We start from the raw sequence: 70,702 nt of genomic DNA on the forward strand, positions 1-70,702 counted from the left end.
CCGGAGCACCCGGAGAGAACCCACCATGCACAGGGAGAACATGCAAACTCCATGCAGAAAGACCCCGGGCCGGGAATCGAACCCAGGACCTTCTTGCTGCAAGGCAACAGCTCTACCAACTGCGCCACTGTGCAGCCCATTACTTAATCTTTAATTACAATATCATTAAGTGCACCTATAGTATTTAATTTTAATGCATCAGATATGTGCCATTTTAATGAACAATGTCACAAATAAAGCATGTCTTAATTGTGTTTACATTGTGTTTAACATAGTTTAGACTTCGATATGTGATTCTTTGCGCCATAATTTCAGGGATGGAAATTTCTTGTCTCCTGAACATAGCATAAACTTCACTTTTTTTGCTACTTGTGGCCTTTATTTTGAAAAAAATCCAACAGAAAGGGGATGGAAAGAATGTGGGAGGGGGAGAACATGCAGCCAAGGAGCCACGTAGCAGTGTTGTAGTCAAGACCAGCGCCCCACGCTACATGACACAATAAAATTAAGTGTAACTATCAAAATTGCTTCTCAAATTGATTTGAAAAATCCACATTCCCATAAAACACCTAGATATTAAATACTTAGAGTTGAAATAACTTTAACCACTATCATTATCAATTCAAACTCTTCTTCATTCTGCTTTTTTTCCATCTCTGTTCCACAATCCACAATGGTTTCCTACCATCCCTAAAAGATACCACCCTGGATGTTTGCCCATATCACCATGTCAGCTCTGCAGTTTATGCAGAGCATCACAAGAACAAAGAACGGCTCTCAGTGAGGCTTCAGTCCTATAGGACTTAGTAAAGATCCGTCCATAAGAATTGGATTGTTTGTGAATTTCATTTCACTATATAGCAGACTTTGGTCACAGCGTTGTCCCATATATCCTCAATCAACACTTCCACACAATAATTAAGCGCATGACTGGCAACGTTTTTTCATCGCAGATGCAGCATATGTGTCTCTGTACAGCTAGTTTTGCTAACATCATGTCCTCATAGCTTACCTTTCTTTAAGCTTCCTTTCCAAGTGACACTAAAAGTTGGACGAAGTTTCCACCGTCTGTGTAAGTGAAACGCTGCTGAGTTTACATGTCGCCAAATCTTATTATTTATGTAGCGAAATTCTATTACTGACGATTAGACAGAATCATCTCCTGCTTGGAGGAAACCATTGCGAATGTCTTGGAGCTCCGCGTGCGAGTGAAAAGAGGAGGCGATGGGTAACAACAGACACGTAATTAGTAAGTCACGTAATTGCTTGGATTTTACAGCGCCTTGTTAAGTCCCTGAACTTCATATTTTAACGAAAAAAAAGCGCAATGCAACTTGGATGTAAAGAGTCAACAAAAAACCCTGCAGGGGGCTAAGACCCCCTAAAAGTCAGATCCTTGAATCGCCCCTGCAGAGAAGGATTCTTCATAGGATCAAGAATATTAGGGACAATCCTGACCATCCTCTTCATCAGATTGTCTTGGGAAGGCGGAGGATCCAGAAAAAAAAACACTAAAGTAAACGCAAACCACAATAACAAAAGTTGTACCCATAGAGTCTGGAAAATGCTCTCTTAATGGATCCAGGCTTCTAGTGCTGCCTTCATTAGAGCAAAGCTTGACTTTTCAGACTCAACCGTCTACTACTCCGAGGGAAGATTGGACAACTCCTTCTCTCGGAGACTGGCCTGGTAAGCGAGGTCTTGTTGGATCCAGGCATCAATTGTCGCTTGGGACCAATCTTCTAGTGCTGCCTTCGTCAAGGCAACTCCTGTGTTTTCAGGCTTAACTGTCTCCTCACTGGGAAGATTGGCAGAATCATTCCCTGAGGCAGTCTTTGTCAAATCAGACGTTGAACCATCACACTCAGAGATCCGAGCTTCCCCAGCCGGGGAAACTTGCTTCTCCACCAAGGAAGCCTCCTCTAAAACTTCCCCAGCCGGGGAAGGTCCAAATAGAAAAGCGTTGAACGCATCATACTCAAAATCGCATTCCCCAGCCGGGGAAACTTGCTTCTCCACCGAGGAAGCCTCCTCTAAAACTTCCCCAGCCGGGGAAGGTCCAAATAGAAAAGCGTTGAACGCATCGTACTCAAAATCGCAAAATTCCCCAGCCGGGGAAACTTGGTTCTCCACAGAGGAAGCCTCCTCTAAAACCGGGGAAGGTTCATATAGAAAAGCATTGAACGGATCATATTCAGACAAGCAAGCTTCCCCGGAGAAGGATTGCAAAGAACCTTCCCCGTCGAGGAAGGTTCAACAGGGAAAGCATCAAAAGGATCGTAGGCAGACTCAGTGCTTGCTTTCTTGGAGACACTTTTGTCCGAATCGTTACCTGGCAGTAGTTTGTCAAAAAACTTCTGCATTCTGGTGCTAACCAAATATCCAACACCGAATCCAAGGGGGAAAAACACGCCAGCTAATATCTTACTCATAATTAAAATCCTTGAAAGACACCGTTGAGATTCCAAGACTTGACCAAATATGAACTGATGTTTTGAAATACTCTCTCTTAACCTCAGAAGTTCTTTGATCTTCTGATTACATCACAGATGAGGTCATAGCTACAATGACCTCACTGTCCTTCTGAGGCAATGTCTTGTTTCTATGGAAACGATCAGATCAGTTCCACATGATCCAAAAAGTTGATCCTTTGCAACTGCATCACTCAATCATTCCAGACGCCATGACTGACGTTGGAAGTGAGGAACGGGAGTATTGAACAGAGCGACGAATAGTTTTTAAAAGTTGTTTGGAGTCAGTGTGTTTTTTTATTGTTTAAAAAAATTAATAGCTACGATAGCTATGATAGCTGTCTGGATAAGGTTTCCAGCAAAAAGGCGTTTAGCGATTTATGATAAATTAAATGCGCTGATACTTCCCTAACATAGCACCGAGTGGAGAGAGCCGCTCAAAGATGGCGGCTCTCTGTGACGTCAGCGACAACAGGTAACGGGCTAGGCTTGGCTGGGGTTGCTAGGTAACGCAAAAGTAGCAATTCCAGTGGCAGATCATTTCACTTATGATAACAGATTTTCCCATGTTTTAAGTAGAATAATCTGCCAGTGGAGATAGTACTTTTTTATGTTTAGGAATTACTGACTTAAAATCCACTCCTATCTCTTGCTGGAAAGTTACTTTTGTCTTATGTCAAATTTACCAAGATATTTTCACTAGAAACTAAGCAAAAATACTTTGATTTTGTATTTCTTTAGTGTGTCTCACTGGATTATAATTATTTGGTGGCCCTGTTTTATCCTTTAAAGAATTTTCTGGAAATGTTCCCACATAATGTTCGTCTCAGGTCATGAAAATCTGTCTGACGTTAATAATATAATATCATTGTTTCTGGAGAATTTGTTTTTATAATTTCCAATTCATGTTTTTGTTTGTGCTCCCCCAAAATAAATTTGCTTGAAGCGTAACGTGAAAACTTATTTAAAAGGTTTTCTATTTACACTTTAAAGAAGAAAACAATTAGTAGCCATTGAGCCACAATTCCCGTCCCACTGCTAAAAAATTTCCTCCTCAAAAACTAAAAATAATCTCACTAACTTCATACATAGCATATACATATATATATATATATATATATATATATATATATATATATATATATATACTATGTATGAGTTTAGTGAGATTTTTTTTTGAGGGAGGAAATTAGAAATGTTTTAGCAGTGGGACGGGAATTGTGGCACAATGGCTGCTAATTGTATATATATATATATACATAAGTGTGTATATATATATATATATATATATATATATATATATATGTATATATACACACACACATCCATCCATCCATTTTCTATACCTTTGTCCCTAATGGGGTCAGGAGGGTTGCTGGTGCCTATCTGCAGCTAATGTTCCGGGCGAGAGGCGGGGTCACCCTGGACAGGTCGCCAGTCTGTCGCAGGGCAACACAGAGACATACAGGACACACAACCATTCCCACACACACTCACACCTAGGGAGATTTTAGAGAGACCAATTAACCTGACAGTCATGTTTTTGTACTGTGGGAGGAAGCCGAAGAACCCGGAGAGAACCCACCATGCACAGGGAGAACATGCAAACTCCATGCAGAAAGACCCCGGGCCGGGAATCGAACCCAGGACCTTCTTGCTGCAAGGCAACAGATCTACCAACTGCGCCTTAGACATATGCATGTTTAATGTCAACAATACTGAAAAATTCAAATAAAAACTGAAAGGTGAAATTTCAGGTAAAAAATAAATTAACACACCTTGACATATATACCTGGTTCTAAAGTTAAATAAAAATGTGTAATGAAGAGATCTTCATTACTGGGACTATTTTACATATATAGCACTGTATGGCACTTAAAAAGGTATTTTTGCACTGTATTAACAAACACTTTATTTAGCATTTGCACTTTAAGCAGGGATTTGCACAACAATAAATTTGCACACAAGAAGTTTTAATTATATTTATTGAGCATTTTAGCAATTAGTATGTAGCCTTTGTTCTGGGCTCTGCACAGCTGCTCCTCATTGATGAGTGAGGTTGGTTGCTGTTGCCTGTGGAGGAGCATAATTGTTACTTAGAGCAGTGTTTCCCAACCCTGGTACTCAAGGCACACTGCCCTGCATGTTTTAGGTATTTCCTTGCTTCAGTCCAGCTGATTTCAATTGATGACTGATTAACAGGCGTCTGTTGAACTGCAATCAGTTGAATCAGGTACATTAAAGTAGGGAAACTTCTAAAACATGTAGGACAGTGTGCCTTGAGGAACAGGGTTGGGAAACACTGACTTAGAGCAATGAGCTACTGGTGAGAAAACTAAGCAAATGTGTGCACAATCTGTTGAGTGTGGAGTGCTGTGGTAAAGTGACTCACCTGTCTTTTCTGTGTCCTCTCCAGGGTGTTTGGACAAATTCTACCCCGGGGGTCCAGACGCCATATATAGCTCTGGGAGAGGCCATTGGAAGGAGTAGGGGGGGAATTGTTTTTGGGTTTTGTGGTGTTTATTTAAGGTGTAATGATAAAATGGAAAATATTTATAAAAAGTAAATAGAAGTATTGTATTTAATAAAATGTATTTTATGTAAATAGGTGGAGATTGATGAAGTGATTCCCCTGTGAATTTAACATGGTTTGGTCCGTCACAGCTGGGACTATTTAAGACTGCAGTTTCAGCTGGGAAGGAGCGTTGATGCTGAGTGAAAAATAAACTGCTGCTGTTCTCCACCTGACTCTGGCTCAAGACTCATGCTCACTGAACAAAAATCCAACCGTTAAAGGTCGTCTTGTCACAAAATGTATCATTTATTTCAAATTCTTGAGCTGCTTCAGATAAAAAAAGAGATTATTTTTAAAAGATAAGAAAATAAAATAGATTGTCTTATTTTGAGTAGATGGTTCCTATTCCAACTCTAGCTGTCAAATATTTCCCTAAACCTAATCATTTATCAAATCTTCAAAACTGATCTGCTAAAAACATTCAGTCACAGAAATAAACCTCTTTTATTGCTTTTTTTTAAATATTTATTTACATAACTCATACTTCCAGAGACCAACACTGTTCATCCCAAAATATGATGTACGTGTCGGCTTTCCATCCCAAACGCCAGTCTGTGAACTCAACTCATCGCAGTTACAGAAAGGGAGGAGCGGAAGGCATGTAGCAGCCAATCAGATTTCAGAATCTCTCCGCAGTCCTGCTGGCCACCGCTCTGATGTTACCGTAAACCTTTGAAGGTGGACTTCCTGTTGAGAGGTGTGGGGGAGGTTTTAAAGGTCATTTCCAGCATTTAGAGTTTTGATCTAAATGTTAAATGATGGGCTGCTTACCTAAAATCAGGTTACATATTGCTGTTCGGGCCATCTTGATATTCTGAAAAGAACCTAAAATGTGGATTTTCCTGTTGAGACACATTTAGAGAAAAACTCTAAATACACACATATTGGGGGGGAGAAAAATAAAACATCACAAAGGTTTAACTATGATGGGCGAATCACATACGTCTCTGCAAGAACGATGCGAGTCTTTGTCACATTCTCGATGGTGAATTTCGTTTTTCCTCCCTTCCCTGCTATTCTTCCGATGGCCCTGGATAAGTGGTCGCCTTTCAAAGGTTTTACTGCGAAAAGAAAAAGAAAAACAACAAAAAGATTCATTTGTTGTAAGGAAAAAGGAGGACAGACAAGTGCAGAGTAGGACAGCAGACAGAAGGACTCGGGTTTGGCAATCTCACCGTCTGTGACATCAAAGCTTTCGAGGAAAAGCTCGTCTAATCTGATGAGCGCCATGGCATCCTGGGAAGAGGAAGGGCAACTGTTACGTCACTGGCAGAAATCCAACGAGTTCAATGTCAACGACTCCATGGATCCCTACAAACTTGAAATCACAACCTTCGAAGGTTTCCACGTCCAAAAAGGGACGATCATCGGCTAAACTCCAGCCAATCAATACTGAGGTTGTTCATCACGTAGCATTTCTTGCACTGACTGCTGACTTTAAATAAAAGTACCTGTGCACTCACCTCAACCTGGAAGCCTAGGATGAACGCTTTGACGAAATCTGCCGCTTTCGTGAGGGCGCTGATTTCCTGCGTCTCCTTGCACGTCTGAAAAATAAAACGCACAAAACAGACATGGCTGTAAGCGCTACGATTAAAACCCCATAAGAACATTAACATTACTTCAAATCAGTGCTACCAAACATGTCTGAACTTACTTTGATTTCTACGTTCCTGGTCTTGAGGTTAAATCGCACTTGAAGCTGCAGGTTCTCTACGATAGGAGTGAAAATCTTTAGCCAGTTCTCCTTCAGCGGGGTGTATCTGTGAGGTGGAACGGGGATCTTACGCATCTCATCTGGTCCCTGAATCACACACGGTACAGATAACAATATATACAAATTAGGTCACCTTAAAAATGTAAGTACAAATCTGTGCTAAATGCATCACTCGTTAACTCGCAAACATAATCGTTCTTATCTCGGGACACAAACAGATTTATGGATTTTTAATTGCTATTCTTAAGGTAAACATTTGCCATAGGTAGTTTTATTTGCATACATTGTCAAAGTAGTTGAACTTAAGACACAAAATGGCTAAATTATGTTTGATTACCTGGCTGAAAGAGAATAATATGTTGGAGAAAAAAAATAGATAAATGATCAAAAATATTAAAGAGATAATAATAAATCACAAAAAAGCTGCTGACTTTTGTCAGCAACGCCAACATGGAAGATACCATAAAATAACTCAGTAGTGTCATGATAACAGCTACATTTATCAGAATGGTAAATAAAATCCTGCAATAACTAGCATAACTATATTATGTCTATATAGCTATATATGGTAAAACTATTACCATACGCATTTAGATACAGTTTATTTGTTTGGTTTATTTGTCAGACGGCTCGTTTTGCTGTTTACGCATCATTTTGAATGGCTTGTTTAAAAATGTAATTGTTTTAATGTGTCGGTTCTGTTAGAGACGTCATCACCCGAAGGAAGTCATTAGCGACAGATGAATTGTTAGTAGTTTCTCCTAATAGGTCTGAAGAACGATGTGCGCATGCGCAAGTTTTAAAGGGGAAGCACACAAACCAACTTCTTAAAGTACTGAAAACACAACAGGGCCTAAAAATAAGTTTTTTTTTTACATACATGTGATGAACGCAAGTAGAGGTAATTACCCGTAATTTGTCTCCGGAAATCGGTGGAAACTGCGGCCTTTTAATGGCCACGCTCTCCTCTGTGTCCATGTCCACTCCGTCTTGCTCACGTTTACGTTTCTGGTTCTTCTTCTTAGACTTCACCTTCGTAAACGCCTCTGCTCCATCTTTACTCTCCCCGGTCACTTCAACGTCTACAGTAGGAGCTTTTTCGGTGTCCATTTCCACAGAACGTGTTTTGAAATCCTGTTTTGCTCAGAAAACAGAGGCAGGCTGTGGCTACAGAAGCATGAGGTGCGATGGAAAGGACCCAAACAGCCGCGTCATCAACGCCTATAGCGTTAAGAAATACTTGAACACGTTTATGATTTAAAATAAAACTCAAAATGTGTCACTATAATTCAGTCTCATTTAACAATATCTATTAGCCGAATTATGTATACCCGTAAGCAGACGATATTTACTTAACATATAAATATACAGTCAGGCATATCTGCAGACAGCAACGAGCTCTGTGGGAGGATCCTCGCTTTATTTTGTTTTGGAGTGGAGATTTCCGTTTTTCAATAGATTTTCGACCCTGTTATAAAGTATTTCAAAAGATGTCCTCACCCCTATCAAAGCCTCAGATTATTGCACATATTCAGAAGAGTCTGAACTACACGGTGTTCGACAGCAAATGGATTCCGTCTAGCGCCAAGTTTGTCTGCTTGGGGAACTTTGCCAGAGGAACAGGGGTTCTCCAAATTTATGAAGTTCAACACGGCGAGGCTCAGCTCATAAAAGAGGTTGTATCATCACTTATATTGGGCCTTTTTGGTTTTTAAAAATCATCGTGTGAACGGGCTATCCAAGAGATTCCAAGCGAGGGTTCTAGAACACTCTTGCTCGCTTGTAACCATGGTTACAGTCAGCCAGGCAGTTTGTAGACAGGTGGACAGTTCACTGCAGAAACCAGGTGACACAGTGTGTCTGCTATGTAATGCAAAAAGGAGATAATAATAACCTAGTTACGTAATTAATTATTTTTGGTTGTTAAAATGCACAAAATCTATGAGGTAAATTTATAGTGTGTTGCTGAACTATTCCTATGCCTTGAATTTCTACTCACATTTTGGCAGGGTTTGCAAACTTCGTTGTGTTTTATTGGGATTTTTAGTGGTAGATCACTGCACAGTTAGAAATTAAACTTATTGAACTAAACTTCTGGTCTGGTACTATATTTGTTGATTAGAAAGTGAACACCGCCTCCAGTATTGTACCTGCCCTAGAAAATATTCCCGATGCATGATGCTTCCACCACCATGCATTAGCGTGGGGATGGTGTTCACCGCGCATTGCGTTTTTAATTTGGGTCAAGAAGTTACAGTTTGGTCTTGTCATGGCCAGATCACCAGCTGTCTTCCACATATTTTCTATGCCCGTCATGGCCTTGAATATTAATAACAATTAAAAAAGAGAGAAAAAAAAAGCTTGAGGTGAATGAATATGTTTCCAAGGCGCTGTACGTTTGATTTGAATCTATTTGTCCCTTTGTTGGAGCTGAAGCATCTCTTTACGCCCCCATTGTTTCAGGTGGAGAAAGCTAAACCCATAAAGTGTGGGACGTTTGGGGCCTCCTCTCTTCAACAAAGACACATAGCAACCGGAGATTTTGATGGAAATCTCCACATATGGTACTTCAGCTGTCTATTTACACTAAACTGTGGGTTTACTTACAATTGTAACCATTAAATAAAATGCTAAAGTCAAGTTTTTCTTTTTTTTCTCTTTTAAAGCTCAGTGGTTATTCCCCTTTAATTTGAAGATTTTCCAACTCTAAAGAGTTTCTTTTGTTGTTAATGGGAAAGATGAGCAGCAGAAGTAAAAGTGTCAGCGTACGCAGTCCACTTTGTCTCTCTCCTCCACAGGAATCTGGAAGCGCCTGATGTGCCGGTGTACACCACAAAGGCCCACAAAGAGATCGTGAACAGCATCGACGGGGTCGGCGGCCTCGGAATTGGCGACGGTGCTCCTGAGATCGTCACAGGAAGTAGAGATGGTGAGAACAGAAAAGCTTGATACTGTTCTTATTATACAAAATGTTTTAATCCCACAGAAATGGAGAGAATTGCAAAACGAGAAACCTTTTTTTCTTTTTTTTTTGTGGCTGGGTTTTGCAGGGACAGTAAAGGTGTGGGATCCCAGGCAGAAGGATTTACCTGTGGCCAACATGGAGCCTGTGGAAGGAGAGACCAAGAGGGACTGCTGGACTGTTGCCTTTGGTAACTAAAACGTCACATGGAGTCAAAATACAGATATCATTTGTAAGATTTCCGTTTGTCTTTCCTGGACTTTTTCTGAAAAGAAAATCGTCAAAACAGTACTTTGAAAAGGTATTCATCTTGTCACGTTATAGCCATACACTCCAATATATTTTATAGGGAATGTTCATGGGAACCAAAGTAGACTAGTGCATTGTTGTGAAGTGGAAGGAAAAATTTAAATAATGTCTTGCTTGTTTCTTAAAAAGAGCAATCAGAAAGCTGTGGAAAGTGTCCATATTTACTCTGACCCACTAAAGAAAAACATAGTCCAAGCAAGTGCAATCAGAAATCACCTACACTTTTCAGATTTATAACAAAATGCTCCATCTCATACAAATGTTTCTTGTTGTAATTTCACAAAACCGTTCAAGACGTTATGAGTGCTTTTGAAACCCATTGCTTAATTTACTAGTTTTTATAAAAAAACAGTTAAATATACCTAATAGTTTGTGTTTAGCGCAAAAAAGTGGAAAAGTCCAATTTTACCACCATTTTCTGTTTTTTTTTTTTTTTTGGGCATAAAACGTCTCTTGAAGTTAAGCGGCGGATAAACTGGTAGGAGAATATTAATAATGTATGAAACCATGTCGGATTTTTATCTTAATTTTCAACAATCTTCTGGAAATTTTAGGTGTATCTAGTGTAGGGGTGGACGATACGGACTCAAAGTTTGATCACGATATTTTGTGGTAGTATTGTAATAATAAAAGCTAGTTATTACATCTTTTTTTTTTTTTAGGTTACCGTATAGCTGGAACTGTGTGTTGCAAGACATTTATCTTATAATAAGCAATACGATAAGTGCCCACGCCTAATCTGGTCTAACTTTTTTCAGGTCACGCCTTCAACGATCAGGACCGATGTGTGTGTGCCGGCTACGACAACGGCGATATTAAACTCTTCGACTTGCGGAGCATGTCACTACGATGGGAAACCAACATCAAAAACGGGGTGAGGTGAAAAACGTGTCCAAATCCCTTGTGAGAAATTATGGTGGCTAGATTTAAAAAAAAAATAAAAATTTAAGCCCTAACTTAAAAAAAAGCTAGGACGACAGGCTGAACAGGCCATTATTCACTCCCCCTCGAATCCAGATGCGCCAGAGATTGCTGTCTCAGTGTGGAGCCCGCTATATCTTTCTGTTTCCTCTCCCACTTTGAACAGGTATGCTGTGTGGAGTTTGACAGGAAGGACATCAACATGAACAAAGTGGTGGCCACCTCGCTGGAAGGAAAATTCCACGTCTTCGACACGAGGACTCAGCACCCCACCAAGGGCTTCGCCTCCGTTTCCGAAAAGGTGATTATGGAGGACGGAGCGGGAAACTTCTGGGAAGGGGGGGGGGGCGTTTTTTAAAAGAAAAAAAAAAATTCAAAAGATTATTGTTCTTCTTATTATCATCCCTTCAGTTGGAAATGAGAACCAGGGTGGCGTGTCGAGTGGAGTGTTTTCACGGCTGGATGCGTTATTGATTTGGGTGGGGTCGTGTTTGTCTAACTTCCTCTGCGGCTTTTTGTCGCGGGCCCTCTTCACGCAGGGCTGGTGAAGAGCAGCGGCCTTTTGGTGGGGAAATGTGGGTGGGAAAATAAAGTCGGCGTACAGATCATCTTAATGGAGCTGGAAGCATCGGCAGCCTGAGCTCTGGGAATGTTTCCCAAAGGTGTAGCAGAATGAGGGTCCAACTGTTTGGACAAATTGGTCCTGTCACGATTGCAAATTCTGCTGGACGGTAAAATGTCCCAGTAAATGTAGCTAATAAACAGTAATATTGTTGTTTTACGACTATTTTCAAGTAATATACTGAAAATTAAATAACAATGCAAGTTCACCCTCTCAAGACCAATAAATTTCAATTTTGTGAAACATATTCCAGTATTCCATTATGTACTGGGATATATTTTAAATACCCAAAATAAACCACAGCCAACAAAAACAGTGAATACAGAGGAAATAAATTCAAAAATACACACAACTGAAACCATAAGCCAAATGGATTACGATGTCTCCATCAACAAAACTGTTCTTCAAAACATATTATTAGCCAGAGACATATTATTTAAATTTTTCATGCAATTAATTAATGAATTGCTTACTGCGACAGGCGTAGATAGAAGAAAACATCTGCAAACCAAAAAAATAGTCAGAAATTAGAAAATTAGATCTTTTATTTTTTTTTTTAAGTCCAAAGATATTTAAAAATCAACTCATCTTACGGGTGATGTTAGTTTGAACTGTTTCATCCAATGTGATAAAATACCATCATGACCTTGATCGCCGTGTTTGAGCCAGAAATTTTCAACAATTTTTTTAAAGCTTTTTTTTTTTTTCCCTTTAGGCTCACAAAGCAACCATCTGGCAGGTGAGGCATTTGCCCCAGAATAGAGACATCTTTATGACTGCAGGGGGAGCAGGAAACCTACATCTGTGGAAGTAGTGAGTAATCAGACATGAATCACTTTGAGCTGCAGAACCTGGTTTCTTTTTGTCGTTGTTTTTTCACTTCTGCTGTTCTGAAATATTTCACAGGTCTGAGCAGAAGTAGTCACACCCTGTTAACTTTTTCACACCAGAGCAACAAACTTCAATGCACTCATTAACACCGAATGTTGCAAACTGGAGTAAAAACGATACATATTTTCACATTTTTTATTCAAAATTTGAATTTGAAAAGTGCAGCATACATAGATCTTCCACTTAGGGTAAGGCTTTTTGAGGATAAATTGTTTTTCAAAATTTGGATTTCTTTTTTTTTTTTTTTTTTTGCCCACCAATGCGCTCCTTTCGTTCCCATAGCGATGCTGTCATCAAGCCTACAGCCACCATCTTGTTTGACAAGTGTCTTTTACAGCTTCTGAACTTTGAATTCAGGTCAACTCTGCGACAGAGTTATCAGAGTCAGGCTACTTTTTTATTTTTATTAATTTTTTTATTATGAGAATAAAGTGATACATTTCTGAGAACTCCCAACACAAAACAACTTAAAACTTCCAAAGTTTTGGTATCGGTTTTACAAATAGGACTTTTTTATCTTTTATTATCAGTAGCAGGAGTTTTAAATTATTGTTTATTTCGGGGGAAAAAAAACCAACCAAAAAACAAAAAAAAAAACATAAACTGAGCTGCTCGCATTAGAACTCCAGAAGCTTTTCTCTCATTAAAACATCTTCTTCTGGTAAAAGCGTCTCTTTACTCTGTTAACATTTTGACTATATTCTTGTAATTAAACAAAAAATTCTTGCAGCCTTGGTGGCCCTGGCACTGGAGGATTGAAATAAAAGACACTTTTTGAAAACATGCTCATTTAGAGTTTCTTCTTTAGAGACGAAAACTGATTGAAATTGGATCGGGTCTGAAAAAAAAATAAAAAATCAAGAGATTTTATGACTAAGCAATATCGCCCAGGTCTGAGTCCACCCAGTGTAGTCTAGAGACTCCAGTATGAAACCCAATGCGGTCTTCCTTCAGAACTCTGTTAATGAAGAGTCCACCTGTCTATGTAATGTCGGTGTAAACCCAAAATGTTATTTACAAAGTCTATAGATATTTATGATCCAACACATAAAATTTCAACATAATACGATGTTCTCTGTTTCCACGCTTTCCCCCCAAATCCTACCTCCAGTGAGTACCCCGCGCAGAGAAGCAAGAAGGACTCTGACGGAGCGGATGTGGGCGTCGCCGGGTCGGTCAGCCTCTTGCAGAACGCCACCCTGTCCACTCAGCCAATCGCCAGCCTGGACTGGAGCCCCGACAAGCAGGGCCTTTGCGTGTGTTCGGGCTTCGACCAGACCGTCCGCGTGCTCATCGTCACCAAACTCAACGTGGCGTAACAGAAGCTGCCGGGAAAGACCGAGAAGGAGCGTTTCCATCCGCCGGTTTTGGGGATGGGATACATTTAGATGTGCAGACATACATCTGGATTCAAATACAGGGGGAGGAAATTACTTATACACCTGCATGTCAAGGTGAAGATTTATTCTCGCTAAAATTCCTGTCTGTCATCTGGCGATCCATGTACATTTTGTATTTTGTTAGTTCTGTGTTCTAACATGACTGTTCTTTTTTTTTTTTTTTTTACTGTTTCTAGATTAAAAGTCTTCTTTAAAAAAAAGAGAGATTTTACCTATGTCCTCTGTGCAACGTGGCAAAAATATGACATCACAGTTCAATAAAAATGTCTTCATAAACACAAAAAGAACAAGACAGCCTGAGAGGGAAAGGGACACGCTGGTCAGATCCAGCATTTGAATCTGAAGAAGTCCTGCAGGTCCGGGTCGTCCTCCTGTCGGTTGTTGATTTTCGCGTAGACGCTCTTCAGCAGCGACGTCTTTGACTTTTCGTCCAGAATGTCGATGTACTTCTCTATGACGCCTGCGAACAGAGCCGCAGGTGTTACTTCAGAAGTAACGCACATACAGTACAGACCAAAGGTTTGGACACACTTTCTAATTGAATTCAATTAGAAAGTGTGTCCAAACCTTTGGTCTGTACTGTATGTGCGTTCCGTTTAACATTTGAGTTTAAAATATCTCCGTATTTTACTCAGGTTTAATAAGGAAACCAACAAAAGCATTGTTGTCTAAGAAAATACATTGAGGTCAAAATGTAAATAAATAAATAAATAAATGCTACAGGACAATGAATATTTCTGCTAGTCTCTGACATCTACAATTTCTTCAGCTTTCCTCCAGGCCTAATTGTCGGACCTAGCGGTATTTACTTAGCCCCATGACTTTGCCGTATGCAACGAGGCTGGGGCCTAGCTGCGGGTGGTCGAACAGCTGCTGTGACATCAGCAGGCGGACGATCTCCCCGGTGATGAAGGCGTCGTCGAAGCTCTGCTCGGCCACGTCCTTCAGAGGGAACCCGCAGTACACGTCCAGCGCACCCTCCGGGTCCGAGGGCTCCACCAGCTTCACGAGCTCGATGTACGCTTCGTGGATCTGTTGTCCAAAATATCAGCTTAGACTTGTGGGTTAGAAATAACATTGTGTTACTACTAGGCTGGATTATTGTCATTCTTTACTATTAAAAATTCCCAAAACCCTGCAGCTGATCCAAAATGTTACAGCAAGCTTTCTGTAAATATCTACCATAAGATCTAAGCAAACTTTAGGATTCTTTGTTTAAGAATGAATTTAAACAACCCAGAACTCTGTGAGGCTGAGTCCTACACACACACACACACACACACATCCAACGTGTGTGCGTGTGTGTGTGTGTGTGTGTGTGTGTAGGAGCCCTGACACAGGAATGACACCGTAGGGTGGGGATGTAATCTTATCTGGAAGCCAGTACAAGCTGCACCGCGAAAGCTTCGAGGGAATGCCCAAAACAAACACTTCAGATAACAACTGACCCCCGGCGCCATGGCGATGACCTCTCCGTAGAAGTGCTTCGCCTGATCCTGGGTGTCTGCAGAGCGTGAGAAGGCCCGAGCCAGACCGAGCCGTGATACATGAGACCTGGGGTTCAATGGGCCCGACGCGCTGGCTGTGTTTTCTACTGGAGGGACTACACACATAATGACACTGAGTTACAGATTAGGTTTCACTGGGACAAACACATAAAAGTCAAGTATTTTATTTATTTATCTATCTATGTATTTATATATCTAATGAGTTACTGCATATAAAACAGTGTTTAAAAAAATATTCAGTTATAATATGTATTTATTTATAAAGGAAATCAGGAAAACGTGTTTCATGCACTTCTGAGATCAGCACTGTAACTTCCCAGCTCTTTTGGGTGGACTCCTCTTACATGATTCATATAATCCCTCTAGTTCTAAGATTATGCCGAGAAGAGGAAGAAGGGCCTTAACTTTACGTGACGTACCCTCTGTAGTCTCAACAGTCTCGGGACCAGAATCCTGTTCAGGCTTGCTAGCAGGGAGCTTGGCTTTAGTATCGTCGCTGCCAGGTTTAGCTGCTGTATCTGGTTTAATAGCTGCACCAGGTCTCCCCCTACAGGAAGAAAAGGGTAATGCAAGTCACGAAACAAAAAGAAAAATACATTTCCTTCATGAAGACCTCATGGAATAGCAATAGTTCTCTTCATTGTGATGATGGTGTAGATTTTTTTGTGAAATCAGACTTTGAACTGGTATAACTCTGAACATAAATGTATGTTCTCTACATAAATGTACCTTAAAAGGCTAATTTTGCAGAGTGGTAATAGCTTATGAATAACAATGAATTAGACTAAACGTTTATTGGCACCCCTGCTAAAGAAGAGTAAACGTCCTTGAAACATTTATATCATTTATTGGAGTAATATAGCCTCACACTGAACCTCTGATATAAGTAAATATTGCAATTTTTCAAAATCACACATGACATAATTATTGGTACCAATTGAAAGACCAAGTTACAATTAATTTTAATTTTCTATTTTTATTTATTTATTTGGACAAACACCACCAGATTGTTGATTAAATTATCTTCAACCTTTGCTTAAGCAGGAAGTCCCTTCAGATCAATGTCTGTGCTTTTATCTTGTTTTGTTTTTTTTCTACGAGTCCAGGATGCCATGCACACACAAGGCTGGAATAAAAACACATGCACAGTATTTATTTTTGCCACTTGTTGCTGCATACATATATTACACACATATATTTTTCAACTTTAGGGGCTGTTATTTAACTTTAAAAAAAGAACAGAATTACATTGAATCTTTTCCCCAAAAAATTAACGTGCTTCAGTGAATTTCTCAGTTTAAAATAATATGTGTGCCAGAATAAGTTATTTATACATTCATATTGAGAGGTAGCTAAAAGTGTGGCATGCACAATCCACAAACACCTACATGAAAAAATAAAGTCATAACTTACTTGACTGGAGGAATTCTAGCTGGAGGTTGAAGCACCTTCCCTCCTCTGACGGGGGCCGCAGGGGCAACTGGAGGAGGTCTGGACCCAGGGGCCCGACCCTGAATCGGACCTCCTCTGCCCAGCTTGGCGTCCCTGATTGGGACAGTCTTGCAAAGTGGAGCTTGGGTTGGTTGAGGGCTGGCCTGCGCGGCTGCCTTCTTGTTTTTAACCTCCAGGTGCTGCTGCCACCACTTCTGTTCTGCGCAGAAAGAACATTTACTTTGAGCTATAGCAAGTGTAGCATCCAGTAAATTTGAGAAGAAAAGAGCTGATGGTTAAATGAGGATTTATTACATTGTTATGCATAGCCCATTACATAACTACAGCTCTTTTCATTTAGATTTTTTCATAAACACTTCAAATTACTCAAATATACTTCAAACCCAGTTTGAGAAAGATAATCTGTGAAAATTCGAGCTCCTCGAAACCTCTCCCAGTGCCCCCAGTCCTAACTACAAACGACCAATCAGAGTCAAGAGGCGGGTCTTAGCGCTGTCAATCACAATCTCCTGTGGCTCATCCTCCCCACCTCGCTCCCTGCTGCACTGCAGCTAGCATAGCATGTTGTGAATGCTCAAGGCTGGTCAGCATGACCACCGGTGATGGCAGATAAACTGTTTTCCTGTAACAGTAAGTTGTTTCTCCACCATTAGCACATTTGGCAGCGAGTACATAAGTTTGATTGACACCGGAAAGACCCTCCTCCTGGCTCTGATTGGTTGTTTTAGGTTGGGAGCAGTGGATTTCTTCACACAACAACAGCAGCTCAAGATGGAGGTGGAAGAGGTTGATCTTTTCACAGGTTATCTGTCTCATAAACTGTCACAATTTGGTGACAGATTTAACAAATGTATAAAAATAAAAATCACATATACATATATGTGTGTGTGTGTGTGTTTATAAAAGTTACACACTGTAGCTTTAATCTGTGGCATCTCAGCTGTACTGTCTGTGATTTATTTCTCATAAAGGTGGGAGGTGTAGACTCACTGCCCAGCGGTTCAGGTGGATCTCCACTCTGAGGTTTGTCTTCCAGCTCGATGCTGGCCTGGAAGCTGAGGCAGGCGTCGCTCAGGACCTCATTTGACCTGTCTGAGTTCGGGTTGCTATCGTACTGAGCCAGCTGGGCCACTCCGAGGTGACACAGAGCTCGGCTGTCCCGCGGAGACGTAACCACCGCCAGCTGGCACGTCTGCGTCGCGTAGGAGGAAACGTCACGTCCAAACTCTGACCATTAACCATTGATACATGAAAAATCCTAAAAAGTCCCGAACTCTTACTCTCTCTTGCATGTCCAGCAGCTCTTGGCAAGGAGAGATGGTTGTCAGGCGGATGAGAGCGGTGAGGGCCTGGCACCTCTTCGCCACCAGGGCCTGCATGTCGACGACCGCCTGCGCCTGCTGCTCGCCCTGCTGGATGAGTCTCTGCAGCAGGGCGAAGTGAGCATCCAGCAGCACCCACTCCAGCTGCCTGCTCGCCTCGCTGTGACACACAAACTGACTCACGCTCCGGGCAGCCAGCGCCGCCACGCTGAAGTATTTCAATACAAGGGCAGAAAAAGACAGGGTTTTTTTTCTTATTTATTGTTCATAGTACAGTCAGAAACTTAAATAAGTTTTGTTTAGAAAGCTATGTGATAGACCAAAACCAAGTACATTATAGCAATGAAGAGATAGAAAAAATATTCATCATCTTCAACTGTTTTTTTTTTTTCTTCTTTTTTTAACAAATTTAGATCTGAACGGTGTGGAGTGCATGTGAATTCAGCCTCCTCAGAGAGCGATTGACGGTTGATGTCAGGCTGCATCAGCACCCAATGCTCTGTGAAAGAAAGCAAGAATGTATTCAAACTGCAAAATGTTACCAACTACTTTATCATAAAAGGTCAACATGTAGCTTCAGTCATCAAGGCAGACAGTAAACTGAGTCATCAGGAATCAAAAGTGCAGTGTGCAGGAGTTGCACCAAGCAAAAGTGATCTGTTAATTGTATTAACATCATTGAAAGTAGTGTAGACACACTGCAAAACCACAAAAGGTTAGCAAGTATTTTTGGTCTAGTTTCTAGTGTTAATATCTTGAAATGAAACAAAACTAACTTACAAGTAACCTTTCAGTAAAATGTAGCAGCTTGACTTCAGTGGATAATTCCTTCATATTGAAGAAATGCTAATTAAATGTGAGACAATCTGCCAGTGGAGCTAGAACGTTTTCATCAATATTAACGAATTATTTATTTAAAACAAGCTCATATATCCTGCTAAAAAAAAAAAAGTAAAAGCTACCTGTACATTAGTTGTCTCTTATTTCAAATATCATTTGCTTAAAATAGACCAAAAATACTCAGTGATTAGCAGTTGCAGTATGCTGACAACATGCTGGTTGAAACGGCAAGAAGATGGCAGGTAACCATGGCAACCGCTGACACTAAAGGCAGACCATCTTCAAACCGATTATCCCTGTATAGCCTAAACATTGTAGAACCAACACTTCAGCTTCTCCTGCTTATTGCCAGGTTGCAAATCTACAGACTGAAAGGGTTAAGGGGGCCGAATACAAAAGCACAACACATTGCTTTGTCTTTCATTTGCTAAAAAAAAAAAAAAGTTAAATAACCATAATTATCCACAACTTGATGTTGATCAATAGCACAAAAATAATATGCCATGTGGAAAAGCTCACATGCAAAGCGCTGTTCAGAATGTCTCCATATGTTTACCTACATGTGATACACCTGCTCAGGAGTCATGGACTTCTCAGACAACATGGCCTTCTGCTGCAGCTGCCCCAGGGTGAGAAGCCCTCGGAGAAACTGTGGATTCAGGCTGGACAGAGGGTCGAATGGATCCTGGTCCTCCTGACTGCAGAGGAAGTCAGGAAGCAAGAATTACACATGGACTTTACCCAAAAAAAAGAAAAAAAAAAAAGAAACACTTCCTATTCTCCCTCCCGCAGGCCCGAACAGAACATCCTGATACATTACACATGCTGTCATGACCTCACACTTTTCCCTCTCTCACTAGAATGCATCCGCCTCCGCCACGCACTCAAACAAAACACACACTAAACGAACCTCGCGCTACAGCGTTGGCTGACAAAGTGCTCCAGTCCCTGATGTAAGAACAGTGCAGCCTCCTTCTCCGTGGCCTCACAGGCTTTCTGCTCCTGCTGCAACAGAGCCAGGCCTGTAAAGAATCTGAAAAAAACAACAAAACGAAACAAAAAAACAAAAACAAATCAATGCTCAAGACATGTGGAGATTTTAGATGTAGCACTTTCCAAAAGTATTGGGGCTGAAAGGTTTAATCAAGACAGTGATTCGACTTCCAGAAGCAAAACAATCTTTAACATATGGAGCACAGTCATTATCACAATTTACATGCGTGGTCAAGTGGTCGGAGACTATATTTCAAGTGCCATACACTCTGCTAGACAATAATGTATCATGCCAGTTGGGTCTTTCATTGTCTTTCTTGCCCATGTTTGAAATAGATCTTAGTAATCTAGATGCTAGAGCTCCAGGAGAATGCTGTTTGTTGCTGCGGTTACTCCGTTTTCTTTTGTTTGTTTTCTCTTTCTGCAGGTGCAGAGGCAGACTTAGCGGGTATTTGCTCGTGTTCTCTCGAAAAGAGAACGATGCGGTCATCACGATGAAGGAAAGGAAGGAAAATGTGGCTTAACTGCAACATTGTTATTGAAACATTCAACAATAATGTTGCATTTCCAGCTCTCTAACGTTCTCTTCCTCCAACATTGTGCACCTCCTAAGACATTATCCACACACTCTGACCCTTAAGTTTCTTTCATAAAATCTACACTTTCCTTCTGTGTGAGCTTCAAACCTGCTCTCACACACACTCCCATACGTGAATGTGCGAGCGCTGACCTGAGTGCGGGGTCCAGCGGGCGCAGCGCCAGCCCGGTCTGAACGTGCTGCAGAGCTTCCTTGCTTCTCCCCTGCAGCAGCAGGAGTCTCCCTATGTGGAGGCTGAACTCCCAGCTGTCCGGGCTCAGGGACCAAGCGTCCAGGTACTTCAGGAGGGATCGATACATGTGGCTCTCCTCGTCTTGCATCACTATGTTGCGATCCTGCAACAACAATCTCCCAAGTCATTCATAGACTGCCATTAAGATCACAGAAAAAGGCAAAGAGGAGGAGATGGACGGTGGTTGAACTACATAGTTAAAGGGGCAGTGCTTTAAGTGTTTTCCAGGCACTTAGTGCCATTTGATGGAGCAAAAAAAGTAACTATGTTAATTTTAGTTGTAAAAGAAAATGCTATTTATGTGAATTATGACTTAAAATAAATTTTACTTTGTAATTTAACGCCTTGAAATTGGGCCTCTGCCGCTTTAAGAACTCCAGCTCTTTCTGAAACACCACCTTCAGGAAACCTTCCTTCCTTTATTTAATCCTTACACAACATTTTTACCAACATTTTACATTTTTACTGAGAATTAGCTCCTATCATGAGCTAAGAAGGTGTTTGCTAATTGCTCCTGGCTAGTTTGAAGGAGCTGGATGGGGGTGTTCCTCAGAAGAGGAGCTGCGCCTAGAAAGGCGGGGCTAGGTCCACCCAGGTGTTTTTCACAGCTTTAAGGATTTTTAAAACATGCATGAAAGGATCATAGCAACACTCCAGGTATGTTTCTGATGAGGGAATAACATCAAAACATAGTGAGAAGCTCAAAAAAGTTGATTTTACATAACACTGCCTCTGTAAAGTAACAACAAAAAGGAAGTTGTGCAGGTACAGTTGAGACGTTGCTGCAGCCACAAAAATGTAATAATGTGTAGACTAGTAAAAATACAATATAATGTCTATACATTCTGGGGAATCTGTGAACATATCTCGTGTTTTACATCCTGAGCTACAAGAGGAGTGATTTGTATTCGCGTCTTTCTTATTTTGTTCCTTCTAATGTTTGTTACCGCAGCAACACCTGAGGATTTTTAGAGTTGTAAAAGTGAAACAGGGTTACCTTTGCAGCATGCTTGGACAGCCAGAGGTAAAGGGTCTGCACATAGTCTGACTTGCTGAACTGTCCCTGATCTTTCAGCTGGTGATACTCCTTATCCAGGGCCTGCAGCTGGTTCTCCACGGAGGGCATGCCGTGGAAGCCATGCAGCTTACACACAGCCAGGATGTCGTCCTGATGGGCCGAAGACTTGGCCTCACTTATGTCCTCTTTGTCCTTATCAGCCTGGAGAAGATGAAATGGAATGAGATTGAGCTTCATAAAACAACTGAAACTTGAAAAATTTATCAGGCATGGACTATTTGGTAGCAGTTTAATGTCTAGATAACACTGTTTTGTGTTTTATGTTTTGTTTTTTAAAGAAAAACAATTTCCAAATAAATACCTTTTTCGGAGAGCCGTAAACCTGGGTGGTGTTGTGGTGCTCCTCCAAAACGAGACCCAGCAGAAAGTGGACTTTGGCATTTTTGGGACTGAGGGCGATTGCTGATGCATAAAGAGCAGCCGCCTCATCCAGGCGGTGCAGCAGAGCGTCCACGTTCTCACTCCTCAAACGCTCGCCTGCAGAAAGGGTTAAAAAAAAGAAGAAAAAAATAGATGCTAAGGTGCTTTCTAAAGCTAATAAAATTAAAAGTGTGATGTATTTTCTTCTAATTCTATGTGAGCCTCTTGAGTCGGTCCTTGTGGACCACTTAGTGCTGACATTAGTAGACGGGAGCCTGAATTAGAACCGATTTTCAAGTATGTCCGCTGATTCTCAATTGGACTTGGGTCTGCACTTTGATTAGACTTTTTCAATTCAATTCAATTGAATTTCATCAAGGTCAGGACATTAAATAATGTAAAATGTTATAATTTAAAAAAAAACCCATAGCAACCGTTGCTTTGTACACAGGTTTCCTAGGCACAGGCTAATTTGCAAACTCGGTCCTTGATTGGACACTTTATTAAAAGAAAGCGACATTAAATGTAAAGATTCCTCACACACACACACACACGCACACACACACACACACACACACACACACACCCACACACACGCACACACACACACACACAGAGACAAATACTCTGAATTTCTGCAAAACTACAATCTGGTATTATTTTTATTGATCATTATAAGTCATGTACTCATAGCACTAGATATTTGAGTGTATTTCTAAAAAAAAAAAAAAAAAAAAAAAGAAGAAAAAAAAGGTATATAATTTTATTCTCCATAGTTGAAATTCAGCAACGGATATGTTTTAGAAGGTACAAATCTTTATAATATTTTCCTGATAAAATATTGCGAATACTTGTGAATTTTATGACTTCAGTTTTGGAATTTCTTTCCATTTTTGGGAACATACTGTAGTATATAAGCTTACAGAATACGTGGCATAAATACATTTTAACGTTGCACATTTAATGTGTTTAAGTAGCATGACACAGCCTTTTTGTTTTGCAGCAATACGACCCCGGCGGGGTTAAACTGAGCATCTCTTTAAGCCACTCAACCTCTTAAAAACACAAAGCTGCTGCTGCTGCTGCTCACGCTTTTAAGAGGTCGGTCTCTCTCTCTCTCTCTCTTTCTCTCTCTCTCTCTCGCTGCATCTGCTCCTATTTCTCTGCTCAGTTTCAGCCACTCTTATTCGGTCATCTGGGATCAGTCTAAAATGTCGCTTCTGTGAGTCATCAGACAATTACCGAGGCGAACATAGCTGAAGAAAGAAAGAAAAAGGATCCAGAGCGGTAACTAGAGTCCCTGGCACATTAGACGAAAGAGGACGTCTCGGAGGCAACCACAAATGGGCCCATTTGCATTTATTTTTTTAATAGCTGCGGCTGAGATGACACGAACGAGGGCTCGGGCGTGAACCCGGCCAGTAAGATGGGAAGTTTTAGTGCAGTTTCTCTAAATCTGTTCTGTCTCTGATGTGCTTTTCTGTCGAGTTTAAACTGCAGAAATGATTCTTACTACAAACGTAAAAACATACTGTGGAATATTGGAGAATATTTTGTTTAACTGGTGTTTGGGTTAATCTGTTCCAGCCACAGAGAGTGATTGATTGAGACCCAACATTGATCTCAACACTGGTATTTACAACATGTAGCTTGCAACCCACTGTCTTTGTCTCTGTAGGAAAGCTTTTATGTTTGTGACTAGAGTGTTATCTGATCCCAGGTAGGTGGGGCAGGTATATTTTGTAACCATGTTCTGAAATATACACCCTGTTATTCATTATAATAAATGAAAAAATCTTGCATTATGCATACATGTTGGTTTTTATTCTCATGGTCAAGAATTGTAATCAGGCAGTCAATAAGGGATCAGTAATTCTACAATATCACTCAATGGGCCATGAATTTACTGTGAACACCTAAGATTCAACTTAACTAACACAATTCCTATAAAACACATGTAAATGTAGCATTTTAAATCATTTATGCTTTTTGTTAATCAGAGTTTTCACATGTTTTTTTAGTAATCCAGGATACTCAGGCAGGGCACATCATTCAAATCAGGTAAGAAAACACAAGGTGTGGAAAAAATGTTTATCCCTTTGTCCGTTTTTTGGGTTTTTCTTTGTCTTTTTGTCGAAGTTTAACTTTTCAGGGCATCAAAGCCTACCCAAACCAACCTGGTTACCAAGCACCAGGTAACTGAGCCAACATTTTATAGAAAGCTCAGTTAAATTTCAGACAAGCCTGGTGACTGACAGACCTGTCGAATCAGGAAAAAACTACAATAGTAGGACTTTAAGTAAAACGTACCTGGTTTCGGTAGGTGTTCCCTGTGGAGTTTCAGATGCTCCTCAGCCAGAGCACACAGGTTATCCACAGTGTTCTCCTCTTGTGTCATTTGGAGTTTTTTCTCCCAGTTACGCACCTGTAGAAAACAAACGACGCAGGCTAAGCCGTCATCACTAAAAACCCAGCAAAGTTACACAAGGAACTGATGATGGTGACGTTGATCCAGCATGTGGAAGTGGAGAATGTGGAAAAGGTCATCTATAGAAGTCACAAACTTTGTGGGGTCAGTTTGGGGATGACCACTTCCTGTTCTGTTACGACTATCGGTGCACAATGCAGGGTCACAGCAGCTGACAGGCCACCTTTAGGATGAATTAGAGACTGCAAACCTGGCCGTCCTGTGAGGTCAGTGTCTGACCTCACAAATGGATGGATGGTTAAATTATTCAAGCAGAAAAACTCTTGTGGAAAGCCTGTCCAGACTGTAAATATACATTTCAGTGAAATCTGTGCAGTGTAAACAAGAAAGCAGGAGATAATTACCGTACAAACATGCTTTGTCTCTATCTCCAGACCTGCAGATGTGGCAAAGTACTCCTTATACCACCGGCTCTCTATGACATCCTGAAAGAACAGGCACTGATTTGACTGATATTGAAGACTGACAAAGACATCACGGCAGATTCAAGCATTTAAAGACGTAGACATCAACAACACATTTCAGAACCACAGATAGCAAATGTTGCTTTGGCATTGAGAAGCTGAAAGAGGAACTCTGACTAGTAAATAAAGGACGATCAGAGTTAAGGTCGATAACAATCACTGAACTCTGCTTCATCTTTCATCTTAACCTTTGCATCCAGCTCCCCGGTGGGTTTGTGTGGACAGTCCAGGGCGTGCAACCCGAGCTCTGATAGCTGCATCACGCTGTCACATCCTGTCAAATCAAAAAACAGAAAAGGCACAAGTAAACCACAGACATTGAAAGTTGTGGATACAACTATAGGGGTGTGAGAAAACCTTTTATTTAACAACTTTACAGAATTAACCTGTGTCACTATAAGTAGCCGGGTGCTACGCGTTTATTTAAGTAATGATACCCCTTTCAGTAGCGCAACATAATCTTTGCCTACACTACCACCATGAAACCTGATATCATAGGTTGGGTGAAGAGGAGCAGTCAGAGAGAGCATCTAGCATGTCAACAATGCCGTTATTCAAGCACTTGTAACAAGTAGAGCTACTCTCCAGGGTGGAATGAGAACATGAATCTTTAAGGATCCAAGAAGTGACCGTGAATACTTTATTTAGCATATTTACAGTTACTAAAAGTCCCTAGTGTGAAGTTCTTCTTTACTGTTGCTCAAACCATAGTCAGCCGCAGGTTTAGATAAATCTTTTCATGGAATTTGAGTCTTTGAAGTTGTACCTCGGTAACGAAAGAAGCAGTGGACCGGAGCTGCTGACATCGTTTTGTCAACGTCCAGTTCAGAGACCTTCCAGCCTTCTCCCAGAACAGAACCAGTAAACGGGTCAACCTTTGACCGTCGGGCCAGCATCTCGATGTAAGGTCTTGAGAAGATGCTCTTCGGGTCACTGCAAAGTAAAGTAGTATGACAATCATCTGTAATTATTGATATTTGGATGCATGGCCTGCTGAAAGTTGCAGAGAAACGTGCTTTGTGTAGCTCCTAATTTAATTTTGGCTGGATGTTTAGTTAGACTTCTTGCTAGAATTGGTAGAGATCATTGCACGGCCATAGATTTTCAATAAATGGAGTTAATGGGTTTGGGAAACTGTGATGGACTGGCGACCTGTCCAGGATGTACCCGGCCTCTCGCCCATTGATGGAGATAGGCACCAGCACCCTTCCCGACCCCGATGGGATAAGGGTATAAGAAAATGAATGGATGGATGGATGGACGGACGGATGGATGGTTTGAGGAAGTAATTCCAGGAGTTTAAAGAAAACCTTCTGAAACCCATTTTGATGTGTGTTTGAGATTGATGTCCTCCTAGAACAGACCATAGTCTGTGTCTTCATTTCAACCATCTCACTCAAACTGTCCAGCTTATTGTAAACTGGTAAGAGTTGGAACACCATCATCTCACTAGAGTCAGTTTTTATGGTGGCCTAGACTAAGAGGGTTCACCTCCATGGTCAATAGCTCGATTGGAACAGTCCCAACAAGCACAGGCCAGACAAAACGATGATTGAGATATTTTGGCCTCAGTAACAAAATGAAGTGTTTGGATGAGTCAAGATGAGGCTTTTAGACCCCAGAATGTTAAACCAATGTCATAGCACACAAAAAAGTTCTTTCTTTGACATAGCAATAATTCTTGGCAATAATAGTTTGTTTCCACTTACCTGGTGCTACATTTGTAACAAAAATTATTTTGTGGCTGAATTAAGTAATTGGGTTTTGTTGGATTTTGAGGAAAATCCTCTTTATCAAAGTAAAACTGCTTTTGGTGGAGTTAGTGAGATGGTGTGGCAGAGCTTCTCCCATACTGGAAAAACAAGGAGAAAATCTAGAATGAATTAAACTCCTGCTTATAAAATCCAGATACGTTTTAAGCTGTGTTATCATTTCTCCTTGACAATAAAAAACTGTTAAAATAGTCAAAAATGAATAAAAACATATTGTAACTGTTGTTTAGGTTTATTTTGTTGTTTGTCTAGTAATAATATAAGCAATATCTGTTTCCCCTCCCCTGTACCCACTTTGAAGGTTTTTTTTTAGCTGCTTTGTCGCAAGAAAAACAAAATCAACCTGTTTATTTGTTTGCCAACTATAAAAATAACGTAGACATCGTTTCTACCAAATAGCATTTAATTTGTATTATTGAATGTTATTTTGAATATGTATTTTTTATCATGTTAGCTTGGTGCCCTCCGGGGCCCCCTGGTGGTGTGGGGGACCTATTAAGTTGCTTAGCTCACTTTTGCAATGATAGCAAATGAAGCACATGTTTGTGAAAATTTTCTGAATGAATGAAACTCGTATCTGACTCAGGTCTCACCTCTGGTGGACAGACACAGCTCTGTACAGAGCGCTGAGAGACACGGGGCATTCATATTCCACTTGATGTTTCCCCTCCGAGAAGGTCACAGCCACGGGAATCAGCTCCCGCGTCACACACACTGTGTACACCTGCAAAAGTGAGACGGCCATCATTTAGTGATAAACGTAGCAGAGCCTCATGACACTGTAATGGCCCTAACAAAGTTCACCCTGAAATTTAGTTTATGTCTTCTTATTTATTAATGGGGACGAGCAACTTCAAGAGGCGGCAGACTTTAAATTGAACAAATTTTTTTTAATATATGATGTAGGGGTTCATAAGGTAAGTGGTAGCAATTTGAAAATAGGTATACACTGAAACCAGTATTCTAGTTGCACATGAGATATTGGACGATCTACAAAAACACTTTTGTACCTGCGTAACACTGCCATCTGCTGAGCAGACAGAGATCTCCACCAAGGTGTCTCCAAAATGTAGTGAGACAGTTTGAGAGTCGCTTTGACCATTTACTGCAACTTTAATGAGGCTGTCTGGAACCTTGGTTTGAACTGTCACTAAATTACAGTGAAATGGGACAAAACCTGCAGGAAAATAAACCAGGATAGTTAGTTTCATAGTCAAATAGAAATGAATAAAATAATAATAATAATAATAATAATAATAATAATAATAATAATAATAATAATAATAATAATAATAATAATAATAGTGAGCTACTTTTAGTTATTTTGTATGTGAATCTGGACACAAATGAAAATCAAGGGACATACAGCAGGTCTGACGAGAATAATAAAGTTTCTACTCACTGCTGTATTCATGGACTTTGGCAGCAAAAGCTGGGTGAAGTGGAATATCCCCTTCCAGAGACAGATCACTGAGCTCTGCGACCTTTGCTGACAGCTTAGTGATGTCCACACTGTATTTCTTCACTGTCCCATCTTCAGACACCACTTCAATTTCCACTCTGTTTATCCCCTCCTTCAGTGTAACAGTGCTGGAACGATCACCAGTCAGCTGCAACACAAGAAACCCCAAAACTAAAATAGAAAGAATTGTCTTTAAGAGTAATATTAGTAATAATAATGATAAATGAATTTAAGTTTGTTTAGAGTAACACTCACAATGCTGTATGATGCTCCACAATCACTGGTGCTCAGGCCCAGAGTCACTTTGTCGACACTGCTCTCCACTGTCACTTTGTAGTCTGTAACTTGTGGTGAGAAGGCTGGCTGGAGCTTCCCAGCAGAGATAGTGAGCTTCTCCAAATCACAGTTATCCATGGCTCAAGCCTTCTCTGTCTATGAGGATTATAACTACGGCAAAACTACAGCTCTTCTCTTTTACACATAATGACGTTCCTGGTTACTAAGGCAACCGAAGCGCCTCTCAGATTTATTATATCTTCCTCAAAAATGACTATTTGTCTTCTTCTTTTTTTTTTTTTTTACTTACCTTGACGTTTTTGTAAGTAAGATTTTACAAATAAAATATTATAAATAAGATTAATTTGAAATAAAATAAAATTCTATTTAATTTAATTACTAAAGTAAAGTTAGCCAAATGGCTAAATGCGTTGGAATGGCTGGAAAACGCGACGCAAGAAAACAGCTAACAGCTATCTAATAATAACCACTCAAGCTAACGTAAATAACGTAAAGTTGGAAAAAAAAAAAAAAAAAAAAGTGTAAAGAAGCGAACGAGCAAACGGTGCCTCTCCCAAACGGTAGGGGGCAGTAGAGAAAGTAAAACAGGTTACACGTTATTATTCACTTCCAGTTCGAAGGTTAAAACGTGAAGCATATTGAAAAGGTAAATACAGACCTGTTCTTCGGGTGAAATGTAGATTTCATTGTAAAGAAATTACAAAAGGTTATTATTGAAATAGAAAAATGGGCGTTGCAATGGGGATTTAAGTTTTCAGTTGAAAAAACAAAAGTAATGATATTTAATTTAAAAAAAATAAACAAGGAAATAAAATTAAAATTATACAATCAAGAATTAGAACAAGTAAAGTGTATAAAATTTTTAGGAATATGGTTTGATGAAAAACTAAAATGGAATATACATATTCAAAAAGTGGTTGATAAGTGTAAGAAAATCTTAAATATTTTAAGATGCTTGGCTGGCAGTGACTGGGGAGCAGATAGAAAATCACTGAAACAGATTTATACTGGAATGATAAGATCTAACATAGACTTTGGTTGCATAGTTTATGGTTCAGCAGCTAAAACACATCTGGTTAAATTAGACATAATTCAACATCAGGCATTAAGATTATGTACTGGAGCATTTAAAACCACACCAACAGCTGCAATAGAAGTAGAAATGGGAGAAATGCCATTAGATTTAAGAAGAACAAAACTAGAAATAAATTACTGGTTAAATTTACAAAGCAATAAACTTGATCATCCAACTTGGGAAATTTTAAGTCCATGTTGGGAAAAAGAAAAGAAAGAAATGAGGAGTTTTGGATGGAATATTGGAAATAAAATAAAAGAATTCAAGATTGATAGTTTAGAAATAAGTCAAACACCAATGTCAATAATACCGCCATGGATTTTACCAGAAGCAACTGTAGACATGTCAATAATGGAAAAGAAACAAGATAAATCTTACATGGTAGATAGATATTCAGTACAGATACATTTAAACAATTATTATCAATATATTCAAATTTATACAGATGCGTCAAAAATAAATGGAAAAATAGGAGTAGCTTTTGTGGTACCAGAATTCGATTTAAAAATAGGAAAACGGATTACAGACGGACTATCAGTATACACAGGAGAAATGTTGGCAATATTGTTAGCTTTACAATGGATAGAAGAAATAAAACCATTAAAAACAGTGATATGTTCAGATTCAAGCTCAGCATTGTTAAGTTTAAAAAATATTCAATCAGATAGTAGGATGGACATTTTATTAGAAATATTTCATATATTGTTCAGGATACAAAATATGGGTCTAATAGTTATATTTGTGTGGGTTCCAGCACATATTGGGGTAGAAGGAAACGAGACGGCAGATAAAATGGCAAAGAGGGCAATTCATAATCCCATTAATTTTGCAGTTAAATTAAGTAAATCTGAGGGAAAGAGTATGGTTAAAGGAAAACTGATGGAAAAATGGCAAAAAAGGTGGGATGAAGAAAAAACAGGAAGATGGTTTTATAAAATTCAGAAAATAGTAGGAGAGAAAAGAAATGGAAGAAGAAATAGAAAGGAGGGAAGGGTGATAACAAGATTAAGATTTGGGCATACAGGACTTAATTATACACTTTTTAAAATAAAAAAGCATATTAATGGAAAATGTGAATACTGTGACAAATATGAAACAATAGAACATGTTATGTTAGAATGCCATAAGTATGAAAGAGAAAGAAGATGTATGAGAAGAGAGTTTGAATGTATTAAGGAAAAGATTAATTTGTTAGATATTTTGAGGAAGAATTTGGGGAGTAAACATATACAAATAATTATTAAATATTTAAAGAAAACTAAATTATTTCAAAGAATTTGATTATAGTAGGTGTGTGTGTGAATGTGTGCATGATCTAGAGGGGTGGATTATAAAGATATGTATAAAAATGGATGAGAGTATGTATGCATATATAAATATGAAATTTATTTATTTAATTTATCTATTAATAGTATGTGTAGGAGTATACAAGTATTTATATAAATTGATAGTCCATCTCGAATCACACTCCATACCAGCAAGTGGCGGTAATGCTACTTAAAGTTTGTTGCCAACCGCCAATAAAATCAAGAAGAAGAAGAAGAAGAAGAAGTTCTTCGGGTGTTTGCAAACATCTGCCCGGGGTGGGTCAGCGTTGAGGCCGAGGAAATCGTACACAACATTGGAGAGGAAGGTGGTTGGACGATTGTGAGCGCGGCAAAACGAAAACGTATATTGGAGTTGGAAAAGGCGGATTTGGCATAAGCTGGTATGTGAATGGTTCGGATGGAAATGGAGACAGGAAATGAGGAAGATATGGATTTTGAAGGGTGGACGCCAGTGGGGAGAGGAAGAGGGAGAGGAAGGGAAAGACAAAAAATAAACGAAGGAAAGAGTGTTAGTGATATTCAAGGAAATAAAAGAGAACTGGAAGGAAGTAGCTCTGAAGAAGAAAGGATAGTGAGAAGGAAAGTTGTGAGGGAGGAAGTTAAAATAATATTAAAACTAAAAAATGAAGAAGAACAGAATAACATCAGCCCCATTGTGGTGTCAAGAGAAGTAAAAAAGAAAATCGGAGATGTTGAAATGGTGAAGATATTGAGAGATGGAAATTTATTGGTAGTTTGTAAAAATGAAGAACAAAAAAATAAGGCTTTAAATGTGGATAATATATGTAAAAAAACTGTGATGGAGAAAAAAATAGTAGGCGAAAATAAAAAAACTAGAGGAGTGATTTATGGGATACCTCTAGAGGAAGATCTTGAGAAAATTAAGAAGAATATTACAGGAGGAAAAGTGAATAACTTGAAGAGGTTGTCAAGAACAATAAATGGAGAAAGAGTAGGAAGTTTGTCAATTCTCATTGAATTTGAAGAGAAGGATTTGCCACAAAACATCAAAATAGGATATCTCAGTTTTCAGGTCAGACCTTATATCCCTCCACCACTTCGTTGTTTCAAATGTCAAAGGTATGGACATATAGCAGCAGTTTGTAAAGGGAAGCAGAGATGTCCAAAATGTGGTGAAGATCATAAAATAGAGGAATGTAAAGAAGAAGCACAAGAAAAATGTTGTAATTGTGGAGGGCAACATAGAGTTACGTATGGAGGATGTGAGGTGAGGAAGAAGGCAAAAGAAATCATTCAGATTAAAACAACCAAAAACATTAGTTATGCAGAAGCTGTTAAAAATGTGAAGGAACAGACAATAAGAAAGAGTGAACAAACAGTGAATCAAATCCCACAGCAAAGCAAAGTGCAGTTAGAAGAAAATATTACAGTGTCAGTAGAAAAATTAATACTATTTGTAGCATATGTTATCAACTGCACTGACCAAGCCAAGCATAAAACTGAGAAAATTAAAATAATAGTGAGAGGAGCAGAAAAGTTTTTGGGGTTTAAAGAGGGATCATGGGAGAACATAAACAAAAAGTTGGAGGGGGATGGGAGACCAGGACCACCAGCTGAAAATAATTAATGTTAATATTACAATGGAATGCAAGAAGTTTAATTGCTAACGGACAGGAACTTAAAGGTTATGTTGATAGTCTTGAGGAAAAACCAGAAATTATTTGTGTTCAGGAAACATGGTTAAAAACAACATTAGATTTTGTGATTAAGGGATATAATAGTGTAAGGAGAGATCGACAGGAGGGAGGGGGAGGAGGATGTGCAATATTTATAAAACAAGGGATACAATTTCAGGTATTAGGGAAAGGAATAGAACTTGAATATATAGTAGTTGAAATATGGGAACAAGAAAGTAAATTTAAAATAATAAATTTTTATAATCCATGCAAAACATTATCAATTGAAATAATGGAGGAGTTAATGGCATATTTGGAAGGGAAAGTAATTTGGTGTGGGGATTTTAATGCAAATAGTACATTATGGGGTAAAAGTAATGATAAAAATGGAAAAGTTATAGAAGAATTAATGGAAATAAAAAATCTTGTATGTATTAATGATGAGAGAGGAACAAGAATCAATGTAAGAACAGGGATGGAATCAGTTATTGATTTAACAATTGTTTCAAATGTTTTAGCTGGTATTTGTGAGTGGTTCATTGATAAAAATACAACAATAGGTAGTGATCATTATCCCATCATAGTTAAGGTAGGATTAAATATAAATAAGAATATAAAGGTAAATAAAAAACTGAATTTTAATAAAGCAGACTGGATTAAATTTAGGTACTGGAGTCAAATAAACTTAGAGAAAGTAGATATGACAAGGGACATAAATGATGTCAATTTAGGAATTTGCAAAATAATTATGGAAGCAGCAGACAATTCAATAAAGAAAACAGGATGTAGGAGTGATAAGAAAATGGTGCCATGGTGGACAGATGAATGTAAAAAAGCAATAAAGTTAAGAAATAAAGCATTTAAGGTATTAAAAGGGAACCCTATTTATAAGAATTTAATTGATTATAAAAGAAAGCAAGCAATGGTAAGAAGAACTATTAAGAATGCAAAAAGAGAATATTGGAGGAATTTCTGTAGTACAATAGGGAGAGAAACCAAAATAGAAAAAATTTGGAAAATAATTAAAAGAATGAATGGCATAAAGAAAGAGTTTGAATACCCTATATTAAAAATTGATAATATAAATATAGTAAGAGATGAAGATAAAGCTGAAACATTGGCAAGAACATTTAGCAAAGTTCATAGTTCAAATAATATAAGTGAAGAGGGAAGGAGAGGGAGAGAAAATACAAAACTTAAATATAAAGAGTTATTAGAGAATGTTGAAGAAACAAATAATTTGTTAAATGTTGAGTTCACAAAAACTGAATTGAATTCTGCACTCAGGAAGACAAAAAATACAGCACCAGGTAAAGATCAGATTTGTTATAGAATGATAAGACAACTTAGTGAAAAATCAAAAGATATATTATTGCAATTATATAATAAAATTTGGGAGGAGGGAAAACTACCAGTGAACTGGAAGGAATCAGTTATAATACCAATAGCAAAACCAGGAAAAGATAATTCAAACCCAGGAAATTACAGACCAATAGCTTTAACATCCAATTTATGTAAAATAATGGAAAGAATGATTAACAATAGGATGGTTTATTATTTAAATAGTAAAGGATATATATCAAAGTATCAAAGTGGTTTTCGAAAAGGGAGGAGCACTAATGACCCAACGTTATGTTTAGAACATGAAATTAGAAGAGCACAAGTAAATAAAGAAAGTGTGGTGGCAGTATTTTTTGATATAGAAAAAGCATACGATATGATGTGGGTGGAGGGAATATTGATTAAACTATATATGTTGGACATTAAAGGAAAATTATTTAAATGGATTAAAGACTTTTTAACAAATAGAAAAATACAAGTTAGAATAGGGGAAGTGTTTTCAGAAAAATATAAAGTAGAAAATGGAACTCCGCAAGGAAGCATTATAAGTCCTTTACTGTTCTTAATTATGATAAATGATGTGTTTAATGGTATTGGAAAAGAAATAGGATGTTCATTATTTGCAGATGATGGAGCGGTCTGGAAAAGAGGGAAAAATGTAGATTTCATTGTAAAGAAATTACAAAAGGTTATTATTGAAATAGAAAAATGGGCGTTGCAATGGGGATTTAAGTTTTCAGTTGAAAAAACAAAAGTAATGATATTTAATTTAAAAAAAATAAACAAGGAAATAAAATTAAAATTATACAATCAAGAATTAGAACAAGTAAAGTGTATAAAATTTTTAGGAATATGGTTTGATGAAAAACTAAAATGGAATATACATATTCAAAAAGTGGTTGATAAGTGTAAGAAAATCTTAAATATTTTAAGATGCTTGGCTGGCAGTGACTGGGGAGCAGATAGAAAATCACTGAAACAGATTTATACTGGAATGATAAGATCTAACATAGACTTTGGTTGCATAGTTTATGGTTCAGCAGCTAAAACACATCTGGTTAAATTAGACATAATTCAACATCAGGCATTAAGATTATGTACTGGAGCATTTAAAACCACACCAACAGCTGCAATAGAAGTAGAAATGGGAGAAATGCCATTAGATTTAAGAAGAACAAAACTAGAAATAAATTACTGGTTAAATTTACAAAGCAATAAACTTGATCATCCAACTTGGGAAATTTTAAGTCCATGTTGGGAAAAAGAAAAGAAAGAAATGAGGAGTTTTGGATGGAATATTGGAAATAAAATAAAAGAATTCAAGATTGATAGTTTAGAAATAAGTCAAACACCAATGTCAATAATACCGCCATGGATTTTACCAGAAGCAACCGTAGACATGTCAATAATGGAAAAGAAACAAGCTAAATCTTACATGGTAGATAGATATTCAGTACAGATACATTTAAACAATTATTATCAATATATTCAAATTTATACAGATGCGTCAAAAATAAATGGAAAAATAGGAGTAGCTTTTGTGGTACCAGAATTCAAAATAGGAAAACGGATTACAGACGGACTATCAGTATACACAGGAGAAATGTTGGCAATATTGTTAGCTTTACAATGGATAGAAGAAATAAAACCATTAAAAACAGTGATATGTTCAGATTCAAGCTCAGCATTGTTAAGTTTAAAAAATATTCAATCAGATAGTAGGATGGACATTTTATTAGAAATATTTCATATATTGTTCAGGATACAAAATATGGGTCTAATAGTTATATTTGTGTGGGTTCCAGCACATATTGGGGTAGAAGGAAACGAGACGGCAGATAAAATGGCAAAGAGGGCAATTCATAATCCCATTAATTTTGCAGTTAAATTAAGTAAATCTGAGGGAAAGAGTATGGTTAAAGGAAAACTGATGGAAAAATGGCAAAAAAGGTGGGATGAAGAAAAAACAGGAAGATGGTTTTATAAAATTCAGAAAATAGTAGGAGAGAAAAGAAATGGAAGAAGAAATAGAAAGGAGGGAAGGGTGATAACAAGATTAAGATTTGGGCATACAGGACTTAATTATACACTTTTTAAAATAAAAAAGCATATTAATGGAAAATGTGAATACTGTGACAAATATGAAACAATAGAACATGTTATGTTAGAATGCCATAAGTATGAAAGAGAAAGAAGATGTATGAGAAGAGAGTTTGAATGTATTAAGGAAAAGATTAATTTGTTAGATATTTTGAGGAAGAATTTGGGGAGTAAACATATACAAATAATTATTAAATATTTAAAGAAAACTAAATTATTTCAAAGAATTTGATTATAGTAGGTGTGTGTGTGAATGTGTGCATGATCTAGAGGGGTGGATTATAAAGATATGTATAAAAATGGATGAGAGTATGTATGCATATATAAATATGAAATTTATTTATTTAATTTATCTATTAATAGTATGTGTAGGAGTATACAAGTATTTATATAAATTGATAGTCCATCTCGAATCACACTCCATACCAGCAAGTGGCGGTAATGCTACTTAAAGTTTGTTGCCAACCGCCAATAAAATCAAGAAGAAGAAGAAGAAAGGTAAATACAACACTTTCTGTAATGCCCAAAGAACCACCAATAGACTCCGTTTACATTGAGCGGCTGTAATCCCTTTTCTTTTATCTACTTTGTTTTTTTATTAAGGCGTGTGCCCCATGTTAGCTGCGTCTGGTAACTAGCAACGTAGCTAGCCGGGACAGAGCGTTGCTTCCTGTCTGTTACATTTAATATAGAGAGCTACAGCTGGGATTTCTGAACGTTTTGGGACTTGTTAATTTGTAGAAAAATGGCAGCGGGAGCGGCAACGGCAACCGAGGACTACCCGCAGGAGATAGACGAACAGCTGACCACGTTCGATTCCTCGGTGAATGCGGTGAAAACCATGCTGGAGAAGCTGATGTCCATGTCCAGAAACGACCTGATGCAGACGGTGACTCTGGTTGCTTCTTTGTAGAGACGAAAAACACAGTACAGCGCATAAACTCTGAGACAGTTTTTAAATCTGTTGAATCTAGCACTTCAAGCCTAGAGATAAACATTTTAACCCCTTCAATCTAGATTTACGAAAATTATATTTTAGCTGAAAATTCCCTGATTCTGACTTCTTTCTGTACGTGCATGTTTCATGTAGCTTTTGGGTGAAATAGCTGTAATCATTATTACAGCTATCATACAGCAATCATCATTATGAAATCATCATTGCAGCTGGATCCTTTGGAGCAAGCCAAGCTGGACCTGATGTCTGTCTATACTCTTAATTCATTGTTCTGGAGTAAGTTATTCATTTACTTATATTGGTAAATGTATTCATTATGATATTGACTAGTTAAATGCAAAACTAATGCCCTGTATTGATTGAATATACATGTAAAAGTAGCCCAATGTGTCCATAAAATACACATCAATAACACATATATATTTAAATACATATAAGAAACTGTGTTAACTTAAATAATTGTTTGCAGTGTATCTGGTGACAAAGGGAATCAATCCAAGAGAACATGGAATCAAGCAGGAGCTGGTATGTGTGTCCTTTAGCATTTTTGATATTTTCTCTGTATCCATGGCGATCTTCTCATCGCCCTCCTTCTGTTTTCATTAGGAGCGCATAAAGACTTACATGAACAGAGTCAAAGAGATCACCGACAAGAAGAAAGCGGCGCGGCTAGACAAGGGAGCCGCTTCACGTTTCTTGAGGAACGCCCTTTTTGATCCAGACGACAAAGAGTTGAAAAAAGCTGCGACCAAGAAGCCAGTGGATGCTCCCTCTGAAGCGCCACAGAGAAAACGCCCCAAACAGAGCTGAGCCTGAGGAAGAGCCGCTCAGTCTGCTGTGAGTTTCCTGATACGGAAGCAAATGATCAAACAGCTAAGACGAAGTCAAGAAACGGCAAATATTTGTCTTACTTTAAGGGGAGTTTGTTTGGAATTCAACCCTTGGATGTCGATTTTCTAATGTTCGCTGGCTGTTTTAGAGATGAACAAAATGCTAATTTATCTGCTCGGCTTGTCGAGTGGTGCTGCTGTTGAGACGTTACTTTAGATCTCTTTAATTTGAAGTGAATTCTATGAATACACTTCAAATATATGTATATTTTTAACTTCTTCGTTCATATTTGGTTATTTTTATTCGTTCATTCTTTTTCCTGTATTGGTTTAAAAAAATTTTTTTTTAACGTTCATGTGATCTGAAGAGACTTACTCTTTAAAAAACAACATTTGTCATTTTGTTTCGGGTGCTTGTGTTCTGCTTTTTGCCCCACATGTATATTCATTTCTGAAGTCTCCAAATAATACAGGAAAATAATGTAATTCTATCGGATCAAGTGGTTCTTTTTTGTTTTTTTTTGTTTTTACTGAGGTTTTCATATTTTATATTTAGGGCAAGCAGTTTCCAGTCAGTGGCAACATGAATGATTAATGATTATTTTACACCATACAGTTGAGCCCCAAACTATTCATATCACATTCAAATAAGAATTTAATGTATATTGCTTTAATGTCACCAACATGTTGCTCTTAGCCTTCATAACTTTGTAGTTGATAGGCAACCTGTAGGGAGCTAAATATTAGAGTGATGACAAAGAGGCCTTCTGGTCTGAAAGACCTGGAGCTCAATGCAAAAGATAAAATTGTGGGAAAAAAAGACAGAACATGCTAAAAGCTGGTAAGTGATTCCACCATTGGTTTGATGCTTTCTCTTCTGTTAGTGATTTTTGGATAATACCTGAGAAGTTATTGCTTCAGTAAATTAGTACAAAAAACCCAAAACTTTAGTTTTTCAAAATTATACTCCGTTGTTTTCTAATGAGTAAATGCAGGGAATTATTGGAAAATTGTAAAGGATTATGATTAATATACATTTTCCTCTTTATGCTACACAAGGTCTCTGTAGCTCTGGGTGAGCTTTAATGTCTCAGGTGCTATAAAATATCTCAGATGTTTCAAACGCGTTGCTGATGTGAACAGCGCAACATTAAAAAGTTGATTGCAACATTGCGCACACTGATACGGACGATTATGACTCAATATACTTAGCATATAAATTAGTATATTAATTATCTCCATTCCTCGCAACTGTGCAGAGGTTCTGTCCTATTTTCATGCAATTTTCCAGAACCTGTATTTTAAGATGTAATAGTTCGAAGGGGGCTGCACAGTGGCGCAGTTGGTAGAGCTGTTGCCTTGCAGCAAGAAGGTCCTGGGTTCGATTCCCGGCCGGGGATCTTTCTGCATGGAGTTTGCATGTTCTCCCTGTGCATGGTGGGTTCTCTCCGGGTTCTCCGGCTTCCTCCCACAGTCCAAAAACATGACTGTCAGGTTAATTGGTTTCTCTAAATTCTCCCTAGGTGTGTGTGTGCATGGTTGTTTGTCTTGTATGTCTTTGTGTTGCCCTGTGACAGACTGGCGACCTGTCCAGGGTGACCCCGCCTCTCGCCCGGAACGCAGCTGGAGATAGGCACCAGCAACCCTCCCGACCCCATTTAGGGAAGAAGGGTGTAAAGAAAATGGATGGATGGATGGTTCGAAGGATGTTAGACCTTTGCCATTATACTGTGGCGATATTCAGTTAAAACTTTGCTTTACAGGGTTGGATTTAGATCACTGGATGATCCGTTTAGGGTATTTTTCAGCCACAGAGTCTGTCATCTAAAACAAAAAACAAAAGTTAAAAGTCCGCCTCGTCTGAACAGAGAATCTTTTCTGTGGCTTTTTTAGTTATACACTTCAGTGTGTTTCAAAGTGGGGACCACCAGAGGGCGCCAGGAGGACCATACACAGCTGGAGGGAAGATGAGAATTTTTTTTTTCTTTTTTAAAATCATAAACTATTCTGTTTTTCTGTCATTATAAAATAAAAGTTAAAATAACTTAATTTAATATCATTTGCCATGCTCATCTTTCTGATTGGCTGACTGCCAAATTTATCGAGCTGCTAGCATAGCATGAGGAACAAAGCATGAAAGAGCTTCTGTCAAGAAAAGGAGCAGAGGAACCGTCCTGCTGCAAAACATGCTAAAGCTAAAACCAGAAGGTATGAGGTAGCACTTATACTAAATGCATGTAATAAGTATTGAACAGTGAATAAAAGTGGGAAAAAACCCATTCTAAAAGTTTATGTTCTTTACATATTGATAAAGGGATCCACGCCCAGAAACTAATGCTGACAGGGCATCATGGCAGGACTTGTACAAAACTGAAACTACGTCTTTTAGTTTCTATTCTTTCATTAAGGCCAAAATTGTTAGCTTTTCCATCATAAGCTGTAAATCTCTGCAGCTCCTCCAGAGTTCTCACAGGGGCTTCTGCTTAATTCTTTTCTTGCGTACCGGTAGTAGCTTAGGCCGATGGTCTAGATAGCTTGTACACATCTGTTTGGTACATTTTATTTCGGGATGATATAAAGCCCCTAAATAACTGTTGCAAGCACATCTTTAGAGGTCTTGTATCTTAATAAATACAGTCCACCTTTGTGTAATTTAGTAGTAAAGTGAGCCGAGCACAAATGCACAGAACATTTTAAGGATTTTCTTTTGTTTGTAAAATATTTTGAAAGTGCAACAATTTGCTTAACATTACCTTTATGCACACATACAACTTTAATGAGATACTTAAATAAGATAAGATACTTTAATAAGATACTTTAATGTTTTCAATTGTGACAAAATGGAGTCAAAAAGAAGTCAAATTTCAGTTTAAGAAGCGTAAATACTTTTGCAAAGCATTGCGAATCGAGCAGTTTGAATTTAGCCATATTAGGTTTAAACCTGCAGCCTCTTAAATTGCACAGTGGTAACCTTTAGAAAGCGCTGCTGTCACTGCAGCTTGAGTGGATAAGTGCAGGCTATAATCGCACTTCCTCTTATAAAAACCAATGTCACTTCTGATAAAGGCGCTCATAGTTTCCTTTTGGTAATTGTCAGCTGGACAGCCGAGATTTTAATCTTAATGTTCCACGAATCATTGCGTCGCTCTAATCAAGGCCAGGAAACCGGTGAGCCGGTGAGGTAAATTCGCAAGAATGCGTCTTTTTCATCATATTTCCCATTCTCATCCACCCGGCATCCAAAAATGACATTTGTTTAGCCCAGACTCCCCTCTTCAGCTCTGTATCGCATTTTCCACAAAGTTGTTGTTTTTAGCTCCATTCTAAGACGTGCATCAGCCTGATGAACTGCTCTGTCTGCCTGCTGGAAAAATACCTTCTTTTCCTTTTTTCCCCATTTCTCGGCTCCTTGAAATGTTACCCTTTCCCTCCTCTCTTCCACACTGGTGCTCGCTACAAAGGAATTGGGTCAGCGTTTTCGAGCGGATATGAACAAACAAATGTTAAAATGGTAAAATTGTGAAGGCTGACAAAGCGGGTTTGTCCCGTTGTTGTTTATTTATGCTGTTTGAGAGGGGTGGACGTTTACATTGCTTCGCGTGTTGAGGCGAAACGAAGATATTTCCCACTCTCTTTGAAAATGGATGTGAAAACCGTCCACTTTGACCTCCTTTTAAGTAGCAAATTCGTTCATATATTTTAAAGCAAATTTCCCAAATGAATCTGTGTGAAAAAGAAATAAAATTTTTCAAATAAATCAGCGGAAGGTTTATATTTCAGTTTCAAAGGAAAAAGTCACAAACAGTCAGCATTTAAGTTGAAGAAAACGACTAGGAGTTATCAAACTTAATTAATTTAACACATTTTTATGCAGACAGTGCTGCTCCTCATTTTGATGTCACCATCCCGCCTGGTCATTTTCCGAAACCCGATCCATACTATTCCAAATACGAAAGAGTTCGGTCAAGATCTCCGGCTGTTAATTTTTTCTTCTTCCTTCCTTTCTTTTTTTTTTTTTTTTTTTCCTTTCTCCTCCAGAATCCGTAAAGCTAACAAAAGCGGTAGCGCCCGGACACGTTGGGACGCAAAAGAAAACAAAGCTCTGATTGTACAGCACTTTACATTCCTGCAGGGTTTTGGCCATGAACAGAGAGACAGTGACGGTACGCCACAGACGTGCAGAAAGAGGCCTTGAACCCTCATCACTAAAACCTCTCACATCATCATCATCATCGTCGTCATCACGCTTCGTCGAGTTTGCATACTTTACGCTACCATTCTGTCGCCTCCGTGTTTAATTTACAGAGAAAATAAAATCAACGTGTAATAATCGTTGGCCTTTTGTCTGTCAGAGTGGAAATTTTCCTGTGTGAGTTTTGTGCTGCTGACTGCAAATCCTAACGGGTGTTTACGTCTGAAAGCGATTCCAAATGGCTTCAAATTAATACTATAAATATATAGATTCCTTTTGTTCCCCCCCAGGTGCAGACCATCTTTCTGGTGACATCACCAACTTGTAAAGACCTCATCTTTTACCGTGACCTGCAGCTTACCTCCCGTTTTTTTGTTGTTGTTATTTTTTAATTTTTTTTAGCAAAACACAGCAGTCCATATGTGCTGCAATGAATCAAGTCCCCGCCCGCCCCTCACTCTAAAACCACGGCCTTCCGATGCACAAAGCCGTCCGTCCGGCCATCAAAGAGCCGAACGTCCAGAATAACCAAATCCCTTGCGCTCACAGCACACATTTGCACACACACACACACACACACACACACATAGGGGATGCCAAGCAGCTGCAAACACACAGTAAAGTAAAAAAAAGCGGGAAAATGCACACAGAAAGTGTCTTGCATGTGCTTATGCGAACACTCGGAGGTTGATTGGAGGTGTAGAATGGATTGGATGCCCCTCGTAATTCCTGGGACGGCATTTTTCCTCTCGCTGCACTCAGAGGCGGATGGGACCACAGCTGTTTGGACATAAATTTCCAGAGGAATGCTTTAAGTCTGAGTCCTCAGCGTAAAGGAGCATGACTGAAGATTCCTCTCCACATGACAAATGATCGGCCTCAGGACGTTTGTGTGCGTGTATGTGTGTGTGTGCGCGTCTGTGTGTAAGAAGAAGAAGAAAGAAAGAAAAAAAAAAACAGCTTCGTGTGCAGACATGCAAGGTCATTGAGAGGCAGTTTCTTTTACCTGAGAGATGGCTACATGCAACACGTACGCTCACTTGTGCTGGAGGAAGTGGCAGACAGCGGAGGCTTCACTCTGTTTGTGGACCTTCAGCAGCTGGATAGGCCCATAAAAAGTCAGATGTCTCCTTGCAGTAGCTTAAGTCACGTTGGCAAACAAGCATGTGGGTATATGGAAATATCTTGGATAGATTTAGTTACATGCAGCTTATAGAATGGAAGAAAATAAAACATATATGTCTTCATTAGTACATTCTGAGGGTCTCGATCTTTCGACTTTTCCAAACATTGCACCTTATAATGAAGCCAAGGGCTCATTTTGCATGTGGTGTTCAAATGTTTGAAAATTATGAAGTTCAAGCACATCTGTAATTTGAATGAGTAAAAGCAGTTTTTTATATTAATCTTTTAATATAATAAATTTTTTTTGGGAGGGGAGAGGGGGGGTTTGAGAGGAGGGCACCAAACTGGCTCCAGCCCAGGGGCTTTTATTCTTCTGCATCCGCCTCTGGATTCAATGTATTTTTGTTTATATAGCCCATCTTTCAGGCTGATATGTGAATAATTTAAAGCCACACGTGAGTTCTAAAACTTTAATCTTTAAATAAATATACACCAGCTATATTTTAATGAATCCTTGACACACAAAGATAATAAAACATGCATTTTAAATTATAATTTTTTTATGTGAAACTGGAAAAACAATGCAATGTACTTTACAGGGGTTACAACTGACTTGTTGATCCGAATAAAATATCCTTCTCCCGTCATTGAATATTATCCTCACACTTTTCCAAACAACACAATTAAATTTTTCCCCCCAATTTTTTTGTTGTTGTAGTTTCAAACAAGCGAAAAAAAAAAGCAGACAGAATCAGCTGTTTCTCTGCAGCCGTCTTTCCCCACACACCTCGTTTCCTGTGTTGATGCGATAAAATAACGGTTTATGGCGCATCAATAACCCCTCTCATCTCTTTCGCCTCGTGCATTCAGAGCCTAGGTTTACGGCTAGCGTGGGGCCGGAAGGGCTGAGGGGCTTGATGTGAGTGCCTGAGGCTAACGGCAGCGTTGGGTACCGTAAAGAGATGAAGGGGGGGGGCCTCCGCTTTTTTTTTTTTTTTTTACGATGATGTGAATGATGTAGCATAAGACAGTAAAATACTGCACCGGACTGTCAGGGAAGTGGAAAGATTCAGTATTCGCATCATTTACAAGAGGGTTTTTTGTATATTTTTTTTGCGTTATGTAGGATTTTATCACAGCTGATAAACATTTACCCCGTGGCTGTTTTATTGATTTGTTCTGTTTGGAGGTAACATAGCTACTGAGATGAACTGAATGTTACAGAAATATTATAGTGTAAAATTGTAAGTATGTGAGAATAATGTGGAATAAACAAGCAGAGGACTCTTGGTTATTTGACTTTCTTTTCTTTTGTATAGTCACTAGGTTGTGTCAGTGAATGAAAGGATCAAAATGAGACTATAAGCTAAGCTCATAGTCTCATATATAGAAAATGAAATTCATTCCACAGAAAAGGTGATGCTTCTGTAAGTTTCTAAAATTATTTCAGCAATAAGTCTTAATGAATCTGCTTGAAGAATTTCAGACTCACGCAAGGTTTTTCACAGTCAGCTAAAACGTTTTATCACAAGAATCTGTTGCACAAACCTACTTACAAATTGCTTTACAATTAAATTAAACTAAAACCTGACAATATATAATTGTTATGCTAGTCATAATCACAAATATTTTGTCAAATGTGGGATTCCACATGGATCTGTTTTCAGACTTCTTTTTTTGTCTAAACTTACAAACGATTTTTTTATGCTGCATTAACGTCCTTCTTTGTGTTTCTAGAATTTTTTTGTAGTAATGACTAAAACTATTGAAGACCTTCCAAATGAAACAAAAAAGACTAATAATAGCTCTTCTCTCTTCATTGAAAAGAATTTGATGACCCAGAGTCCATTTACAAGTATTGTTGTGGTTTTGATGGACAGAAACCTAAAATAGATTAATTGAACTTATTTTGTCTAAAGAAATGAAATCCAGATCTGTAGCCAACTTATGGAGATTCACTAAGAAAGTCAGTAGAAATGCTTTTTAAGTGAAACATAATTGTTACAATTGTTCTATTTTTCTACACCATGTGACCCTACACACTTTTAAATATACTAAGGTACATGCACATTTTGCTTGAGACTACTTAATTGCACTCTTTTAATTCATTTTATTTTATTTCTTTCTACAGTAGACTGATTTCTTTGTCATGTTTTTGTACTTTCATAAACTTTAGTTTTTTCTCAGAACATTTTTAAAACCTTTCTTGTTTCCGTTTGCTCTTGAAAATCAATTGTGTGTTTCTTTGACAGTGCAAACTAAAATGAAAAGTTTTTCACATTACTGAAATAATAACGACTAAATCAGAACAAACTGATTGAGACAAAATAACTAATAAATTAATGAGATGCTACGATTTGTTGCACTTTTTTTTTTCTTCAACATACTAATGCGTGTTTAATTTCTTTGACAAACTGGAGAAGTTATTTAACTAAATATGCGAAGTCACAAACAGTGAATTAAAAGGGGGATGTGAAGTTCCCTCCAGCCGCCACTAGGGAGCAGTCAAACACCGCAGTTCAAACCCTCTCGGCCCACTCAGCTGTGAGTGGCAAGCTGAGGTTTGCTTCCCTCCTCACCACAGAGCAGATCAGAGAAGATTAGCCCTCGCCTGGCCAGTAATCACCCTTATCACACAGGAAAACGACAACAACGTTGGGAGTTTAATGACTTAAGTAATTGTTGTGGAAGTCCTGCGTTATGCTGCGGTGGTGTGATGAATGACAACCGCAATGCGCCGTGCTGCGAGGAGATTGCTGCTGCATGTTGTTATTTAAACCCATTTGTTATAGTTGCAGCTTTACCCTGGAGTTGTTTAGCCGAGGGAGTGAGTGCATTTCAAAGAGGAGAGGTTTTATATTTACAGTAAAATGAAACTAGCCTCTCATTCCTATGAATTAAAGGCTGGAAAAGTTTCGCAAAGGTGCTTCCTTAGAGGAGATATGCTGGTTGCAAAAGGTGTACAATTTTTTATGTCAACATATAATAGTTGCAGGCACACAACTTTTCACGGTTGATGTAAAGTTATAAAAAAACCCAAAAAGACATATCCAAATACAATAATGTTTCGAGATATGCCTGGTATTCTTTAGCCACGTTCAAACCACAAAGTGCACATGAAGGAAAATGAATTGAGTAGAAGCTGACTGTTTATACAAGTCTGTGTGTTGTGATCTGCAGAAATCCCCTTGAAAGCAAAAGGAGAGAAAAAAAAAAATCTGGACGCTCGTTTCTCTTGCTGCAGGCGGCTCGGGCTAATCATGAGCTAATACACAACCACTTCATGCTTGGATTGACATCAATTGGATAGCTTTGTTTTGTTGTCGCGACTCCGTGTATCCAAACTGTGTTTATACGTCAAGCCTGCTGCAACTTAAAGGGATAGTAACGAATTATTGACGTGAACTCCCGTGGAAGCCATATAAGGAGTTAATATCTTAAATGCAGTAAATCTTTTGATTATAAATTCAGGATGAAGTTGACCAAGATGGCCTTCAACTGTTGAGCTGATCAGTGTGGTGTGAAGGTATAGTCATGTTTACAGAGAGGTCAAAGATGGGTTTTTTTGTTTTTTGTTTCTTTTTTTGCGCTGGAAGTGGAAGTAGAAGATAGTGTACCACAACATGAACCAAATACTGACAAATGGGAACATGCATAACTTTTCCAATAACTTCTCCACTAGCATCTAGCAGTGTGGTCAGCCTCGGGTCAGCTCTACTCTACACAGTTCGGGTGGTTTTCCATTACAATAACAGCTCTAGCGGTTGGGGTTGTCATTGGGCAGTCTCTTTACACTGAGCCGCTCTTCAACTGAACCGTAACATTTTTGTTGTGATCCAGCTGCTCGTTTACACGACACCAGTGACCGGAGTCTCTCACACAGGCACTTTTTGAAACCCGGTCGCAGAGTGAAACATTTCTGTAACACCCCCCTGGCTCCTGTGGGGGTTTGAAGTACTCTGCATATGGCGAAAGCGCACAACACACGACTAGTAGACTTTATTCTATACATGTACCAGCAGATAATGACAAAAACAATCAAAGTGTTTAGCGTGTACAGTTAAGCATCATTTCTCATAAGGATTATATGTGTTACATGAGTACTTCGTTCATGGGAGACGGGTTACTGTCTGCTGTGAGATTGAAGCTAGGTGGAAGCTGAGGGTCAAAAGCACACGCACATTAGATGACGTGCTACAAACACAGCGCCATCTAGTGCATGACTAGTTAAGTCACTGGCTTACTTAGTTGCTCTGACTGGACACCTTAGCACTTTCAGCTCCTAGTTTGTGATTCACACAGGAAAATTGTGGATGGTGCACTGCCCCCTACTTTCATTTCCTGTGCAAAATAATCAGCCATTTCTGTAAAATAACCAACACAAATGTGAGTTGTTAAACTTGCCTTTGCCTTCCAAACTTATTTAAGACCGACTCTAACGGTCGTAGAAGTCCATTTTGCCTTCTCAGACTAGTTGCTACCTTCATAACGTGATGACCTTTCAACAAAACCTCAAAACTATCCTTTTACATCTCTTCTTTGGTGTGTGAGTGTGTGTGTGGATGGGGGAGGGGTGTTTTTCAGCATAGGTTAGGAACGGTCTCTACTAAGATAGCTGCATTCTAGACTGTCACTCTCATGTCACGTTATTGCTCCAAGACTAAAAGACAAATAAGGGAAGACAAGAGATGGTGAAAGGATCGACTCATGGCTTCTCCAAGTTATCAAGAAAAGACAGCTAACCTGGACTACCAGGGACAAAGTGTTCACAGCTGAAGACTGAAGTTCAAAGTTTTTGCATGAGACCTTTTTCAAAACTGTAAATTGTCTTCAAATGCCTGGACATGGGAGCTATGGCGAAGGAAAACTCTTGGGAAACGGCGACAAACCAGTTTATTTGATCTGATCTGTGCAAAAAATAAAAATAAAACAACTTATGAGAGACCTTCCAGAGGAGTCAGAGAAGGAAATGCCAGCCATAATGTCAGAAGCCTGCTTCATCCTATTAGGGCAAATCGAAGCAGAACGTGTCATTAGCTAATCGGGGGTGGGTTCCACCTCCTCTCATAACGGCAGTCAGAGAGAGCAGCCTCTGTCCCGAGAGCTGGAGCCTTCAAAGACGGCCATTATACTTCAATGGATGGTAAACAGTTGCTCCCAAAAATGACGGTCTCCAAAGTTTAAAGCAACATCATTCATCAAACCCTGCCAGGCGGTGCAGGTGTGACCCCATTCCCACAGCCCCGTCCACACTGGGGGCAGGTGGGAAACTATCACCAAAGTGCATTTGCTCTGCAAGTGTGGTCAGTTGTAGATAAATCTAGGCACAAAAAACTTTCAACGTACGAGTTAGAAGCATCTCAAAGCAAAATCCAACAAGAAACCTTTCGTTTTTGCACATAAATGTAAAAATAAATGACCAGCATCTGAGATATTAAGCCTGTTGTTAAAATAATCTTCTTAAGGTGAATTCAGAGTGAAATGATTTGGATCAAATAGTGTATCTCGGAAAGCTCGCTGCACACGTTTTCACAATACAACCCCCATGATTGATAACTCAACACCAATCACACTCTTTTTCCTTTCATTCTTATTCTTTTTTTTCCCAGACTATGTTTACAGACTCTACCGTCCCTCTTTCTCTCTCTAACACAGACATTCACTCCACTAATTTAAACTGCTTTATGCAACAGATGGTCCTCCAAATTTATTACTCATTTTTTTGGATGCCGAACAACTATTAAACATCAATATTGTTTGACACTGGTTTGCACTTGAGCTTTGGTGAATACCTGTGCCAAGTGGTGGAGAAAAAAAGGGGAGTATGAAGTCGTTAGTCATCCAGATCCTTTGCCAGTCACTTTAGTTTCCACTGATTCTGTGTTTTCCTCTGTTTGGAAGTCAATTTAATTTAGTGTCTCAAAGTGCCATGGGTGAATAACTTTCTTCATGTTGCACTCCCACTGGTTGTAAAGAATATGGGTGTAATGACAGCTTTATGCAACTCTGAATGGTTTTCCTTTAAAGACTAAAGACACTAAATAGGCAACGGATAAAAACGGTCAGGAAGCGGAGCGCCTCGGACCTGCATTCTGTCGACTGAACAGCAGGTGGAAGTTCTCGGTAGTTGCAGAAAAAAAGAGAACCATTGCTGTAAGTTATGGCAGTGGCTGTCAAACAGTAATCACCTCATGAATTGTTGTTGATAGGGTTTCCAAATCTACCGTGGTGAGATTTTTAAACCCATAAAATAAATAAAGAAATAAAAGAGGTGTGTGTTAAAAAGAAAAATTACAGATATGCCCAAAAATGTTACTGATTGAACCAAAATTTTAGCAGGTGAAATCTTTGGCAAAGGTGCCCTGACCAAGACCAGCAACAAAAGGATTATTATTATTATTGAGGAAGAAGTTTGTTTCTAACATGGAACAAGACAAACCTCTAAATACCTGAAATCCGTGAATATTTGAGTTCAACACCATACAACCCAACATGTGTTAACGTGCACAGTGGAAACTACCACCACAGCAGAAGCTAACATCCACAGTGTTTCTTTATTTCCGCTCTTATGGGCTCAGCCAATTAGCTCCAAGGAAAAGAAATTAAGCTTCTTGATTGGCTTCTATAACTCTGTATGTCATTAAATGTTTCACAGAAACATGAGTACATTAGTGAACATATTCTCTTCAATGTTTAAATAGATAAAGTTAAGAACACCGTTGTTAGTTTACTTCGCTAGTAGCAGCTAGTGTAGCACGGAGCACAACAAGTATTCACACTGGCTTTTTGGAACGCAGTTAAATTTTGTCTCCTAGACTTAAAAAAAAATTAAGCTTCTATTATCCTAATTAGCTCGATTCACCGTAATTCAGTTTATACTGCTCTGAAAACTGCTGCCGTTAGTTTTTAAGTAATTTCTCACTGTAGCTACTTGAACAATCCATTTTTTGGCAGTCAATCGGCATCGTATTTACAGTGACAACCCAACATTTCTTCTGAGTACCAATGAAGGCAACCTAAGAATGACTAGTGCTACTTGCACAATATATTGAGAAGTGACAGCTTTGGCTGAGCGGGAAGACTAGCTGTCTCTCAATCGGAGGGTAGAACCGTAGAGCAGGGGTGTCAAAGTCAAATGGACGGAGGGCCAAATAAAAAATTTAGCTACAAGCCGAGGGCCGGACTGATCGAATGTTCATTGAAAATTTTTTAAATGACGCATATAGTCTGGTGCAGTGGTCTCCAACAGTACAGCGGACCGGCCCAAGCCTTCGTAAATATCCTGCGGACCGGGGGGGGGGGGGAGGGGTGCGTTGTGAGGATCGAACGGGGGGGGGGGGGGAGGGGTGCGTTGTGAGGATCGAACGGGGGGGGTGGGAGGGGTGCGTTGTGAGGATCGAACGGGGGGGGTGCGTGCGTTGCGTACAGTTCAAATAAGGAAGTTTTTTTTTTTTTTCAGACGGGGTGCCGGCTTGCTGCGGTCTGCGGGCCGGTTCTAATAATAAATCAAGATCATCCCAGGGGCCGTAGAAAATCTTCTCGCGGGCCGGATGTGGCCCGCGGGCCTTGACTCTGACATATGTGCCGTAGAGTAAAAAGTGCTTTAAGTATTTGATTTGACTTGCAAAGCATTAAGTAAGTGCAGTCCATACACCCTGGGAATATGATATTCCTTTGCTCAGTTGTAATGTCGGTGATTAAGAAGGGAAAGTGCTGAACTCAAGAGTGCACAGGCTAGCGGTTGGCCATTTGATCCATCTTTGATTTGAGCTCTACAATCAACAGTACTTAATCACTAAAGGGCAAAGATATTATTTAAATTAGCACATTTGCCTATGAGAAATTGCAGATTGATGCTAGTTGCTATTGACAGTTGAATTTGTTTGTTTTTAGGTGGGTTATTTTAATCGGAAAGTTCTGGAAAGTTCTGCCAGCAGATAGATGTTGTCATCCATCTGCTGGTAATATGTTTAGTTTGTTTTGACAAATCGGGCATTTTTGCTGAATTTTTATCACCGCGTTCCTTTTAAGTGGAGAGTCCTGTCAGACAGAAGCAACTAATGCTTCACAAACGACTTATCATGGCAACAAACTTGCAGTTCTTTTTAAATTCTGACCGGGACAATGCATTAAAAGTTGAAGTTTATCAGCAACTTTTCTCAGTGGCTTTATCCATTTACCTTGAGATGCAGCATTTACTCAGATACTTAAAGAATGTAGCCAATAGTCACAGAGCTTCATCTATCATCTAAAATGTGTGTACAAATCCACGGGCAACAGCTGCGGGCTCCCAAATGTGTCACTCTGTTGTTGCCTGTGTGAGAAAGCTTTATCAGATGCATAGCTTCAGCTTGGTTTAATTAAGGTAGGGCCGTGTCAACAGGACCCGTCGAGGTCAAGGTGATTGAGGCGCCGGAGCAGGTGGAGAATCAATGAGATTGGCTCCCACAGAGCGTATCGACCACTGGTCAAACACAGAGACTATCGATCCACTTGTTTACAGTGGAAGTGTAGTTAGCAGTGGAGCTCATAAACTGGAATCACATTAAGCTTCAAAGTTTCCTGTTTGAATCTGCCCACATTTCCCAAAGACTGATTTATTCCTTTTGTTTCTCTTTGGTTTTGCTTAAGAAACTGGCTGAGCTCAGGGCGATTTTGGGTTAGGTTTATGTAAAATTACGTCTGACTCATGAAACCCCAAAATGCATTGCAAGGATATTCCAGCGCCTTGTGTATTTATATAGGTGCGCAACAAGAAAATTAGTGCCTTTTAATAGAGGTGTATGTAATAGACCAAGACAAAGTAGTAGATAATTGTTAGGTGGATGGAAAAGGATTTTCAAAAATGTTCACAAGTAAAAATCAGAGAAATGTAGCATCAGAAGTCAATGCAATGTGGCTACAGTGGTCAATCTTCTGGGATATATCTGATTGATCATTTACAGACTTAACTTTTCACCAAACTCAGTCAGAACTGATGGAAAGCATAAATGAACAGTAATTTTCAAGACTTAAGGCACAGATTCCTCATTTATTTTGAGTTTGGATTCTAAAACATGAAAATCTTTTGACATAAACCGTTTGGTGCCAGGACACATTTTCACACGTGTCCCAGCGAGGTGAAAAGCTTCCCCACAGCATGATACCGTCACTATCATGCTTATTCATGCACACGCAGCAGGCCAAAGTTCAGTTTTAATCCATCCTGAAATTTTCCTTAAATAGGAACCACTTTGTATTAGTCTGTCACAGGAACTTTCAATACATTGAAGGTTGCTGAAATAAGCAACTAAAGAATTAAATAATTTTCATTTTATTCATTAATATTGTTTTGAATGACAATTTTGTTTCCAGAGTCCATTTTATTTATGATTTCAAGTTATCTATGTTTCCTCTTTGTCTTATTCGTTGTTTTTAGTTATGTTTTAATGTGGATATTTAATAATATGTTCTGGCTCTTAAGTTCTTCACAAAATGAAAGTTTATTGGTCTTTGAGAGGGCAAACCTGTCTTATTGATCCATTTTCCAAAATAACTATATTTCTGTTTATCGCGATAGCTTCTGGGACAATTTATCGTGCTGCCAAATGTGCTCTTGTGACCAGGAGCTAGATACAATATGACGAATTTAGAAAATACCTAGAGTACGAACATTGGATTTGTTTATGATCATAAAGAACATAAACCATCTAGTACCACATTAATCCTAACCAAACACAACAACGAGTCATGGAGGTTCGACTACAATGAGGTCCCCAAACACTCTGATTCCAAATTTGGGGATCATCAAACTTTTGGAAGAGAAAGACAAATTATGCAGAAATAGCATCAAGTCGAATTAAAAAAACAAACAAAAACAAAGCACCTGAGCTTCTTATGCAGGCCGTTAGCATTAAAAAGGAGAAAAGGAGGGGGGATGAAGTTGGACAGCTTGATGTTGTCAGGAGGCTCAGACAGACTAGCAGTAGATGAAGTAGCCTTGAAGAGGCTTGCCACCCCCATCCCCGTGAAAACACAAGCTAATTATTAAGAAAACAAAGGGAGGACTACAGCGACCCGCGCTGCGAGCCAACGCACACAGATCCCCGGCAGAGTAATTGTGCGTAAGCTATTTGGGCTGAAAACAGCACGATCTGGTGATCTTTTCCCCGGCACGGCCAAGCAGAATGAACAACAGCTGTTCCCCGAGACGGGGTCTGAAAACAAGCTCGAGAAAAGATTCACTCTCTCCACTCAGTCCACTGATAGACATTAGTCAAGACAGTTTTTCATATCCTGCTGTTTTCAAATAGTAATCATATTTTTAAAAAAGCGAAATGCTATTTTCGCCGCGGGATTGTTATTTTGGGGTTTTGCTAACCCAGAAGTAACTTGTAAGAGAGTTTTCTTCTTTTTGATCATCGAAATTAACAACTAAAGCTCATAAAGGCCTGGCTGTGTTAACAGCACCAGCGCTGCCAGTGAAGCTCGGGAGCTGGGTGGGGTGAGCAGGAGGTGAAACACGGTTCTGAATGGGCCCTGAACGTTTCTGCATTGCCTTCTGTCATACATGATTAAGTTATACAATCCAAGAGGCAGTTTGTGCGTCCCCTGCGCTTTTCCAATCTCTACACAGTATCAAAAGAAAAAAAAAAAAAGATCTCCGTCCAACACAGCTGAGCGCTTTGCTTCCAATCTCGCTTTGCATTTGGAGCATCGAGGAGCAAAAGCGTCTCTGGGATTTGGACGATACCGGGCGGCCCCCGGCGCGGACGCCTTGGTGGAGAGCCATGTTTTCAATTGGTTCTGGAGCTGGAGCGTTTAACCTTAGCGGGACGGCGCGGTTCCGTTCGATTTCGGACGGAGTCAAAACAACTGATGTCAGCTCCTGAGAAATGGCGCTGACGGGCGAGTCAGAGAGTCGTTGTTTTCGCTACGTGACCCCAGTATGAGTCAAGTTAATGTGCGGCGGGGGCCGGCGGTGGTGGAGTTAGTTCTGGTGAAGTTTGCGGGTTGGTGTCCACTGTCTTTTTGGGTTGTTTTAATTGGAGTTTTGGCGAAAAAAAAAAAAAAAGAGCTATAAAAAAAATATACGACTTGACCGTAACTGATGATGATTTGGAATTTTTAAGCAAATATCAGATATTAGAGTATCGACTAGGAGTTTATTTGTGTGTTCAGTCTCAACTGGACACATAAATGTACGCAAGAGCATTTGGGCCACTATTCTTTTTTTCTTTGACTTTTTCCTCCAAATTCTGACTTTCATCTCAGAATTCTGATTTTAATCTTCCTGGCTCAAAAGTCAAGAATTCTGAGAAAAAAGACATAATTCTTTTTTTTTCAACGGCTCTAATCCTTTTGCATGCAAAAGTTCTCCTTTCTGTGTGTTTTACCTAAATACACCCTCTTATGTAAATTTTTTTGTGTGTGTGTGTGTACTGAGGTGAGTGCATATTGATAAGTGACCTCCTAATCACTCGTGTGCTGATTAACAGCTATGTTAAGAGCACTCGGTTGCCTTGTGTTGTCAGAGCCCTGCAAACTCCAGACCCGCAACATTCCTCTGGAGCATGCTCAGCTGCTTCAGGTCACATGCAGACACACCATGGACACACACACACACACACAAGCACCCAAGCACACCGGTTTAGGGATGTGGAATGAAAATGCATGGCAACGATTAGAAATAATAACCTGATATTACACCTGAGATCCCTCGTACAACATGAATCGTGTTTTAATCAGCGTGTTTGGTTGCTTCTCTTATCATCTGTAGTATCGGTTACAAACACAACCTGGCGACTGCTTCCAGCTTCTTAAACAGATAGACCAATTACTGAGAATAGTGTGCAAATCAAGTTGCAAAAAGATGCAGGGATTAAAAAAAACTATATATATATATATATAAAAAAATCACCAGCTCCTCGTTTAGCTTGATTTCAGTTTAACCAAGCAGTTCTGATTACGCGAAAAGATTTTCACACGAATGTAATGGATGGAAAAGCCGATAAAGTGAGCCAAAACGCAATCACAGCCGGCTGACTGTAAGCCTAAAATAGCCGGTAAATGTACGACTTTATCTTGTAAAAGATAAGCATTGTTTTAGCTACTTTTCTCAGAAATACGCAGACGGGCTCTGATGGATGTAAGACAGGAAAACCAGAAGTGCCGGATCACCGATCATGGTGTCAAGGTACTCCAGGAAAAAAGTACATATTCACATCAAATGGTCGTTTTAATTAGAAATATGAAGTTGTTTTGTAATTGCGTTTTTTGTTCTTTTTTTATGCACTTTTACAGCACTGAATCACAAATTTGACAATAAAAACTGGAATCAGATTGAGAACCGATCTTGTCTTTTGTAATGTATCGGTATGTTTGTTTAGTTTTATCTGCAGCTTTTTACTTTTTGGTGTCCGCCTGTCTCGGCACAGACTGGACTGGAAATACGAACAATTTCCTTTTGGAAAGGATCACTGACTTCCCTGAAGTTGCACGTTTGCAATAGACCATTGTCATTTCAAAGATGAACAAAGACCAACATTCGATGACAGCCACGAAGGATAGAAATGAACTTGTCACAAAGAAACAAATATTAGGACAACATCCGATTTAGATCTATCAGCCGATGCAAATTTTTATGTCCGTTGTTGTTGAGGTTTGACACGACACTTACTAGCTTCAGCAAAGTGTGTCAAACAAAAACCCCAACACACTTCAAGGCCAGCCGAGTGGGTTAATGATTTATGGATGAGGGTGTGGGACCACCCAGCGACTGGGGGGCCTCTCACAGCTGCTTAACATGATCGTTTGGGAGAACACACACAAGCACACACACACCTACACAGATAAAAACGTGTACTTTAAAGCAAGCCTACTCATCGTGGACAAGCACTTTTGGATGGATTCAGTTCTAACAGCAGCGAAGTGAAGCAGCTTCATGAAACTATGCAATGCTGTGGGAAAAAGTCTGTCAATCAACCAGATTTAACGTGACAAAGATTACATAAGAAAACGTGAAAGATGCTTTTATTGAAGGCGATGAAAAGATTTCTAAACCAAGCTGACCCGACGTGAAATAGTGATCTCCCTCTACGTCTAACTTTAACTGCCTGGAAATGTTTGTAATAACTACTAACCAATCTTTTACGTCACTCTGGAGAAATTTTGTCTTAATCATGGACAGGTTGTAGTATGTTTGGGGTCATGTCACAGTCGGTAAGTCAGACTTTGACTAGCCCAAATTTATTGTCCATCAGCTATGAAAGGTCGTCCTGGTAGCAAAGCAGCACCAGACTGTCAAACTTCTGCCTCTGCAGTGTCCATCTGATTGTGTCTGTGAATTTTGAGTGAACTTTGAAAATGACGCAAAAAAGAAAGGAAAAAAAAAGCGGAACAGGCGTTTTTCCTTCCACTGTTGGAATGAATCACTCAGGCTACAAAAAGTGTAATTTTGTCTGATGTTGGAGCTTAAGCATGGCTGTAAAAACCAGGAAGCAGAAGGTTGAAAACTAGCATGGACCACCCATCTCAGGAAAACAGAGTAAGGTTTTCAGGAAAGTGTTTCTGTCAGACAATTACGACTTGTCTGTAATTAAACCCCCCCCCAAAAAAAACAGGTCGAGGCATTGTCTTCCTGCTACTTCCTGCCGACTTCTTCGTCTTTTCTGCCAGTGGTAGCATCTGGTTGTTGGTCACGTGGATTGTGAAAAAAGTCAAAGTATTTTTGTGAAATACACTAATTTCGAAACATGTTTTTTTTTTTTTTTTAAATCTACTTGCTTTCATTAAGCCAATTAATTTTTGTAATTCCAGTTTCTGCAATCTATGGTCAATGGAAACGCAGCGACTGATCTGAAATCCCACATCAGAACCCAGATGTGAGAATGTTTAGAATAGCATTTTCCTTGAGTTTTTAAAAGAACAATGCTCTTCTCTCTACTCCTGATAATTCCGGCTACTGATATTTTGTGGGTCTGAAGCGAAAGGATTTGGACTTTAAGAAAGATAAACCTTCAAGGAGCCCACAAATCTGCTAAACATGATCTTCAACAATGGAAAGTCCAGAATAGACAGCCTGCTATAAACACACTACCATTTACAGCAGAGGCGATCTCTATTACTTTAATAAAGAGCAGACTTCTGGGCCGGCTTTTCAGGATATTTTAGTCTTCAGAGGCGATTTTGCTTTAAGTCAAAATGTTTTTTTCAGGCACAACATATAACAATTAGAAAAGATGCCTGAAAGAATATTATTCATTATGAACTGAAAAGCTTACCATTACAGCCTGGACTGGAAAAGCATGACTGACTGGGATCCTAATCTAAAAAAAAAAAAAAAAAAAAAAAAAAAAAAATCCTCTAACAAGGGAGCATAAGCAACAGATATGCATGTGCTCACATTTCACCCTGGCATGCACATTAGAGAGGTACAACAAGAGGAGGGTTTCTGATTGCCGGACCTGCGTTGGATAAGATAGCTCAGCGCGAGCATAAAAAAAAAAACAGGCGGCTCATCTCTGTATTGTGGAATCCAATCGCTCCTGCAGTGATACAATCCCCAGACAGTACACCTGCTTCTTTTCATGCCGGTGGTTTCCGGCAGACGAGGGATCATATCTGCTGGAAGAGGGACGGGGATTAACTTTTCTAGAAAAGAAAAGACAGGGACAGCCGGCTTAGATGGCTCTCTCTCTCCTTTTTTTGTTTTGTTTTTGAGACCCACTCATATTAGCTCCAGGCTCTCTTCTCATCCTCTTATCCCCCTGACATCTTCTGGGCCACACCGAAGAAAAGTAGTAAAAAAAAAAAAAAATCACCAGTAATTTGAGTGTTTTTCTTTGCCTGTGCAGGTGTGTGTGTGACGGATGCATGCTCAGTGTGGTGAGTTAGGATGTCTCTACCTCCATAATATCTATTTGCAGTGATTTATTTTTTTCCAGCTTTCACATTTACAGTGTCTTGCAGAAATATTCAGAAAGTTTCAGCTGGTTACATTTTCACACGGACCTCGATGTATTTTCGTGAGACAGGCCAACACAAAGTAGCGGGTGCAATTGTGAAACCGAAGCAAAACCATGCGTAACTTTCCACATTTTAATAAATTAGTAACTGAAGGTTTGGCATTCGTTTGAAGTATTTTATGCCTCCATGTTCTTTGACATCCCCAAATGAAATCCATTACAGTCAACTGCCTTCAGAAGTCACTTAAGTCATAAGTAAAATGAGAATAAGTTACAGGGATTTGAACAGCCTTTAAAGATGTAATTTTTTGTGTTCTGGACAAAATATTGCATATTTCCTATTTCTCTTTAAAAGTGAAGCAGGATCTCAAAACCATTTTAGCATTTCTTTGGGGTTCACTGGTACATCTCATCATCATTTGTGTTAATTTTCAGAAAAGCTAACTATGTTAGTTTTTTGCTTCGTCTACTTCGTCTTCGTCTACAGTGAGCATGTAGCTGTTTACTTTGTTTAGGACTAACCTGTACAAGTTATTATTCACAACTTTAGAGTCAGCAAACTTGAGCAAAACAAACAAAAAAAGGACTAAATTTACACACCAAACTTTCATTGTTGTTTTTATTTAGTGATTTATTTTTATTTTTCAATTGTGCTCTGATTTTATATGCATGCAGATGAGGGCAGGTTGGATGCTACCAAATCAGCCGCTAATGACCAGTGAAAGAAGTTATTAGCGTTTGTAAAAACTTGGAATTTTGCCACTGGCTAGCAGTTAGCATTTAGCTTCATAGTACAGGATTCATTGTATTTATGTCTTGTCTGAGACTGACCCGGCCTGTAAGTTTACTCATTTGTGTCTTAGTGGTGAGAATGTGTTCCCATGTACTAAAAAAGATCCATGGAAATGTTGCTGGGAGGTTTAAAGCATCACTTATCGTGTCTTCCGTCTACATCTCACTCATTCGCGTATATTAGCGAGTTTATTTTCTCTTCTCTACGTTCCTATTAATGCTGAACACTGTGTTAACAAGAGACTCCCGCTTTGTTGTGAGCGCATTAATCATGAAGCTTTAACCACAACCAGAGGAGTAGCTGCACCGTGTTTCCTACTGCTCAGAATCCAAACAGAAAACTGCTGATGCTAGCATGCTAGCATGGAAAATGTAGCTAACAAATAACGTTTAAGACACTGGAGTTACTTTGACTTTTGTTGGATGGCAAATTGTAATTATTACATTTTAAAGTTTATTATTTTTCTTATTTTGAGCATCCGTGATACAATAAACTTAAGTTGATGATTATTATTATTAAGAAAAATAAATAAAATATGTTCTCAACATTTTGTCAATGTTTGCTTGTCTGTGTGGACAAAAATGTGAGATATCAGCTGAATTAAACTTATTTTTATATCTTATCTGTCAAGTAAGACAGACTTGTCAACAATAAGTCACTTGACAGTCACATAAAGTTTCAGTTGTCCCAAAACTAAAATTTTTAATATTTTTTAATCTACTAAACAAAATTGTGCAAATAAAAAGCAGCAAGCGTTTACCCTGACTTAACAGTTACAGAAAACTTGTTCTTTGTATAAATAGCGTAATGATATATGTGGCACTTATGTAAGAATGCACCTGACTATGTGAGCATGCACAGGTGTAAATGTTGGGAGTCGTTTCGCGCAGCATGTCTGAGTGAAATCTATCTTCTCTGCTCTGCTGCTTCTTCGCGGGAAGCTGTCATCCACTTCTTTGATGCCAACTGATGATGGAACGAGCTGCTCCCCGAAGCCCTACTCAGTGTCACTCCATGTGACTTGGGTTTCACCCTTGTTAAGTTGCTCTCATTCACCGCGCTGCACTTGTCTCTGCTGGGTAAGCACACGGCTTCCTCACGCTTTCTGCCTCTGTTTGTGAGACACTCGGACAGAAACGTTTCTCAGGGAACTCATTATATTATATCATTATATTATCTCATTATATTTATGATTTACCATATTCATTTATTTATTGTGTTGTAAGTCTTAATTGAAGAAGATGACATGATTCTGTGGGGGAATCAACATTTTTCCAGAGGTGGCCATGGCCCTGCAAAATCCAAAAGTTAACGTCATGCTGGATAAATTTATATAGGCTAGATATACATGTTTCCTCTGCATCATAGTTTTGTTAGAACAATTTTTAATTGATTTTTTTTTAAATGTAAGCAGAACTTTATGTTATTATGGAATTCAGCAGGTTTCATTCCAATTGTTCCAGAGCAGCAAAAAAAAAAAAAAGAAGTTGCTGCAATTACATACAAGACGACTCAGATGCAGACATGGAGCCGTCAGATTCATGCAAACAAGAAGCCAATAAATCCCAACGCACCCTGCTGTCTAAAAAGAATATCGATGTTTGGCATGCTCATGTAATCATCTGTCATTCTGAGCTAATCACACATTATTATTTGTATATATATAAACCTCAATTTAAAATATGAGAAATGGGAGGATTTCTGATTTCATTATCAAGAAGGGGTGGGGAATGAAGGAGGCAGAGCCCTGCTGTTTACATGAGATAAACTCTAATCAGGCAGTGTTTGATGTCGTGCGCACATATCATTATCATGCATATGTGTGTCTATGAGTTCAGTCGTTAAATATTCATCAGAGAGCGTCATTGTTTTTGGAGGGCTACATACGGGGTAATTAGAGCAATAGTTTATGTCCACACAAACAACTGCCTCCCGGAGCCGAGGGACTCGGCCTTAATGTCAAACAGACAGGGCCATCGTGTCTGCATGTCTTTCTGCACGCCTGTCAGTTAGCGTCAGACAAATGTACATGTTGTATGTGCGCACATATGTGTTTTTGTAATCTGAAACAGGCAATGTTGGAGGAAGCGTTTACGTGTGTGTGTGGGTATTTGTTGGGCGGGGAGTCCATGTTAAATGTGAAACAGACACTGGCGATGCCGTAGTGGCAGAAAGAGAAAGGCATGACCATCCAAACGGCACCTTGGGGAGGAAGAATCCATCCACAGCCACCGGTAACTGAATGTGTGTGTGTGCGTGTGTGTGTGTGTGTGTGTGTGTGTGAGGGTGGTGGTGGTGCTGGGGGGGGGGGTGTATGGGTGTGTGTATTTCTATGTACACAACTGAGTTGTTTGAAAGGTCAGGTGATACTTTTGTGTTTTTTACCACCTGAATTTTTCAAGAAGAAAAATATGAATCAGATTTATAAAAAATATGGGGATATTAGAATAAATAAAAAGAAACATCTAGATTTGTTTTATAGGGATTAGATCCAGATTAAGAAAATATGGAGAACACGTTTAAATCTTTGCATATTTTAATGAGAAATGCATATTCATGTAGTTCTGCCAGTTCTTTTTGGATCATTAGTTTGCTTCTCATTTTGTTCCATATAAGTGCTGAATTTCACATTCCAGTGTTGTGCGTGTCTTAGTGCGAGTCCTGCGAATACATCGACCTTCACCGGAGCGTCCCGATGCCTTCCCATCATCTCCCACAGCCCTGAATAAGAACGCCGGTGTGAAGAAACTTCTCCAGCTTTCTCTCTGCTTGGAAAAAAGACGCGCCACACAACGCACACGACCGAGTGACGATGGGTTTCCCAAAAAATTTACACACGGAACGGAACGGGCTAGTCGTCAATCTTGCCTGCACGCTTTTGTTTATGGGCGGCAACTTGACCACTACAAATTAGATTAAAACTGGGAAAGAGGGCAAAAAAGAGAGAGAAGGAGGCAGTCCAGACGATAAATCACAGCAAAAGTGGCCTTTATGTTTTGCCGTAAAAGTCAACAGGGTGAAGGCTGGTGCATCATCCTTTTTACTCTGCTTCACTCTTCTTCTGTCGTCTGTTTCGTTCCACTGTAATCTCACCAGTGTTTATTTTCCCCTTCTCAACGTCCCCACTGTTCTCGATTTCCTCTTTTTGTTTTGTTTTCTGACATCTTTTAACAGGCATGATGAACTTGGTATTTCTTTCGGAGTCACAGAAATATTTATTGACACAGTAATCACAATTTATATATTTATATTAAAATGCAAACAGCTCATGGAGTGACTTCGTAACAAATACATTTATGCTCCATATTTATTTATGTCCAAATCAGTCCATGATGGTACGTTACACTGATTTGTGTCTGCCCACCGAGCAATACTCTTAAAGGGACAGTGCCTTGTGAAATCAACGTTTTTGAGCTTTAAATTGTGTTTTAATGTTATTCCCTCATCATAAATATGCTTGGAGTGTTTTGATTCTTGCTTGCATGCTTGAGAAATCATTTAATCTCCATGGCAACCGTTGAACTGTGCAAAACGACTGAGGTACCTCCTCCTCGTAGCTGCAGCTTCCGCCTCAGAGCAGCCCTCCTCCACGACCCCCCACCCCCAGCTCCTTCAGACTAGCAAACAGCAATCAGCAACACACTTGGTGGAACTGCGCATCTGCTGAGTTCATTATGCGAGCTACTTCTCAGTGCGACGCTGGTAAAAATGTTGCTAAACGGCTAAGAGACGAGCGCTGTTGTGTTGACTTCCTGAAGGCAGAGTTTCAGAAAGAGCAGGAGTTTTTAAAGAGACAGAGGCCCAATTTTAAGGCCTTAAATTACAACGTCTGAATGCCTGTTTCATACTCTCCTCTTTCCAAACCCAACGTCTTTTGCCTCTTATTTAAAATTCCTCGTTAATCTTTTTTTTCACGCAAAGATCAACTCATTCAAAAAAGGTGACAGAACCAAGATACCAAAACATGTAATTTATTCAACTTGCAGCTTGTGTGGCCGTGTTTGCTGCACACAGTTGTTTACATGTGAAAAAATAAAAATGTATTGACGGGGCATTAATTGAAGTTGATCCTGGAAATAAAACTCGCTCCTACTTTGAGTAAAGGTGTCAGCAGGATTCCTAACACAGAAACTGGAGAAATTACCCTTCACACAAACCCACATGATGACCTGAGCAAAAGTCCTTTCGTGCCAGAAGAAACACGAGTTGCTGCCAGCTGGTACCGCAGTAGATGCTGAGTCATCATCCTTAACACATGCACTAAACACAGTCGTGTTTCCTTTACCGCAGACAACGCTGGACGATGGACTTTATCTGACCAGCTGCCTAAACTTTAACCACTTTCTCACAAGGTGTTGTCCTAAATGTGGTGGCGAGTTGCTTTAAGTTGTCCTGAACTGGGAAGTCGTTGCACACATTGTAACAGTGTTGACAGATAAAAACACCTGTTCACACCCTCAGGCATGTGAATACATGGCCATACAGCGAGCACACACACTTCAAACCATGTAGGTGGCATGATTTTATGCAATCACATATTTAGGGTTGAGGTGAAAGAATTGTGCTGTCCATCTTTTTTCTCTGAATGTAGCTAAACTCAAGCAGGGATATAGATGATGGATAAGCATCCATTCCTCCTGACTTTCCCACATTGAAACTGGTTATGTTCTAAAAAGAAATTCTGTTCCTGGAAATTTTGTTTAGCAACTTTTGACGGTCTGAAATGACAAACGATGTTCAAGTAATATTAGAAGAATGCACTCTTCGATTCTACAGAGAGAATGACTTTCTTCTTTCTGATGTTTTGCCAGGTCTCTGATGCAGCTGTCTTCAGTTGTTTGACCCATTCTCAAGCCCCTCGGATGATATACAAGGCTTTCACCAAAGCCCTCTGCTCTCAGATATGCGCAAGATCCCGTATCACATCAGTTTAATAGCCGCAAAATGTATCCCCAATAGACACCAAATGCTGTTATAAAATGCTGATTAATTTACAAGTCACAAGACACATTTAAAGTTAACGAGGCTAAAAGGTTTGAGACCTCCCTGAGCATCTGAGTCTTTATATGAGCTCCAGTGAATTCCTCTCACATTTGTGTACTTTTTATTTTTTCTGACAAACTACCAAAGAGTTTGAAGATTAACTGGTAAAGATTAGGCAGTGAAGCTACTGGCTTAGGCTGAACAGTCACAACTATTTGCCTACATTTATGGACGGCAGCTTTGAGAATTGTTTATCTTGATGTTTTTAGCTTTTGGAGTTAACTGGTTCGGTTTATTCCACACAACTTCCTCACTATGTTTGGGGACGTTTAGTTAAAGCTTAAACATTACAGCTGCCTAGGTTTGAGTGATGAGACCACAGTTAGTGACGTTTATGCATCACAAATCCTCGTGAGGTTTAGGTTTTGCTGCTTCTTGGCTAAGGATCCCACACAGTCTGGCTTTCAGTGCGTATTCGCCAACCGCAGACAGTTCAGATTTCAAAGTTTAGAATATTGATCACCTAAATTTCTCTTGATAAATTCTTTCATTTTCCACAATCTGAATGAATTGATGAGCTGGTAGGACGCTTAGCCTCGTTTCTTCTTCACTACAGCAGTCACTACTGTCAGTGCTGCAAAGAGAGCAGCAGTCACTCTACAAATTCTTGCGACTGGTTGCACCGACTCAGCGACATCAACTCGGAGTTGGGTACAAAACAGTTTGATGGGAACTCACTGAACAGCTTATTGTGTGACACCAAGTGCATGTATGAGGTGGTAAAAATGTACCTTTACACGGATGCGTCCGGTTGACGTCCACCTAGAGAACTCATGGACCGCCACTGAGAGAAGTACATTCAAGTATGTGGAAACCTTCAAGTTTATGCACAATAGTTGCCTTGTTAGCTTGTGAAAGCTAACAAGGGAAATGTTAGTTACTCGAGTGGGTTTGAGCAACATATCTGACTCAATAAGGTGAGGCATTAATGCTACCTGAATGTAGTGTAAATCTCTTTGGGGTCCTCTGAACGTGATAAATCACCACGCATCTATTAAGAAATAGCCCATGTCTAATCTAATCTCCATTTATGCTTTAGTCGCTGGATTAGAACATTTGACAAGTCTTACTGTAACCAAAATTACATCATTTTCCAAGTATTGCTTGTCCCGACTTTATAGTCACTAACCAGTTCCCCAGGAGTAAATAGAAAAATTGCCGGTATTATTTTTGTCTGTCTCTTTTGTGTTACCCATCAACTTTAGAATTACTTCAAATGCCAGATATAATAAAACCTACTGAACCTGTCAGAGCGCCTCGATGCACATGGTAGGAGGAAAGCCAAACCTCACACGCTGTATGAAGTTTCACATTGGTGAACTGCACCATAAATTTTATTGACCGCTTTTCTTTTCATCCTCATGCACTGTTTTGACTATGCAAAACAATGAGTGAAATTCAAGCGCCACATAAGTCATAAAACCCAAAAAGCCGGTTTCCACGCGTTGCTGTTGTCTCTGTTTTGGTTCCAAGTCTGACCAGAGCAAGTGGGTCTGATTTCAATCTCCAGATACTTTTGCACCAGCCAGAGCTTTCATTGTCGTGGGGAGGGAGCGACATGGAGGGGAGGAGGACTAAATACAATCCATGCAGAAAAAAAAAAAAATTAATCTGGAAGATGTAATTTGATATGCCATATGACATATTTTGCTCTCTCAAACTCAAAGTGCTCATGCTTTCTCAGACAGAAAAGACTCATGAATGCAGCTTACGACTGTGTGTGTGTGTGTGTGTGTGTGTGCATGCAGACATGCTGCATGTGTGTACAGTAACACACACAACCAAATCCGCTGTCTGACTGCCTGCCAAAAAAGCCACAGCCCTTTTCCACAGACAATCCTTCACTGTTTCCTCCAGTCTGCTAATTGGCTTTAGCCAAACCCAGCCCACTGGCTTGAGTCAGGAACAATTAAAACCTCCATTTATACTTGTGCAGAGAGCACATGGGCTCCCGCAGAGAGCGGCTGCCCACGTTGGCCCTCGTCATCTGAGTGTAATTTTAATACTTGAGGCTGCTTTCCGTGTTTATTTGAATGTGGCCCGACTTGAAAGGCTTTGCGAAGTGGACTGCGAAAATCCCCGTTTGATCGCACAAATGTCTGGCTCTGCCCTTTGAATAAATACCCCGCGTCAGAAAATACTCGCTTTTTACCAGAGCTGGCCATTTGTTGTTTGAGTTTTCCGGGGCTGAAACCAAGCTAAAAAGGTCTCGCTCTTTGTTTTAAGAGCACGGCTTTCTCAAAAGGAAGCCTGACAGAGTTAATAACCTCACTTTGCAAATAAACAGCCTTCATCCTCCATCTCGGCGAGCTGACTCAATCCCGCGGAGCACGGGAAGTTTTCCGACAGGTAATTAACTTCTGTCCAAACAGCCAATTTTACAACGTACCGCAAAGTAGTTGGATGACGACACAGAGGGGAAGTGAGCAAAAAGGGGGACTGGCATTGTTTTACCCTTTCTAAGAAAAGGCTGAATATGGATGATTTTTATCAGTTCTTTAGGACATTTTTTAATAAAGAGGTGGATAAAGAAAAGAATCTAAAATATGTTTTCCTATGCTTACAAATAGAGATTTATGATGAAGTTGTCATCACATTTCGCTCCAATATGTCAAACCTGTGTTTGTACTCTATTATAAAATGCAGGTCTTAATTACTCTGCTCTTTTTAACCGATGCACCGTGGACTTTGTAGCACTGTAGCATGAAGGTCCTGGGTTCAAATCTTAGCCTGGGGGTCTTTTTGCGTGGAACTTGCATATTCTCTCTGTAACACGATGTTCGGTTTAGATCAGGGGGGTCCAAAGTCGGTCCGGCATCCTGCCTGTTTTAGTTCTCTCCCTGGTTTAACGCACCTGGATCAAATGATGGCTCATTAGAGGCCCAAGATGAACACTGACATGCTGAAAAGGTTGTTACTAACAGCAGGGAGAGAACTAACACATGTAGGATCCCGGCCCTCGAGGACCGACTGGTTTAGGGTGTCCGTCCATAGTTGATGTTTTTTTGTGCTTCGCTGTGGTGATGGACTCTTGACATGGACAGGTTGTACTTCTCTCACCCAAAGACTGCTGACATAGACGATGGATGGATGACTTTTGTTCATTGAGAAGTTTAGATAAGAGCACAAAAACCCCACCATAACATGGAATAAGCACCAAATCATCATCTGCCAAAGGCATCCTTCATACTCACTGTGTTCTGGATCACTATGCCACTCGACGGCCAATAATGATATACTTTTAGCTCTCATGCGTTGTATACTGAGTCTTTGTTTGATATGTCATGGACAGCAGCGAGGTTCCCAGGGACTTGGAAGGAGAAATTGGCTCACATAGTTTAAGAGTGAGAGTTTAGCAAACATGCTTTAATTTGTGATTGCAAGACACAAAAGGTCTTTGTTCCCACAACTTCTAAACAGAAAAGACAAACTAATATTTCAAACAGGTGAAAACGCCAAAAGGCCTCAACATTTGTACAAAACAACAGTTGAATTGTTTTATTATCACATTATCTTATGTGCTATCCTTCATTAAATAAACTTACCATTTTTTTTTTGTCATTGGTGATTTTGCCGAAAGCAATTACTTTTAAGATAGAATTTGCTGATTAACTCAGTAAATGTTCGTAGATTAAACACTGGATTCTTCTCCATTTTTAAGATGCATCTTTTTGCATGTGACTGCAATGTCTCATGTTAAAATGTTTTGGTTTTTTGGCATAAATCAGTCTTGGTGTGGAAAGAGTTGCAACTTGATGCAATGGAAGGATTACCTTATGTCTGAATTATTATCCTACTCTGACAACTACCATCATCAACATTGTCCAGTTGACACCACTGCTTACACTTAGCATAGTTGTCTCTGCATTTATGATATTTTTCAACAAATTAGGTTCTTTGCCAGCCGAAACAGTGGATTTCAATAAGAGTCGCTCATTTAAGAGCAAGCCACGTCCAGATATCTACATTTTCATCAGGCTTAAAAGACACGAGAGGAAAACGGAAAAATCCAGCCCTGATGGAGTCAACTTAAGTCAAGATGCTAATTTAGATACGGCACAAGGAGCCACTGTGTGCAGCTGTAAGTGTGTGTGTTTAGAATATATGAGGTGTTTGTGGATATGAGCCTGGCGTGCCAGGGCCTGCAGCAGGTGCTGGACATCTCTGGTGTGCAGTGTCCTGGTATGTGCTGGGTGGGTGGTTGGGTAAGAGGTATCATTCTCCCTCGTCGTCTCAGCTTTCCCCACCTCTCCTCTCTGAGGATATAAATAAAAACACAGCAGCAGAGAGGACCTCTGTTGAAAAAGAGGCCATCGTTTTGGGGCGAGCTTCTGCGTAGGAATGACTTTGACATGCAAAAACAAAATCTGTTTTGCATTGTTCACGTGTTTCAGTGCAATTCAATTCAATTATGGTTTATTACTGTTGTTCTGAAAGGGGGATTTGATTACAATATTAACCCTAGGTTTGTTAATATCCCTCTTCTGTGATTTGTCAGTGCAGTATTGTGGTATTTTGGGAAACTGGGACACACTTTGGAGGTTCATATATCACGAAAATAACTTTTGATTTTATTTTATTTTATTTATTTAATTAGGACAGTGCACATTAATCAACACTACTGCAATCCATGGCAGTGTAATTCTGTATTAGCACAATAGCTAAATTTTATAATTTGTCCTAAACAAGTAAGCAGACAAAACAAAACACCTCACAAGACAATTCACAGTCCAGAACACAGTACACACATTAAATAAAAATATGAAGAAAAGAAAACATTTACACAAGAAATAGCTAATCATTTGTCGTTTGTAATAAAACAGGATATAAACAGGATAAAAGATCCCCTGTAAGAAGTGGAAGACAATATGAATGGGTACATAATTGGTTTGCTTTCAACCAATGCTTGAGTTTATTATTATTATTATTATTTTTTAGCGTTTAGTTTTCACTGTCTGATATATTCTGGTAGTCTGTTCCTTGCTCTTGGTGTGCGCCTGACAAAAGATGTTGCCGCAGAAGCTGAAACCCGTTCTCTGGTACGCTCCCTACCCATCAACGCTGACTCAAGGTCTCACAGAGTACCATTTAAAATATCCCACCGTAAAATCGGACCCTCTCTGAGGCCATTACATCATCAGTTGTCACCAATTCCTTTTGCTTAAACAGATGCGGGGTTAATAAACACATAAATGTCACGTAAAACCGTCATGCGTTCAGCAATAACTGTTGGCGTAACGGCCGTGCTTTGGTGCTGGTAAAGCTGCTGTTACTCTGTTTCTTCTCTTCTAGCGTGTGCCGCTGTGTCCAAAAACCTCTGTCGGTGTTAATGTGATGAAATAAATCATCAAGGGCTGTCGCGACTGTGAACTATAAGTGTCGTTGGTATTGCACCCCGTTTTGTGCAGAAGTGTTTTCCCTACCATTTTATTAGCGGGCGCCCCAATCGCCCCTAAAGGTTAAGTGATTTATTTATTTATTTCCAAAATGGAGTCAGATCACAAGTCATACTTCCATCCTAAAACATAAATATGATTAAATCAATGAGTGAAATAAATAAAGAAAAATTTACATCTTTAAACATAAGTGCAGGAAGAGAAGAATAAATAAATAAATATGACTTCTAAGCATGTTTGCAATGAGTTCTGATGACTTCTGACTTTGGTTGAACTAAACACTTGCTCATGCAAGCTGCTTCAAGGGTAAAAGTCTAATGTTATCTTAAGTGAACTAACAAGTGGGGTTTTAGTCTTGATTTGAAGGCACTCACTATTTTGACTGTTTTACAGGCCATTCAAAATGGATGTGTTTACCTCTCTCCTGAATCATCTTCTTCTTCACTACCAGTAAGAACATCCCAGACACTTGTCTCTGCCAAGAACCAGTTCGGTCTGCACTTGCAGCCTTTAACAACCTGCGACCTCCGGCGCAAAATCAGTCATTGATTTGCTCCCTGGCACCCCTCTTCCTTCTGGGTTGGGTTATAATACAATCTTTTTCGCCCAGAGAGGGAAGCTCTGGGGAAACGTATCAACGAGCCCCTAAATGCTGGCATATTGCGGTCATCTGCATCACCGGTGGGTGCAGGACAAAACTTTTGACCCTGCATTGATTACAGATAAAGATCGAAAACAAATATTCTCATAAGCTTTTCAACCCATCCAGAAAGCATCGTTCTTCTCTTAAGTGGACCTGCGCAATGCCCACCACCTATTTCAAGAGTGTAATTAATAGAAAACGGATTTTAAAACACACAGGGGTCATTTGGTCTCTTGTGATGCCATTTGGACTCTGTAACACCCCTACTCTTTTCCAGGCTTTAGTAATTGTTCCAGGTTCAATCTTAACATCACTTATCAAGCAAATTCCAGAAACCTAAAACTACATGCACTCTCCCGACAGTTCTCTCCAGATGAATCTGAGGAAGCTTTTGAACTCATTCTTCTAACATTGTGAGAAATCTCACTTGGGGTCATGGAAAAACATATTCAAAGCACCACAGAGGAGGAACCAGACCCTGGAGGAGGTCTACCCAACTGCCTCTTCATCCCGTCAAAGGTCCAATGCCAGGTTTTCCAGTGGACTCACTTTTCTTGGTTCTCCT

The 70,702-nt window shown here is 39.4% G+C and overlaps 4 protein-coding genes across 8 annotated transcripts; 2 read left to right on the forward strand and 2 right to left on the reverse strand.

Moving 5' to 3' along the window:
- Nucleotides 1–5,466: 5,466 nt before the first annotated feature.
- pno1 (partner of NOB1 homolog) lies at nucleotides 5,467–7,980 on the reverse strand. The gene is made up of 7 exons (XM_044136327.1): nucleotides 7,673–7,980; nucleotides 6,704–6,850; nucleotides 6,510–6,593; nucleotides 6,222–6,282; nucleotides 5,990–6,107; nucleotides 5,818–5,888; nucleotides 5,467–5,733 (listed from the first exon to the last, which is right to left on the reverse strand). Exons 1-7 carry the CDS (start codon nucleotides 7,871–7,873, stop codon nucleotides 5,666–5,668), a joined length of 750 nt encoding a protein of 249 aa, XP_043992262.1. The 5' UTR covers nucleotides 7,874–7,980; the 3' UTR covers nucleotides 5,467–5,665.
- A 117-nt stretch (nucleotides 7,981–8,097) lies between these two features.
- Nucleotides 8,098–14,069, forward strand: dnaaf10 (dynein axonemal assembly factor 10). The gene is made up of 8 exons (XM_044136326.1): nucleotides 8,098–8,439; nucleotides 9,227–9,327; nucleotides 9,562–9,692; nucleotides 9,814–9,915; nucleotides 10,793–10,908; nucleotides 11,122–11,256; nucleotides 12,293–12,390; nucleotides 13,580–14,069. Exons 1-8 carry the CDS (start codon nucleotides 8,254–8,256, stop codon nucleotides 13,785–13,787), a joined length of 1,077 nt encoding a protein of 358 aa, XP_043992261.1. The 5' UTR covers nucleotides 8,098–8,253; the 3' UTR covers nucleotides 13,788–14,069.
- Nucleotides 14,070–14,121: 52 nt separating this feature from the next.
- LOC122842444 lies at nucleotides 14,122–29,062 on the reverse strand. 2 transcript variants are annotated; one of them, XM_044136324.1, is made up of 20 exons: nucleotides 28,693–29,061; nucleotides 28,378–28,585; nucleotides 27,986–28,152; nucleotides 27,569–27,699; nucleotides 25,970–26,136; nucleotides 25,392–25,477; nucleotides 25,084–25,164; nucleotides 24,562–24,676; nucleotides 22,193–22,368; nucleotides 21,811–22,032; nucleotides 20,714–20,916; nucleotides 19,901–20,023; nucleotides 19,551–19,688; nucleotides 18,109–18,358; nucleotides 17,819–18,020; nucleotides 16,790–17,027; nucleotides 15,796–15,923; nucleotides 15,317–15,471; nucleotides 14,678–14,900; nucleotides 14,122–14,328 (listed from the first exon to the last, which is right to left on the reverse strand). In XM_044136324.1, exons 1-20 carry the CDS (start codon nucleotides 28,849–28,851, stop codon nucleotides 14,189–14,191), a joined length of 3,312 nt encoding a protein of 1,103 aa, XP_043992259.1. In that variant the 5' UTR covers nucleotides 28,852–29,061; the 3' UTR covers nucleotides 14,122–14,188. The 2 variants fall into 2 exon arrangements, with proteins under 2 accessions (XP_043992259.1, XP_043992260.1); XM_044136325.1 differs by lacking the exons at nucleotides 14,122–14,328; nucleotides 14,678–14,900; nucleotides 15,317–15,471 and adding an exon at nucleotides 16,407–16,502 and having other exon boundaries at nucleotides 15,846–15,923; nucleotides 28,693–29,062.
- A 213-nt stretch (nucleotides 29,063–29,275) lies between these two features.
- On the forward strand, nucleotides 29,276–38,486 carry c1d (C1D nuclear receptor corepressor). 4 transcript variants are annotated; one of them, XM_044136330.1, is made up of 5 exons: nucleotides 29,276–29,380; nucleotides 36,957–37,104; nucleotides 37,380–37,446; nucleotides 37,640–37,695; nucleotides 37,777–38,486. In XM_044136330.1, exons 2-5 carry the CDS (start codon nucleotides 36,961–36,963, stop codon nucleotides 37,978–37,980), a joined length of 471 nt encoding a protein of 156 aa, XP_043992265.1. In that variant the 5' UTR covers nucleotides 29,276–29,380; nucleotides 36,957–36,960; the 3' UTR covers nucleotides 37,981–38,486. The 4 variants fall into 4 exon arrangements, with proteins under 4 accessions (XP_043992265.1, XP_043992263.1, XP_043992267.1 ...); XM_044136328.1 differs by having other exon boundaries at nucleotides 29,312–29,380; nucleotides 36,714–37,104; XM_044136332.1 differs by lacking the exon at nucleotides 29,276–29,380 and adding an exon at nucleotides 31,352–31,517.
- The last annotated feature ends 32,216 nt before the right edge of the window (nucleotides 38,487–70,702 follow it).

This window comes from Gambusia affinis, linkage group LG13, assembly GCF_019740435.1.
Source record: "Gambusia affinis linkage group LG13, SWU_Gaff_1.0, whole genome shotgun sequence".
Taxonomy (NCBI): domain Eukaryota; kingdom Metazoa; phylum Chordata; class Actinopteri; order Cyprinodontiformes; family Poeciliidae; genus Gambusia; species Gambusia affinis.

What these genes read in the sequence shown, in the direction of transcription:
- pno1 (XM_044136327.1), bottom strand. Translation starts at nt 7,873, where the DNA reads ATGGACACCGAAAAAGCTCCTACTGTAGACGTTGAAGTGACCGGGGAG. An exon ending in CCAGGAACGTAGAAATCAAA is followed by an intron (nt 6,594 to 6,703) that starts GTAAGTTCAGAC and finishes TTTATTTTTCAG; the next exon opens with ACGTGCAAGGAGACGCAGGA. An exon ending in TCCTAGGCTTCCAGGTTGAG is followed by an intron (nt 6,283 to 6,509) that starts GTGAGTGCACAG and finishes TCCTCTTCCCAG; the next exon opens with GATGCCATGGCGCTCATCAG.
- LOC122842444 (XM_044136324.1), bottom strand. Translation starts at nt 28,851, where the DNA reads ATGGATAACTGTGATTTGGAGAAGCTCACTATCTCTGCTGGGAAGCTC. An exon ending in CCGGGGAGCTGGATGCAAAG is followed by an intron (nt 25,165 to 25,391) that starts GTTAAGATGAAA and finishes CTGTTCTTTCAG; the next exon opens with GATGTCATAGAGAGCCGGTG. An exon ending in CGGCAAAGTCATGGGGCTAA is followed by an intron (nt 14,329 to 14,677) that starts GTAAATACCGCT and finishes CTCTGTTCGCAG; the next exon opens with GCGTCATAGAGAAGTACATC.
- dnaaf10 (XM_044136326.1), top strand. Translation starts at nt 8,254, where the DNA reads ATGTCCTCACCCCTATCAAAGCCTCAGATTATTGCACATATTCAGAAG. An exon ending in CGTCACAGGAAGTAGAGATG is followed by an intron (nt 9,693 to 9,813) that starts GTGAGAACAGAA and finishes TGGGTTTTGCAG; the next exon opens with GGACAGTAAAGGTGTGGGAT. An exon ending in CTGCTGGACTGTTGCCTTTG is followed by an intron (nt 9,916 to 10,792) that starts GTAACTAAAACG and finishes AACTTTTTTCAG; the next exon opens with GTCACGCCTTCAACGATCAG.
- c1d (XM_044136330.1), top strand. Translation starts at nt 36,961, where the DNA reads ATGGCAGCGGGAGCGGCAACGGCAACCGAGGACTACCCGCAGGAGATA. An exon ending in TCTTAATTCATTGTTCTGGA is followed by an intron (nt 37,447 to 37,639) that starts GTAAGTTATTCA and finishes AATTGTTTGCAG; the next exon opens with TGTATCTGGTGACAAAGGGA. An exon ending in ATGGAATCAAGCAGGAGCTG is followed by an intron (nt 37,696 to 37,776) that starts GTATGTGTGTCC and finishes TGTTTTCATTAG; the next exon opens with GAGCGCATAAAGACTTACAT.